The sequence below is a fragment of the Gossypium arboreum genome, chromosome 7 (assembly GCF_025698485.1).
Source record: "Gossypium arboreum isolate Shixiya-1 chromosome 7, ASM2569848v2, whole genome shotgun sequence".
In the NCBI taxonomy this organism is placed as follows: Eukaryota; Viridiplantae; Streptophyta; class Magnoliopsida; order Malvales; family Malvaceae; genus Gossypium; species Gossypium arboreum.
In genome coordinates this window covers 101,740,491-101,811,845 of record NC_069076.1, presented here as the reverse complement: position 1 = coordinate 101,811,845, position 71,355 = coordinate 101,740,491, and the positions used below count along the sequence as shown (strand labels likewise).

Below are 71,355 nucleotides of genomic sequence, written 5' to 3'. Positions count from 1 at the left end.
AATTAATGTTTCCCTGCATATGTGTTGAACAAAATTTAATTACTATTTACATTGTGACAATAATGAGACGTTTATGAAGGCTATTTATTTCTTATATTCAACAAAAATGGAACCCAAAAAACGAGAAAGGACTTTTGCCTCTTATATGCTAGCTAGTTTATGTGTGAGTCATTTTACATGCTTTTCTATGTTAATAAAAGCGGGATGGGGTCTTGGACAGAAGATTTCCTTTAATTTTCCCTTCTTTTTTTTAACAATCTTTTAGAGTAGAAAACGTGTTCATATTGTTGGTATTTTGTTTCCTTTATGTCTGATCCTGTTTGATTTTTTTGGGCTTTTGCAGAATAAGGCTTGTCGCTGTTGCCACTCAGAAGTTCGTTGCGGAAGTTGCAAGTGATGCACTTCAGTATGACACCAAAAGCTTATAACTTAAGTCCTTTTTTGTTTCCCTTTAAAGTAGGAATAAGATAAGGTTTGAAATTTGTTGATGTTATATAAGTTGGAAATAGGACTTTGAGGATATGGCTAAGTTTTTACGTTCCTAATTTATGTGGAGTTATCTATGATTTCTTTAGGTGCTGGGGAAATATTAAATAAATAACCTTTTGAGTACTTTCAACGTAGATTTGCTCATGCCTGCTTATAACATTTTACTATTTATGTAGGCATTGCAAGGCAAGGCAAGCTGCAGTTGTCAAAGACAAAAGGGAGAAGCAGCAAAAGGTGATCTATTTATGTTTGCTTAGTTTCCTGATCTCTTTTGGCTTGTCTGACCCTCTTTTGGAACAGGATAAGCGCCTAATCTTGACGATGGACGATCTTTCAAAGTCATTGCGTGAGGTAGGCATTGAAATATCTACGTTGCCACTCTATATTTCATTACATGTTTTAGTATCTATAACCAAATAGCATCTATTTACGTTTACCATTTATAGTTGATTGCTTGGGTTCATTATGAACAGAGGTTTTGGCTTTTAGCAAAAGCCAGGCTTTTATTTGTTGTCAAAATTATGATGAGACATGGGTTATATCTGCTTAGGCATACACAAAATATTCTACTAATTGAATGGGTTAATTTCCTTTGGGAAATATATCGTGTATTTTGCTTGAGAAGCCTTGTGATGAATGGTCATATGATTTCCCATTTTTTTATGTCCCGAGTGAATAAGAGAGTTGGTTTTTTTTCTTAGCATTTTCATTGGTGTCTAGAAGTAATTGCTTACTGGTGTTTGAATGAGCAGTATGGGGTGAATGTGAAGCACCAGGAGTATTTTGCTGATAGCCCGTCAACCGGTATCGATCCCGCTTCTAGAGAGGAATAGTTGGGCCATGTTATTTACATGTTTGTATTTAGTTGATCTACATTTTTTTGCATATCTATGAGATGTTATGCTAGGGCTACCGTAACATGCTGTTCACTTTTCTTCACATAATATTTTTCTCCCTCTTGAATTTTAAAAGATGATTAGCTGGCAAAACGAGTCCTGATCTGGAAGTTTGGGCTACTAACAATTTGAGTCCAAATCTATGTACTTGATTGGACAAATAATTTGAATATTAAACTCAATTCCTATAAACATTATATAATTATATTAGAACTTGTTAGCTATGGAAGTAATAAATAACAAATCCTTTTAAGTTAAACTCTGAAGTAAAATGAATTAAAGAAGTGTTAATTATGAATATAAATCTATCAAAATATACCAAAAATGATGGTATAAAATGTATAATGGTAAAACATTATTATTGTGCAATTTTAATAACATTATTAATATAATTATATTTTTCATAAAAAATTATTATTTATAACAAAAGTTGGTTTAATAAAATATATTCTTAGATTCTTAAAATCATAAACCCTAAACTCTAATATGGTATAATTAATTTTTTTACCTGCACGAGCTTTTGTATATATACATTATATTATAAGGTAATAATATTTTATTAAGATTTAAGAAATCATTGCACTATTATGTGTATTGCCCCGAATCAATATATATTATTCGAAATTTTATTTATGAGATTAGCAAAGTAAAACTTAGATGAATACACTGTAAAACTTGGTTAAAATTTACCATTAATTCTTTCCATGCAAAAGAATCTGAAAACTGACTTAGAATCATGGTTATTTGAAATCGAATCACTCTAAAGTTAAGGAATATGGAGAAGGCAATTTGAATCTCCGATTTACTGGGTAGAAGAAGTCACTCTAAAAATAGCAGATAGAAATAGATGTGAAAGAAGGTAAGAAGTAATCGTGTTGCTGAGACCGGAGGAACCAAAGTAAGTGAAAACTTTGAAGGCAACCAGTTTATCGAAGGGGAAGAGTTTTCACCGGGAAAGGTTAAGGGTTTAGGTGGATGTTTTAGGAGTTGTCTGTTTGATCATTTATTTTTCTTGTACTTGTTAATTATGAAGCACATTTAGGTTTGGTTTAGGCTTTTACTTACCCACAAGGCATCGCCCAAATCTATGGCTGTTGTAAAGGGGCGCAGGGATTAGGTACTGTAATTTCCTTAACCTTTTCCGGCTATTAATGCATCGGGCATTTATAGTTTCAAAAAAGAAAAAAAAAATGCAAATTATTATTACTTTTCATTCACTGAATTAAAACTATTAGAAAGATCAACTTATATATAATTAAAATCTTGAACGACTTAAAAACAGACACTATTTATTATTGATATTTATTTTTCCTCTTTTCAAAATATTTTCTTTTTCAAAAATACATCTCTATGTTTAATTAACCCTAATTATATTGTTTAGATTAAATAGGTTTTATCATCCCAAACATAAATTTGTTATGATTTTATAAATTATATTTTTGGTATTCTTTTTATACAATAGAATCATAAATTCACACTCGCTTAAATTATTACACATGTACAACCTATTGATTAATCCTACAACCTTAGGGATACAGTAAACACTCTTTACCAATAGACAAAATGTTGGGGTTCTAGTTTTTCTACTTATGTTTAGCTTACCAATGTAACTTTTTTTGGGTCAAAGTTGGTATCTATATTTAGCTTTCGTTACACAAAATGGTACTTGGGGCAAAAAATGTTTAATTTTTTTTATGTGGTCAAATAAAAATATTAGAAATCTAAACGAAAATTTGGTTTTTTATTTTTATTTTATGAAATATTATAAAAAATTTCAATTGTATATAATTTTAAAATTTTAATATATTTTATATTTTATTTCTATTTTTATAATTTTAAGTTTATGATTTTTAATTTTATAATTTTTAGCTTATTAATATCAATATGACATCACCGTGGGCAGTCTCAGAACTGAATTTGTCACATATAAATTATTCGTTGGACGACATGAAAAAGTTAACACCATTGTCCTAAATATCATTTTGTGTAGTGGAAGTCAACACAGATACTAATTTGATTAAAAAAACATAAGTATTGAAATGAACATTGAATTCGAATATAGGTGTCAAAAAGTATAGTTACCTTATATTTTGATATAATTTTTGGAAAAAGCGGTTTAGAAACAAGTATGTTTGCACAACAAAATTTTAATTTTTTTCTAAAAATTGAGTCTTTTTGCTATTTATGACGATAAAATTTACCAAATTTAGTACTTGGTGTTATTTGCTTAGCGGAACTCGTCTATTCTTGACTTTCAACTAACACGGTCTTTTTCGCTATTATCAAATCATCACCTATTTAGAGAGTGGACTTTAATTCATAACCTAATCACATAATAAAAACTTTAAATTTTCAATGGAAAAGTTAATTCTCTATGGGTAAAGAAATTAACTGTCAAACTCGAGTTATCACAAAAAATATAATTTATTTTGGAAAATAAATCTCACTAAATTTCAAACAGAATAACTATGCTCAATAATGTGTGTATTTGCCTTAACTCCTCATTTTAAAAAAGAACCACAAAATTCTACTAGAACAAGAAAATATAAAATAATTGTTGTAAATTAAATGGATGTCATAACCCTTTTAAGCATATTAAAGTAATGAGATAAAACTCTTTACTTAATTTATAATCGGAGATTATTAAATAGAGTAATTAAGAAACTTTAATTCATTAAATGTAACACCTTTATTAATTGAATGTAAAGGAGCTTATAAATAGCACCTTGTAAGTGAAAATAAAATAATGAAATTCTCTCGTATTTTCATCCTCTTTTATTTATTGTTTTATTAATTTTTCTATAACACGTTATCAGCACGAGCTTCTACGAGTTCATAGTGAAGTTCATGTCATTTTGACTTTATATAATTTTCCCGTATAACTCCAGTTAAACTATATATGGTATACGTATTTTCATAATTCTTTTATTTTATTTTCTAGATGAAATATTTGCTTTGGGTAACATTTGCACATTTATTTTTACAACTAAAATCTAATAATGATAATTATATATACATATTTTTTATTAAAAGAAATTTCAATTAATTTAATTTGTGTTAAGTTATTATTATGACTATTCCTCTTTATGCCAATATTTGACATACATATTATTATTTAGCAAATTTGGTATATATAATTGAATTATTTTACGATTGTGAATGCTTATTAATTTACTAATATTTTTTTATTTTGATTCAAGTGATTATAATGTCAAATCTTGCCAAACTTGAATTTGCGGCCTTAGACATCTCAGGCAAGAATTAGTTGTCATGGGTGTTAGATGCTGAAATTCACCTAGATGCTAAAGATCTAGGAAATACTATTTTAGCAGATAAAGAAGCATCTAATCAAGACAAGACAAAAGTAATAATTTTCATCCGTCATCATCTGCATGAAGGATTAAAAGTGGAATATCTCACTGTGAAAGACCCTCTTGAGTTGTGGAAAAATTTGAAAGAACGATTTGACCATCAGAAAACTGTGATACTCCCTAAAGCTCGTTATGATTGGATGAACTTACGGTTGCAAGATTTTAAGACTGTAAGTGAATACAATTCAGAACTTTTCAAAATTAGTTCTCAACTAAAATTATGTGGAGAAAACATAACTGATGAGGACTTGTTAGAAAAAACATTTTCAACCTTTCACGCTACTAATGTGCTCCTGCAGTAACAATGCCGTGAAAAAGGTTTTAAAAGGTATTCTGAATTGATTTCATGCCTTTTGGTGGCTGAACAAAATAATGAGCTATTGATGAAAAATCATAGAATTCGTCCCACTGGTTCTGCACCATTCCCTGAAGTGAATGTAGCAGTACACAATAATTATGAAAATAGAAAATATAGAAGTCACGGTCATGGTCGTAGACGTAGTGGGGGACGTGGTCGAGGACGTATTAGTAATTGTTATCATGGTGGTCATAACAATGATACTTCTAACCACCAGAAAAAGAATAACAATGAAAGATAAGAAAGAAGTGGTCAAAATAATCCTTCAAAGATTGTTGAGAATATATGCTACCGATGTGGTATGAACAGGCATTGGTCACGTACCTATCGTATGTCTGAGCATTTAGTGAAACTTTATCAAGCATCCATTAAAAGGAAGGGAAAGCATATGGAGACAAATTTTATATCCCAAAATGATGAAAAAGAGGGAAAAAGATGAAGTTATTCACTATAGTAATAAAACTGACCATGCTTACGAGGATGATAAATTTAATAACCTTAATAATATAACTCACCTACATGTGGCAGATTTCTTTGAGAATCATTAGAAAAAATAATGTTATTTTGACATTTTTTAAGTATATTTTATTTTCTTGCATAAAAATAATTTATATATTTAATAAATATTTGTAATGTTTCTCATATTATATTTTGTTTGTTTTTATGAAGAATATGAATATTCAACAAAATTTCAATAGACCCAAAATTAATGAAGACATGTGTCTTGCAGATAGTGCTACAACACATACGATTCTCAAAGATAAAAAATATTTTTCTCATTTGACAATGAGTAATGCCCATGTTAATACAATATCAGGTAGTTCAAAACTTATTGAAGGCTCTGGAAGAGCTATTATATTATTACCTAAAGGTACAAAATTTATTGAGTTTTAAAGATATTCGTCTCAATGGATATCATATTGAGACTATGAATGAGAAAAATGTTGAATATCTATATATTACAAATGTTGAATGTGGAAAGAAATATATTTTGGAAAGGCTACCTGCTTTTTCATCAGGTTTATATTATACACATATTAGTGCAATTGAATCATATGTTACTACAAACCAGAAGTTTGTAGAACCACACACTTTTACTATTTGGCATGACATATTAGGCCATCTCGGATCTATTATGATGCGAAAAATCATCGAGAATTCAATTGGACACCCATTAAAGAACCAAAAGATTCTTGAATTCAAGGATTTATCTTGTGTCGCTTGTTTTCAAGGAAAATTGATTATTAGACTATCACCAGCTAAAGTTGGGATTGAATCTCCAACATTTCTGGAACGTATTCAAGGTGATATATATGGGCCCATTCATCCACCATGTGGACCATTCAGATATTTTATGGTATTAATAGATGCATCTAGTAAGTGGTCACATGTATGCTTATTATCGACTCGCAACCTGGCGTTTGCGAGACTACTTGCTCAAATAATTCGATTAAGAGCACAATTTCCCGATTATGTAATCAAAACTATTCGTCTTGATAATGCTGGTGAGTTTACATCCCAAGCTTTTAATGATTATTGTATGTCAATTGGGATAAAAGTGGAACATCCTGTAGCTCATGTTCATACACAAAATGGTTTGGCTGAATCATTTATCAAACGCCTCCAACTAATAGCTCGACCAGTACTTATGAGAACAAAACTCCCTGTTACAGCTTGGGGATATGCTATTTTGCATGCAGCAGCACTTGTGCGCTTAAGGCCAACAAGTTATAATAAGTACTCCCCATTACAATTGGCTTTTGGTCAGGAGCTAAATATTTCCCATCTTAGAATTTTTGGATGTACAGTATATGTTCCAATTGCTTCACCACAACGCATAAAGATGGGTCCTCAAAGGAGGTTGGGAATATATGTTGGCTATGAATCTCCTTCTATAATTAAATATGTTGAACCATTAACTGGAAATTTATTTACTGCACGATTTATTAATTGTCATTTTGATGAGATTGTAACGGCCTAATTTTTAGTGGTGTCGGAAATGGTGATTTAAGATCACTAAATCTGAAAAATAAGATTGAACAAGATAGTAATTTAATGTTTATGAGTCAAGTAAGAATTTATAAGAATTTGTGAAATGGTGAAATTAGTGAATTAAAAGAATTTATTAGGTCAAACGGGTCAAAAACGAGGTATCGAGACCTCGAATTTGAAAATCAAGCTATAAATATTTTTATAAATATTTATGAAGTTTCATTTAGCTAGTAGTAAAGTTTGGTTGAGAAATTTTAACGATTAGGTAGTCAATTAAAAAAAAGGACTAAATTGTAATAAAAATAAATTTTGCTAAAAGGATTAAATAGCTCAAGAGTTAAAAGAAGGAAGATTTAAAGGGAAATTAAGCCTAAAAGTGAATAGGCTGGACGTCAAAGGCAAGAAAATCAGCAGAAAAATAAGGGAAATAAGGGAAAAATTGGAAATTTTACAACTTTAACATATAAAATAAGAACAAAATTGAAGAATCTAGAGATCTCTTCATATTTTATCAGCCAAAACGCCGTAGAAGGTCTGGAGAAAGCTGTTTTTTCATATTTTTACATCATGTAAGTTTAATTCTTGCTTTTTCTTGATAATTTTTAAGTTTTTTGTGACTTTTACAACTAGGTCCATATGTTTAATTCATTAGTTTTGATTATATGGATAATTTTAAAAGTTGCAATGAACAAGTGCTGAAATTTTATGATGATTTATCATGGATTTGAGGTTTTAATTTTATTATATGATGATTTTATGAAGAGAATTTTTTAGAAATAAATATTTAGGACCTAATTGTGAAAGTTGTGAAATTAGGGTTTTGTGATGAAACTTTGAATGTCAAAAGCTGTGAGATAGTTTATAATGTTTAAATAAAGTGTTATTTGAGAAGAAATAGTTCAATTGTTGAACAAATTGAGCAGGGACTAAATTGTAAAATTGAAAAGTTTAGGTAATTGTGTAATTTTGAAAATTTAAGGGCATAAATTGTGAAATAGAATAGAATTGAAATGGATGCTAATGAAGGAATGATTTTATAATTATAGATCAAGAAAACGAACTGAATTGTGGAAAGGAAAAAATTCAAGAATAGTCCCTGAATTTCTACGACTTTTGCAAATTAGCCTGTAAGTTCATATGGCAAAGTTCAATGTTTTGTTATGAAAATCTTATGATTGTTAAAGTATTTTATTGTTGATGAATACTATCAATTTGCATTAACTAATAAATAATGTGTAACTAAAAGTACAAATTAGTAGGAACAATGGATTTGAGTGCTTCCATTCGTGACCTCGATGAATTGACGAAAAATATGTGATAAGTGCGCTTGCTTAAGACCATAGCTGGGCTATGGCATCGGTGCAATGTGATAATGTGACTCAGATAAGACCATAGCTGGGCTATGGCATCAGATAATGTGATAATGTGATTCCGTATAAGACCATGTCCGGATATGGCTTCAGATGATATGTGAACCGTGTAAGACCATGGCAAGGCTATGGCTTCGTGTGATGCGTAACAATGTGAAAGTCCATAGTTTACTATGGCAATGTGATAATGAAGCACTCAATTCCCTTATTGTTCCCTAATTTGACAATGAAGTAAATGAGAAATGGGCCTAAAGGAGTTAAATTGTGAGTAGCCATATGGAAATTATTCAAATGAGTTATTAATGAAATTGTGATTTGGAGGATGAAATAGTTAAACTAATAGATATATGATTGTGTACAATATTTGATAAGATTTGTGTTTTTATACCTATGAGCTTACTAAGCTTCAATAAGCTTACTTGTGTGTGTTTAATAATTTCTTTTGTAGATTGAATTAAAGAGAACTTGGTAGATCGGATCAACACAATAAGGCACACTATTCAGATCAATTCCGGTAGTTTTTGTTTTATGTTTAAAGATTTATATGGCATGTATAGAGTTTGAATGAATTGAAGTAAAGATGTTATAAACTAGTTAACAATATTTGTACTAAAACAGTTTTTGGTAAGTAGCAGTAGTTTGACTTTGAAAATTCACCATAAATTTTGAAAATTGAGTTAAGGGCTGAGAAAAAAATGAGATTAAAGCCTAATGAGTCTAGTTTCATATAGAGGAAACGGTGCATGCAATTGGATTTTATGTTATGAGATATTTAAATTGTTGTGAGACAGAGTCTGAATGACTTCGAGTTCCCTTGTTTTAATTTATAAAAATCATTAAAAATTGCACAAAAATAATTATGAGTCATACTGTATATGTATGGATTCCTCATTGGGTCTATTTTTAAGAGAAACAAACAGCATGGTTATTTGAATTCTGTATAGGGAGAAATTTGGTTCGTAGTGCACAGGGGTCAAAGTAGCCAAACCCTAAAATAGGGGAGAATTTAACTAATAAACTGTACTAATTGGACCAACCAAAAATTATATAAAAAAATTGGTAAGTAGATATGTGAGTCTAAATTCGGGGAAAATTTACAGATTTGGATTTCGAGTTTTATAACTCAAGATATGATTTTTTAGCAACTATGACGCAGTTGGACAGCTTCTCTGTAAAGTATCATATAAATTATCTGAATTTGGTTAAGTGCTCAAATAAGTTTAGTAGTGCCTTGTGCTCGACTCTGGCGACGGTCTCGGGTAAGGGGCGTTACATTTATTGGTATCAGAGCTTCGGTTTAGCCGATACTCGGAATATGTATGATGTGAAAAATGTCTAGAATTACATGCTATATAAATCTGTGATAGTGTATTGTGTATGATCCGATCTAATCCTTGTTTTTATTATAGATTATCTTTGATTTGAAAAGATGTCAGATAGACCAGAACAAACTGAGCAAGAAGAAGTTAATAGCAGAGTACAAACCTCTGAACAAGGAACAAGTAGTGAAGTTCCGATTTCATTGATGCGAGAACAAGAACTCAAAAATATGATTTATGGATTCATGAATCAGTGGTATAATGAGAATGTGCGAGAAAGAAATCAGACTCCGCAACCTCCTCCCCCTATCTCAACATCAGAGTACCCCTGTTGCTCCTCCACCTCCTCCGACAACTAAATCGCAAACGTTCTCCATTTGAAAAGCTCGAAAACATGGGGTGAAGAATTTCGGGAAGAACAGATGATGACCCGTTAAAGTTGAATATTGGTTACAAAGTATAATGAGGGTTTTTAAGCAAATTACGTGCTTACCAGATGATTACTTAATATGTGACGGTCATTATTGAAAGAAGAAGCTTATAACCGGTGGGAAACAATAGAAGTCATTGTATTCTACCGAGAAGATCACTTGGGAATTTTTTCAAAATGAATTTAAGAAGAAATATGTCGTAGAAGATATCCGGATAAGAAGAAAAGAGAATTTCTCGACTTTGATGTGGAAACAAGTCATGGCTGAATATGAAAGAGAATTTGTCGATCCGAGGAAATATGCTCGAGATATAGTACCCATCAAGAAGAAATGTATCGATTTGAAGAAGGGCTTAATGATGAGATTAAAATGATGATAGGGGCATTGAGATACGAGAATTTGTTGTTCTATCAGATCGTGCTCAGAAGCTTGAAGAAGTATATAATAGAAAGATGCAACGAGATAGAAGAAGTAAAGAATCTTTCAAAAGAAGTGCATCTAAGTCATTTTCGGCTTTACCAGTGAAGAAATCTAAAGAGGAATTCAGTTGAGCCACTTCAGCACCGAAAATATCAGGAAAAAGTAGGCCAAGACAATTGATTACAAAGCATCTGACAGACCTGCTGTTAGTGTGGGTAGTGTACAAAATACCCAAAGGCCTAAGTGTCAACATTGTGGAAGAAGTCACCCCGGTGAATGTAGAAGTAAGTTAGGGGCTTGTTATAAATGTGGGGCCACCGATCACTTTATTCGTGATTGTCCCCAATTACAAGTAGAAGAAGTCGAACAGAGGGAGAAATGAAAATTCTTCCTCAAAAGGAAGACGCCTAGTCGAAAAAAGCTACTGTGGGCTACTCGTTCGGGTATGAAAGATACCGCTAGCCGATCGAAGTTAGGGCCCCGCTCGTATTTATGCCATTCGAGCAAGAGAAGAAGCAATGACCCGGATGTAATTGCTGGTACTTTCTATCTTTATGATGTTCCTGTATGCTTTAATAGACCTTGGGTCTACTCATTCATATATTTGCACTATGTTAGCATCGAAAAGAATTTATTTGTTGAGCCTCACGATTATGATGTACAAGTTACAAACCGTTAGGTCAAAGTGTGGTAGTTAATTTAATGTCATAACTGTCCACTGAAAGTTAAGGGCTGTGATTTCTCCGCTGATTTGATGCTGCTACCCTTTCGTGAATTTGATATTATCTTGGGCATGGACCGTTAATGAAACATGACGCGGTAGTGAATTGTCGAGAAAAACGAATTAGCTTGAAATGTCAAACAGGAGATATTATTTTGGTTGAATCTGGAAATTTGGATGACATGGTTAGAATGATTTCCTTTATGTCTGCTCAGAAATTGTTGCGTAAAGGAAATGAGGCTTATTTGGCCTATATTCTTGATACTCGAAGTTCTGAATCAAAGTTAGAGCAACTATTTGTTGTAAATGAATTCATGGATGTATTTCCTGAAGAATTACCAGGTTTACCACCCGATAGAGAAGTTGAGTTCGTGATATATGTGCTTCCGAGAACAGCTCCCATATCGGTGACACCGTATAAAATGGCTCCAGTAGAATTAAGAGAGTTAAAAATGCAGTTGCAAGAGCTGTTAGACAAAGGGTTTATCAGACCGAGTATGTCGCCATGGGGTGCACCTGTCTTATTTGTGAAAAAGAAGGATGGTTCATTGAGGCTTTGTATAGATTACAGGCAGCTAAATAAGGTAACAATTAAAAAGAAATATCCTTTGCCTCATATTGATGATTTATTCGATCAGCTTAAGGATGCTACAGTGTTTTCAACAATAGATCTTAGATCTGGGTATTATCAGTTAAAGGTAAATGAATGTGATGTGCCGAAAACAACTTTTAGAACTCGGTATGGTCATTATGAGTTCTTAGTTATGCCATTCGGTTTGACAAATGCTCCTGCTGCTTTTATGGATTTAATGAATCGAATTTTCCAGTCTTACCTGGATAGATTTGTGGTTGTGTTTATTGACGATATGCTGATCTATTCAAAGACGTAATCCGAGCATGCTCAAAGACTTGAGAATTGTACTACGATATTAAGGAAAAACAGTTATATGCAAAATTTAGTAAATGTGAATTTTGGCTTCATGAAGTGGGATTCTTGGGTCACATTGTGTCAGTTAATGGTATACGGGTAGATCCGAGTAAGGTGTCAGCGGTGATTAATTGTAAAACTCCAAAGAATGTTACGGAAGTGCGGAGTTTCCTTGGATTAGCTGGTTACTATCATCGATTTGTGAAAGACTTTTCACTGATTGCTTCACCGATAACTAAATTATTACAGAAGAATGTTGAGTTTGTATGGTCTGATGAGTGCCAACGAAGTTTTGATCAATTAAAGAAAATGTTGACAGAGGCTCTAGTGTTAACTCAACCTGAATCAGGTGTGCCATATGTAGTATATAGTGATGCGTCTCTGAATGGTTTAGGTTGTGTATTGATGCAGTCAGGAAAAGTTGTAGCATATGCTTCTTGACAGTTGAAACCACATAAGAAGAACTACCCTACACACGATCTTGAATTAGCTGTCATAGTATTTACTTTAAAAATTTGGAGACACTGCCTATATGGAGAGAAATGTTATGTGTATACAGACCATAAAAGTTTGAAATATTTAATGTCGCAGAAAGAGCTGAATTTGAGACAGAGGCGATGGTTAGAGCTGTTGAAAGATTACGATCTTATCATTGATTATCATCCGGGTAAGGCAAATGTAGTGGCAGATGCACTTAGCCAGAAATCATCATTATTTGCTCTTCGGGAGTTAAATACTCATTTGTCTGTTAATGAAAATGGTTCTATATTAGCTGAATTAAAGACAAAACCAGTATTCTTTCAACGAATTCGGGAATTGCAAGATGAAGATCCGAAGTTGGTGTTGAAACGACATATGGTTCGGGATAATTTGAATTAGATTACTCTATTGATAATAGTGGTATGTTATACCATCGTAATAGAATTTGTGTCCCGAATAATCTAGAATTGAAGAAGGATATCTTATCAGAGGCTTATAGTAGTATGTACTCGATTCATCCGGGTAGTACGAAGATGTATTGTGATTTGAAAAAAATGTATTGGCGGCCCGATATGAAACGGGAAATTTGTGAATTTGTGGCAAAATGTTTAATCTGTCAACAGGTAAAAGCTGAACATCAAGTGCCTACAGGTTTGTTACAACCCGTAATGATTCCAGAATGGAAGTGGGAACATGTGACGATGGATTTTGTATCTGGATTACCAGTGACTCCGAAGAAGAAAGATTCGATTTGGGTGATAGTAGACAGATTAACTAAGTCGGCGCATTTTATTCCGATCAGAACAAATTTCTCGCTTGATAAGTTAGCGGAATTATATGTGTCAGAAATTATGAGATTACATGGGGTGCCGACATCAATTATTTCTGATCGAGATCCGAGGTTTACTTCGAGATTTTGGAATAAACTACAGGAATCTTTAGGTACTAAGTTAAAATTTAGTACAGCTTTTCACCCTCGATGCACGGACAATCGAGCGAGTGATTGATTTTGGAAGATATGTTAAGGTGTCAGATACTCGAGTTCAATGGCGGTGGAAAGGTACTTACCTTTAGCTGAATTTGCTTATAATAACAGTTATCAAGCTAGTATCAAAATGGCACCGTTTGAAGCTTTGTATGAAAGGAAGTGTAGAACCCTGTTGTATTGGTCAGAATTAAGTGAATCGAAATTAGTCGGAGTGGATTTAATTCGGGAAACTGAAGAGAAAGTTCAGATTATTCGAGAAAGTTTGAAAGTTGCTTCCGATCGTCAAAAGTCGTATGCAAATTTGAAAAGAAGAGATATAGAGTTCAATGTGGGTGATCGTGTGTTCTTGAAAGTTTCTCCGTGGAAGAAAGTTTTACGGTTTGGTAGAAAAGGAAAGCTTAGTCCACGATTTATCGGACCATACGAAATCATTGAGAGGATCGGTCCGGTAGCTTATAGATTGGCCTTGTCTCCAGAACTTGAGAAGATCCATAATGTATTTCATGTATCTATGTTGAGACAATATAGATCAGACCCTTCACATGTGATTCCTCATACTGAGATAGAGCTACAATCAGATATGACTTATTCGGAGGAACCAGTGAAAATATTAGCTCGGGAAGTTAAAGAACTACGGAATAAACGAGTACCGTTAGTAAAAGTGTTATGGCATCGACATGGATTGGAGGAGGCAACTTGGGAAACGGAAGAATCTATGAGATCACAATATCCGCATTTATTTTCAGGTACGAAATTTCGAGGACGAAATTTCCTAAGAGGGGGAGAGTTGTAACGGCCTAATTCTCAGTAGTGTCGGAAATGGTGATTTAAGATCACTAAATCCGACAAATAAGATTGAACAAGATAGTAATTTAATATTTATGAGTCAAGTAAGAATTTATAAGAATTTGTGAAATGGTGAAATTAGTGAATTAAAAGAATTTATTAGGTCAAACGGGTCAAAAACGAGGTATCGAGACCTCGAATTTGAAAATCAAGCTATAAATATTTTTATAAATATTTATGAAGTTTCATTTAGCTAGTATTAAAGTTTGGTTGAGAAATTTTAACGATTAGGTAGTCAATTAAATAAAAAGGACTAAATTGTAATAAAAATAAATTTTGCTAAAAGGATTAAATAGCTCAAGTGTTAAAAGAAGGAAGATTTAAAGGGAAATTAAGCCTAAAAGTGAATAGGCTGGACGAAAAAGGCAAGAAAATCAGCAGAAAAATAAGGGAAATAAGGGCAAAATTGGAAATTTTACAACTTTAACATATAAAATAAGAACAAAATTGAAGAATCTAGAGATCTCTTCATATTTTATCAGCCAAAAAGCCGTAGAAGGTCTGGAGAAAGCTGGTTTTTCATATTTTTACATCATGTAAGTTTAATTCTTGCTTTTTCTTGATAATTTTTATGTTTTTTGTGACTTTTACAACTAGGTCCATATGTTTAATTCATTAGTTTTTGATTATATGGATAATTTTGAAAGTTGCCATGAACAAGTGCTGAAATTTTATGATGATTTATCATGGAATTGAGGTTTTAATTTTATTATATGATGATTTTATGAAGAGGTTTTTTTTAGAAATAAATATTTAGGACCTAATTGTGAAAGTTGTGAAATTAGGGTTTTGTGATGAAACTTTGAATGTAAAAAGCTGTGAGATAGTTTATAATGTTTAAATAAAGTGTTATTTGAGAAGAAATAGTTCAATTGTTGAATAAATTGAGCAGGGACTAAATTGTAAAAATTGAAAAGTTTAGGGTAATTGTGTAATTTTGAAAATTTAAGGGCATAAATTGTGAAATAGAATAGAATTGAAATGGATGCTAATGAATGAATGATTTTATAACTATAGATCAAGAAAACGAACTGAATCGTGGAAAGGAAAAAATTCAAGAATAGTCCCTGAATTTCTACGACTTTTGCAAATTAGCTCAGGTAAGTTCATATGGCAAAGTTCAATGTTTTGTTATGAAAATCTTATGATTGTTAAAGTATTTTATTGTTGATGAATACTATCAATTTGCATTAACTAATAAATAATGTGTAACTAAAAGTACAAATTAGTAGGAACAATGGATTTGAGTGCTTCCATTCTGTGACCCTGATGAATTGACGGAAAATATGTGATAAGTGCGCCCGTTTAAGACAATAGCTGGACTATGGCATCGGTACAATGTGATAATGTGACTCCGTATAAGACCATGTCTGGGATGTGGCTTCGGTATGATATGTGAACCGTGTAAGACCATGGCAAGGCTATGGCTTCGGTGTGTGATGCATAACAATGTGAAAGTCCATAGTTTACTATGGCAATGTGATAATGAAGCACTCAATTCCCTTATTGTTCCCTAATTTGACAATGAAGTAAATGAGAAATGGGCCTAAGGGAGTTAAATTGTGAGTAGCCATATGGAAATTATTCAAATGAGTTATTAATGAAATTGTGATTTGGAGGATGAAATAGTTAAACTAATAGATATATGATTGTGTACAATATTTGATAAGATTTGTGTTTTTATGCCTATGAGCTTACTAAGCTTCAATAAGCTTACTTGTGTGTGTTTAATAATTTCTTTTGTAGATTGAATTAAAGATAAGTTGGTAGATTGGATCAACACAACAAGGCACACTATTCAGATCAATTCTGGTAGTTTTTGTTTTATGTTTAAAGATTTATATGGCATGTATAGAGTTTGAATGAATTGAAGTAAAGATGTTATAAACTAGTTAAAACTATTTGTACTAAAACAGTTTTTGGTAAGTAGCAGTAGTTTGAGTTTGAAAATTCACCATAAATTGTGAAAATTGAGTTAAAGGCTGCAAAAAAAATGAGATTAAAGCCTAATAAGTCTAGTTTCACATAGAGGAAACGGTGCATGCAATTGGATTTTATGTTATGAGATATTTAAATTGTTGTGAGACAGAGTCTGAATGACTTCGAGTTCCCTTGTTCTAATTTATAAAAATCATTAAAAATTGCACAAAAATAATTATGAGTCATACTATATATGTATGGATTCCTCATTGGGTCTATTTTTAAGAGAAACAAACGGTATGGTTATTTGAATTCTGTATAGGGAGAAATTTGGTTCGTAGTGCATAGGGGTCAAAGTAGCCAAACCCTGAAATAGGGGAGAATTTAACTAATAAACTGTACTAATTGGACCAACCAAAACTTATATACAAAAATTTTTAAGTAGATATATGAGTCTAAATTCGGGGAAAATTTACGGATTTGGATTTCGAGTTTTATAACTCGAGATATGATTTTTTAGCAACTATAACGCAGTTGGACAGCTTGTCTGAAAAGTATGATATAAATTATCTGAATTTGGTTAACTGCTCAAATAAGTTTAGTAGTGCCTTGTGCTCGACTCCGGCGACGGTATCGGGTAAGAGGCATTACAGAGACAACATTCCCAACATTAGGGGGAGAGAAAATACAACTAGTGAAAGAAATTACATGGAATGGATCATCATTATCTCAATTAGATCCTCGTACAAGTCAATGTGAACAAGAAGTTCAAAGGATTATACATTTGCAAAACATTGCCAATCAACTGCCAGATTCATTTACTGACCTAAAGAGGATTACAAAATCTCACGTACCAGCTGAAAATGCTCCAATACGAATTGATATCCCAATAAGGCAAATTGTTAGTGCAAAAAAAAGTAATCCACGCTTGAAGCGTGGAAGGCCAATCGGTTCCAAAGATAAAAATCCTCGTAAAAGGAAATGATCAATTATTCAAGATGATAATATTGTGGAGGCAAGTGCCCCAGAAGAGGCCAAAGATATAACTAATCAAAAAACCCCAGAAGAGGTTCAGGTACCTGAAAATGGTGATAACGAAGAAATCTCAATAAGTTATGTTACTTCAGGAAAAAGATGGAACCGAAAAAATATAGTTGCCGACAAAAATTTTGCTTATAATGTTGCTATTGAAATAGCAAAAGAAAATGAGGATCCTGAGCCTAAATCTATTGAGGAATGTAGAAATAGAAAAGATTGGCCAAAATGGAAAGACGCAATTCAAGCAGAATTAAATTCACTTTCTAAACGTGAGGTTTTTGGACCTATAGTCCAAACACCTAAATATGTAAAGCGGTAGGATATAAATGGATATTTGTGCGAAAACGAAATGAGAAAAATGAAGTCGTAACATATAAATCACGACTTGTAGCACAAGGATTTTCGCAAAGGCCCGGCATTGATTATGAAGAGACATATTCTCCTGTGATGGATGCAATCACGTTTAGATACCTTATTAGTTTGGCAGTACGTGAAAAACTTGACATGCGTCTAATGGATGTTGTTACAGCCTATTTGCATGGTACACTTGATAGTGAAATTTATATGAAAATCCCAGAAGGATTTAAAATCCTTGAAGGATAGAGAGTTTCTCGGGAAAATTGCTCAATCAGATTAAAGAAAAGTTTATATGGATTAAAACAATCTGGGCGTATGTAGTACAATCGTCTTAGTGAATATTTGTTAAAAGAAGGTTATAAAAATGATCCAATCTGCCCATGTGTTTTTATAAAAAGGTCTAAATCAAACTTTGTGATAATTTCTATTTATGTTTATGATCTAAATATTATTGGAACTCCTAAAGAGCTTCAAAATGCAGTAAATTATTTAAAGAAAGAATTTGAGATGAAGATCTCGGAAAAACAAAATTTTGTCTTGGCCTGCAGATCGAGCATTTAAAAGATGGAATTCATGTCCATCATTCAACTTATACGAAAAAGATCTTAAATAAATTTTATATGGATAAAGCACATCCGTTGAGTACCCCGATGGTTGTACGATCGTTAGATGTGAATAAAGATCAATTTCGTCCTTGTGAGAATGATGAAGAGTTTCTTGGTCCTAAAGTACCATATCTAAGTGCCATAGGAGCATTGATGTATCTTGAAAATAACACAAGACCTGATATAGCTTTTGCTATAAACTTGTTAGCAAGATTTAGTTCTTCTCCAACACGTAGATTATTAAACATGTATTTAGATATCTTAGAGGGACCATTGATCTGGGGTTATTTTATTCAAATGATTCAAAATCCCTATTAGTTGGTTATGTTGATGCTGGATATTTATCGGTTCCACACAAAGGTCGATCTCAAATGGGATATTTATTTACATGTGGAGGTACTGCCATATCATGGCGTTCGACAAAGCAAACATTAGCTGCTACCTCTTCAAATCATGCTGAAATAATTGCAATGCATGAGGCAAGCCGAGAGTGTGTTTGGCTAAGGTTATTAACTCAACATATCCAGAAGATATGTAATTTGCCTTTACAGGAAAATATGCCAACTATCTTATACGAAGATAATGCAGCATGTATAGCTCAATTAAAAGGTGGTTATATCAAAGGTGACAGAACGAAACATATTTCACCAAAATTATTTTTCACTCATGATCTTGAGAAGAAAGGTGACATAGAAGTTCAACAAATTCGTTCTAGTGATAATTTAGCAGATCTTTTTACCAAGGCATTGCCAACTTCAACATTTGAAAGACTACGAAACAAGATTGGAATGCGCCGACTCAAAGATATAATGTGATGTCGCCATTAGGGGGAGTTTAAAACATGTTGTACTCTTTTCCTTTAACGAAGGTTTTGTCCCACTGAGTTTTCCTAGTAAAGGTTTTTAACGAGGCAACTTGTAATAGGAGATTGTGTACTCTTTTTCCTTAATTAGGTTTTTATCCTACAGAGTTTTTCCTAATAAAGGTTTTAATGAGGCACATTCTTATTTAAAAGACATCCAAGGGGGAGTGTTGTAAATTAAATGGATGTCATAACCCCCTTTAAGCATATTAAAGTAATGAGATAAAACTCTTTACTTAATTTATAATCGGAGATTATTAAATAGAGTAATTAAGAAACTTTAATTCATTAAATGTAATACATTTATTAATTGAATGTAAATGAGCTTATAAATAGCACCTTGTAAGTGAAAATAAAATAATAAAATTCTCTCGTATTTTCATCCTCTTTTATTTATTGTTTTATTAATTTTTCTATAATAATAATAATATTATAATAGAAAAAATCGACACCCACTAGGTGGCTGTATAATGTGCGGTGCAGTTCTTAGATTCAGTGTGCCACCTATCTTTATTGTAATAACTTATTAAGCATCTTTTATGTATTAAGTACAATTATATATGCTATTAATCTTTTAAATCAACTCAAAATTTATACAACCAAATAATTAAATTTCTATTTCCAGAATATTATTTATTTAATTAATTTTTTTAATTAAACTATTTTCTCACCTGTATATCAAATAATATTCTAAAATACTATGGAACTAGACTAAAGTAATAGTAAAATGTTAATGATGGCCATGATGACTAAGAGGCTAGGCCTTGGCCATGAGGTCGAATCTTGAGTAGAGTTATCCATAACCGGACCATGATCTAGTTCTGAAAAATTTTCAATTTCATAACCATTTCTTCGTTAAAAAAATTAATTAAATATTTTATAATTAAAATTAAAATCGAGTGGGATGAAATAATTCCTAAACATAAAATTTGTGTCCAACCCTGATCTAAGTCCGACTAGACTGACCGAGTCAGGTGAGCCGCTACCACATGGACATGTCTAATCTTGTCGATTAGCTCACGCAAGCCAAGCAAGGTCTTTCTAAGTCAATGCTCGTTTGTTTTAGTTTTCTTTGGTTTTGAATTTAAAATATAAATTATATTAAGCTTTATTTATAAAAGTGGTCTTCAACTATATTTTATTTCTTAATTTTTATTATCAAAAGTGATATTTAAATTATTAATTTGGTTTCATTTTATTTCAAAAATATTATTAATTAATAAAAATAACACGTGGCTCACTCTTATTACATGTCATATAATTTTTGAATAAAATAGGTAAAATTAATATTTTAAGTATTTTCTAATAATAAAAAAAGCCTTTTGTTATAATTTATATATATTATCTTTCCAAGTATTGAATGATTCTAAGGAAGAAATCAACATACGAAAGTCACCTTAGAGGGTAGACTTAAAAAGTGAAGGAAGGAAGTTGTGGCCGAAAATGTACCAACTCACCTTCTTGGAATTTGGTTTTACTATTTGCAGTACTCCGCTCTTTGAAGTTTTGCTATAATACTATATGACTTTATTCTTTGGTAAACTCTATAGTTGATTCTTTATTTTGTTCATTTAAAATAAAATGTTTGTAATTTAATTATTTAATTTTCACGATGCAGTTAACTATATACGTCATATCATATTTTTATTTTTATTTTAGTCACTTAACTTTTTGATTGTTTTTATTTTGGCCACCCAAAAATAATTTTTTAAAGTATTGATTGGAGGTAAAAAAATTCAAGTATTAAAGCAAAAACGATATCTACTGAAACTTAAACTTCTTTTGATTATATAATCTTGAAGTCTTTCATGCTAAGTGAAAAGTAAATGAAAATTTATATGTAATTAATTAAATTAATTGTTTTTAAAGAAGTGACGAAAAAATTATAAGTTTTGTTCGAATGGAATATGAAATTAATTAATTACAAAGACTTTTATTTGCTTTTAGCTTAGCGTGGAAGATTTGAGATCATATAAAAAAATGGGGAATCATTGATAAATTTTAAAATCATTTCAAAACATCAAAATAAATTGTTAAAAAGATTTTATCCGTTGAAATGTCAATTGGTTTGCTAGTATAATTTTGAATCTTAATATTTAAAAATTTATATTTCAAAACCCGAATTTAAAATTTTCAGCAATGGAATAAACAAGTAGAGTTTGAAATGTTTTTTGGATTCTTTTAGTTTCTATCACTTTTTCACTTTAATCTATGATTTTTTTATCCCAATAAATACTTAAAAAAGATATTTTTGGTGAACAAAATGAAAGTGACCTAAAAATTAGGTGACAAAATGAAAGTACAAGCATGATGTGATTTGTACAGTTAATCGCCGTTAGGGATTTAATGATTGGGTAACTAAAATGAAAGCACCCTAAAAGTTTGGTGACCAAATTGTGAGAATTTCATTTTGAGTGACCAAAATGAAAACTCCTTAAAAATTAGATAACTAACTAGGTAGTTTACCGTTCCTTTTACTTCTCCAATTCCTTTAATTCAAACTCTACGTCAGATTCTAATTTCCAATTCGTGGTTCAAAATTCCCACCTATACCACAAGTCTAGTTGTCCCATCAACAATGAAAATAGAAGCAATAGCAATTTTATATATATATATATATATATCGCATACTATTTGAAAAAAAAAAGAAGTTTTATTAATATTGATAATCTATAACAATATATTAAAACATAATTTTAGTTTTAGTCTTTAAAATATGCTAAAAATTTGTATATATACATCATGTTTTTATAACAATGGTTAATCTCAATTTTCATCATTTTAATAAATTGAGATTTAGGGTGAATTTAGATAGACAGTGTATTTACCTATGATTAGTGTAAAAATATTGGTGCCAGCGAGATTAGATATTGTAACGATATTGTAGTGTGAGACAAAAAGTAAGCTAAACGCATTTCACTGCACTTCACCCAATCACCCATCCAAATCCACCTTTAATTTTTAACATAATTCGGTTTTATATTTTTATAATGTTATTGATTAATTTAAATAGTTAATATAATTAACTTTTCAATTAAAATATTACATGGTTATATATAAATTAAAAATGAATTTTTAAATAAAAAAAGTAGATGAATTAAATTCTTGAAAATAAAAGTGGGATGACTAAATTCCAAATATACAAAGTGTAGAGACTGAGAGTCATGGTTATTTGAACCGGACCAGATTGATGGGTTATTGGTCTAGAAAGAAGTATCAGATCAGTTGAGCCGGAAATTAGTATGAACCGATTAAACCAAATTAAAAATGAATTGAATTGAATATTTTTTTATGATTTTTTATTGATTTATTTAATTTAAATTGTACAAACTAATGGCACAATTAATTAGGCCATCTGATATTAAAAACCTTATTTAGAGTATATTTTAATTTTTAAATTTTCAATAAATAATCAATATAGTAAGGAATAAAAGAAAAGAAAAGAAAAGAAAGGAAATTCATCAAAACAAGGGAGCTAAAATTTAAAATATAAATCATCGGCATTGCCTTTTTCAGATTCTTTATAAAGGTATACTTAATTATATAACTAAATTAATTAATTAATTTAATTAGTCACACGTAATTTTAGAATATAAAAACTTAAATCTTAATATTTAAAATCCAAAAATCAAGACAATACGACATCATTGGTTTTGAAGTATTTTTTTTAATGAGAAGAGATTGTATGAAATTGTGATTTCACATCATCCCTATCATTTTTTCAATAGGAGAATGACAAATCAGATTTTTTTTCTTGATTTTAAGTTTTTTCCTTTTGAAAAAAATTCAAATCCAGCTAAAAACGCTAAAAATCAGGAAGAAAAATTTGATTTCTCATTCTCTTATTAAAAAGGGATAAGAATAACGTGAAATCACAATTTTATATCATTCTTTTTTTTTTTTAATAAGTTGAGTTAAAAAGGAAAAAGTACAATGTTAATAAAAAAAGGGACGTCAACTCATAAGTTTTATGATTGGGATTTATGGTTTTTCCTTTTAAAAGAAAATAAAATTGGACTCTTAACATTAGTGAGAAGATAAGATACTTGGTTACTTGTATATGTGAAAGTATAATCTTATATCCCCATTTGGGATAAGACACATTGTAAGTTTAGGAGAGGTCATCATCATTAAGTTGAGAGAACACTTTTTTGAATTTATTTTCTCGGAAGAATTATTTGAAGAGTAGATGATTCGATTTTAATTAGGAATATGAAATAGTTTGATCACCGTGCACTCAACTGCTTTATCCTATCAGAGTTAAAAAGAATGGCAAGATTAGTCTTATTACAAACATCCTCATTTTATTTAAAACATCCCTGCATATTTTGTAAAGATGATTAGATGATAAATTCAATACAATAATACCATATTACATTGGATCTTCACCTATAAATATAAAAAAAAGATGAAAAAAGAATCAACCCTTCAAGAATACTAAACCTATATTTTCTTAAAATTTTACAGATTTCTCACTCTTCAAATTCTTTCCACTATCATTCTATATTAACTTCAACTGTCCAACCCAACCGAATAAATCAATGTTCTCAATAACCATTCTTCACTCCTCCGCATCCTCCTCCGGTTAAGTCCTATATCAACATATATCCATTTCAAAGTCCTTGCCCAATTTATGACATTTCAGCTTCCCAACGAATTTTACTGGAAAGTATGTTATTATGAATGATGTTAAATTTGAAAATGATTGATGTTCAATATAGTTAAACGTATGGCATATAAATATATATAAGTAAATTTATTTAAGTAGGGGAAAAATTCTTTCCATTCATTTGAGGGTTTTCACTTTGAAATGTATCTGAACTGAATGAAAGGGATTGTATATTAAATTGATTTGTTTTTTTAGAGCATAAGAAGCCATATTCTGGCTTTGAATTGGTCAATGTAAACGTTGTTCTGACATAAGACAAAAAATGTTACTAATACTAGTCATTTCATACTCTTGTACCATTTGTTATATAATGTCCCACTCAAGCTAATTTCCTTTTCCTCTACATAAGCTACTTTTTATTCCCTTTACTAAATATTTTAATTATTAAAATAAAATATTATTATTATTATTTTCAATAATCTTCCTTCTTTTTAATTATTTTTGTTCTTAATTTTTTAAAAAATTTGAAGTTCCTTTTGGGAAATAAAATGAAAACCTTTTGAAGGCTACTATTTTATGTTAATTTAATAAAGTTAAAGCTATTGACTTTCATGACTTTACGTATAAGTCTACGCTTTTGAAGAAGGGATATAATAGCAATTCATATCTTTTAGACATCACTAGAAACAAGATATTATGAATTTGTTTTTACATACTGTTGCTTTCTCAACTCAACTTTGTGATTGCTATATTTTTTTAATTAACTACAATTTACTTTTTCAGCTGTAGGAGATGTTATATATATATATATATAGGCTACAATTTACTTCCTTGTATTTGTCACTTCTGTTGTTTTAAAGGTTGTTATTTGGGGGTAGTAAGAGGTAGAAGAGCTCCAAGATGAAGGGGAGCCCTACCATTCGCATTAATTTCAATTCATTCATCACTCTCTGTCTTTTCCTTAATGTTTGTTTGTCACAAGGAGTGACGGCTCAGTCTCAAAACACCACCGGCGACGCCACCATCCCTGTTAAAGTGGGTGTGGTTCTTGACATGGATTCAGTGGTTGGGAAGATAGGGATGAGTTGTATGAACATGGCCCTTTTAGACTTTTACGCCACTCATCCTCACTACAAAACCAGGCTCGTCTTCAACACCAAGGACTCCATCGATGACGTCGTTGCCGCCGCCTCTGCCGGTTCGTCCTCTCATCTCCTTTAAAACTATCGGTTTTACATTTATATATCAATATCTGATAACCAAGTTCAAGGTTGCTTATGACAATCTCATGCAAGATTCTAATATATATATATTCTACTTATATTTTCCCAGAGATTAGTTGAGAAAATAATTATTTTAATCATCTAGTAATATTAATTAATTATTTTATATTAAATTTTAAAACTACCCATAATATTTTCCTTACACTTAAATAAAAACATAAATACATTTCAACATTATTCACGCCAACAAAGCTAAATGCAATAAAAAAATATATTTATTAAAATAATTATTTAAATATAAAATGAGCATCAGTTTTAAAATTTAAATACAAGAAGACTAATCTTTGTTAATTGTGTCCAGGTCCCTTTTTTATGAATTTCTTTGAAGTACTATAATCTCACAAATAAAATCAAAATATTTTATTTTCAATTTACAATATGAAATATATTATTATATTAAATTCATTTGTGAAATCTAGAACCTTCAATGAATGTACTAAATTCACTTAATTTTTATATTATACTTTTTTTTTTTCAATTATATCATACTTTTTTTTTTGTTTTATAGAAAAACTTAGCTAACTAGTAAGTCAACACAGTGACAGCTAGCTGTATTTAAACATTGATAGTACTATATATCTCGACTCCCGTCATTTTTGGCCACATACAAAAAATGTTGCCATTTCTCTTTAGATAATATTAAAATGACTCATAATATATGCATGTCATTTATTTAAGAGAAAATATTAGATATATTATTAGTGAAGAGGGTTGGTAAGTACATTATACGAGTTAATAAGATATTATAAAAGAGATAAATAACAACATTTTAAAATTATTTTGTGAAATAAAAATATATTATCATTATATTAAATGTGTCTTAAAATATTTAGAGTAGGTGTGGCAAATACATAAAAATATAGTCAATATTTTTATATTTTGAATTTACTGTAAAATATGTAAATCTAAAACGTTAAAAGAATGACTTGTTTCATTTAATTTGTAATTTATATTATAATACTCCATATTTTATAGCTTAGGTAGCTAGTAAACCAATACAATGGCAGTTGTTGTTACCTCTGGCTATTCACATTATAGGTAGACTTCTATTATTTTTGGCCAACAAGAATATACAGAAAAGGGTAAATGTTCAAATTAAGAGTATACTTTTAGAGGTTTTATACAAGAACCTAATTTTAAAATAATTAAATAAGAACCTAATTTTTATATAAGTGCTCAAATAATTTTTTATACACTTCAGCCTAATCTTTATATGAGCATTTTGGAAAATTTTATTTATTTTAAAAGATTTAGCTTCGATTGAGTATTTTTTTTATAAAGGTTAGGCCCATTTTAAAAGATTTGATCTTCATGTGAACAATTCTTAAAAATTGGGTTTTAATTTGAGGATTTAAGTTATAGAAAAATAAAATTAAAGAGTGTAATGAAAAAAAAAAGTAAGAAAACCGATATAAAATTAGATGTTTTCTTTTGGACATGTTTTCTCTTGATTGTTAGAATTGAATTGAACTGGTCAGTTATATTTAAATTAGTCAATCAAATTGATTGGATGAAAAACTAATATACCATTTCAAGCAAAAAAATTGAATCCAATTAAAATAATGAATAAATTAATTTTTTAAAAATATTTTAATTTTATTACATTTTACCACTGTACAAAGTTAGGATTTAAAGAGTCTTAATTTTCCCCACATACTTTCACCGTTCTGTTACTGACTTTAATAATTATTCTGACCCAAGACTTGCCTTCCAACTTGTATCACACCAGCATTTGATTGTTTAAACAGTACATCTTCCTCTCTCCACATGCATTGTTTGACCTGAAAGATGAAATCAATGAAAGCTACTATACACATATATTTATTTATAAATTGTCTGACCGAGACATTGCACATGTTAATCTTTAATATATTTTTTAAGGAGATATTAATATTTGAGATTAGGGTTAACATTTTAAGAAAGAAATTTCTAAACTTAATTGTTTGGTGGAAGAACAGCTGTGGAGTTGATAAGGAATGTAGAAGTGCAAGCAATCATAGGGCCAAGAAGTTCAATGCAGGCCAACTTTGTTATCAGTCTGGGAAACAAATCTCAAGTTCCCGTCATTTCCTTTTCAGCAACCAGTCCTTCTCTTACTTCGCTTAAGAGTCCATACTTTTTCCGTGCTGCCCAAAGCGGGTCTTTCCAAGTGAATGCCATAAGCGACATTGTCAAGGAATTTGGGTGGCGAGAAGTAGTGCCCATCTACGTAGACAACCTGTTTGGGGAGACCCTTATACCTTACTTAACGGCTGCCTTACAAGATATTAACATTCGGGTCCCATATCTGAGTGCCATCCCAGAGTCAGCTGATGATGACCTAATTGCTAAAGAACTTTATAAGTTAATGAACAATCAAACTAGAGTGTTCATTGTGCATGCGATTATGACTATTGGGTCTAGGATTTTGGTCAAAGCTGAAGAGATTGGAATGATGAGTGAAGAGTATGTTTGGATCATGACTGATTCCATGACTACTTTGTGGAGATCGATTGATTCCTCGGCTATTAATGCCTTGCAAGGGATTTTAGGGGTGAAGTCTTATGTTCCCAAATCGAAAGAGCTCGAAAACTTTACAGTTCGATGGAAAAGGAAATTCCAGAGTGACAATCCAAATGTTACTAATGCTGAAATGAACATTTTTGGATTATGGGCTTATGATGCAACTTTTGCACTGGCCGGGGCAGTCGAGAACGCTGGCACTGCAAACCTACGCTTCAACAGAACAAACATTTCCGGCAGTGGTGCCACAGACCTTGAGACATTGGGTGTCTCAGAAAATGGTCCTCGGCTAATCAAAGAATTATCGAAAATTAATTTCACAGGGCTTTCAGGAGATTTTCATTTTGTTAATGGGCAGTTAGAGTCATCTGTGTTTCAAATAGTTAACGTAAATGGAAATGGGGAAAGAAGGGTGGGGTTTTGGACACCCCAAAGTGGACTTGTAAAAGACTGGAAGTCAACAAACACAAGCGCAAAGTCTAGTTCCAAGCCAAAACTTGGCCCCATTATATGGCCGGGGGATACTAACTCGGTCCCCAAAGGTTGGAAGATTCCAGTAGAAGGGAAGAAATTGAAAATTGGGGTTCCAGTGAAAGATGGCTTTACTGAATTTGTTAAGGTAACCTGGGATTCTAACTCTAAAAAAGCAAAATCAATTGGAGGGTACTGCATTGATGTTTTCGACGCTGTAATGCGCAAAATGCCTTATCCCGTTCCTTACGAGTATGTTCCATTTGCAACGCCCGAAGGAAATGCTGCTGGTTCATACAATGACTTAGTTGATCAAGTGTTCTATGGGGTAAGTCTCCTCCTTTAACCCTTCTCTTTGTTTTATATATTCGCTGGCTTGGTTTCACTGGATACCTTCAATCGGCTATGAACACAGATTTATGACGGTGTGGTCGGAGATATAACTATTGTGGCCAACAGATCTTTGTATGTGGACTTCACATTGCCATACACAGAATCTGGAGTGTCAATGCTGGTGCCCGTCAGAGATAACAAGAAGAAGAATGCATGGGTTTTCTTACAGCCCTTGACATCGGATCTCTGGGTAACCAGTGGGTGCTTCTTTGTCTTCATCGGTTTTGTCGTTTGGGTTCTGGAGCATAGAATCAACGAAGATTTCCGTGGACCACCTGCACATCAAGTCGGCACCAGCTTCTGGTTCTCCTTCTCAACCATGGTGTTTGCTCATCGTAATAACTGAACTCTTCTTTCACCTTTTCAATTTACAAATATGTTAGCGGCAGGCAATTTATTTGTTCTTGAATTGAATAATTTTTTGCAGGGGAGAAAGTGGTGAGCAATTTGGGTAGATTTGTGGTAATCATATGGTGCTTCGTGGTTCTCGTTCTTACCCAAAGTTACACTGCTAGTTTAACGTCACTTTTAACAGTGGAGCAACTCCAGCCCACTGTAACTGATATAAATCAGCTCTTGAAGAGAAGGGAGAGTGTTGGTTTTCTAAGTGCCTCATTTGTTAAGGATATGTTATTGGGGATGAAATTCGATGAATCCCACATCAAGAAATATAGAACTCTTGAAGAACTCCATGATCTTTTCACCCAAGGCAGTGCCAATGGTGGTATCTCTGCTGCTTTGGATGAAATCCCTTATATTAGGCTATTTCTTTCAAAGTATTGTGGCAAATATACTACCGTCAAACCAACATTTAAAACCGATGGCTTTGGCTTCGGCTTCGTGAGTTCTCTCTCTCTCTTTCGACCTTCATCGATTCCATATGATATAATATGCTTACAGCTTATTATTACAATTACTATTTGTTATCGTTTTGTAGGTTTTCCCAAAAGGATCTCCTCTTGCAGCAGATGTTTCAAGGGCAATCTTGAATGTTACTCAAGGTGATGAAATGCAAAAAGTTCACAACAAATGGTTCAACAACGTTACTTGTCCTGATTTCGACCCCACTGTTTCATCAAACAGTCTCGGCCTCGAGAGCTTTTGGGGCCTTTTCCTCATTGCTGGGGTTGCCTCGATGTCTGCGCTCATCATTTTTGCAGCAATGTTCTTGTATGAACAAAAGCATGTCTTGTTTCAGTTCTATCCCGAAAATTCAGTGTGGAGAAAAGTTCGAACCATGTCGAGAATCTTTGATCAGAAAGACCTGAGCTCCCATACTTTCAAAAAAACTGAACCCAGAGACGCAAGCTGCCATTGTAGTGTTCATAGTATAGGCGCTTATGGAAGCTCAACAAATACTAACTGCCCGCCAAGTCCATCAGTTGGGTCGAACCAGGTAGATCCTTCAGACTTTGTTTTCATGGTAGAACAAGGCTCAGTTACAGATTCTCCAGATATACCCCCATCTGCAGAAAGATCTTCTATTGAGTTTGCTGATTACAGTCATGGCCAATAAGAAGATTTGATGGTTTAGATATTCTCGCACAGTTGGCATCCAAGTTTAAGTAATTACTTAGGCTACTCTTCGATAAGATTGATTTAGATGAGATTAAAAGTAACTATGACAGTATTAGATTAATTAATCTAGTGATGAGATTAAAATAAGTGATAGGATTGTATTTAAATTTAAACTAGATTATAAGAATGAGGTACAAATGTAAAATGATTATTAACAGCTAGCATTACATTATGTTTTTTAATGTAAAATATATAATGAAAAATTATATTTTATATCAAATAAAAATTACATTAGATTTTATTTAGTTTAATAATAATTGTATCATTATATATATTATAAAAAATATATCAATTATATTATATTTTTATGTTTTGATATGCACATGTTTAGGTATGATTTTGAATGTTTTTTTTTTATTGAATTTCAACTTTAGAAACATCGCAACAAGTCAGATAAAAAAAGATTACTACAGAACAAGTGCCCCAAACCCAAGCCACTGCAATATTTTGAGTCATTTTGACTTTTTTGTGATCTGTTTTGTACCCCAAACACCTTTGATGACCTTCGAATAATTTCAAATTAAATGATTTTAAATTATCTCTAAAATATTCTACTGGTCCAAATATTGGATAAGTAATTTTTTAAAAATATTTTCAAGTTTTAAGCTTCGGAAAAACTCTCATTCATCTCAACCCGAACAATCTTGATGTCGAGCCAAAGAACTTTAAAGCCTCATTTTATGATTTAAACATATCCAAGTAAGTTTTTAAATACCCAAGATGATTTATAATTTTAATTTAACATTTCTGAATTTTTTAAATTTAATTTAAAAAATATTAATATGTTGCAAAACAAGTATTTTATTAAAAGAAAGATTTTGGTTAAAATCTGAAAGTGTTTCGTTAGCAACTCCAACTTGTACCCTACGCGAGGATGGATAAAAAGTGTTGCATTATTCCATAAATTCTAGTGTCAAATTTTTGTTTTTCTAAGATGAAAGGCTCTAAGCAAGATACAAGTCCAACTAGAAAAAATTCACAACAACGGAATCATGCTCGTTGCTCTAAGCTCACAAACGAAACATTTTTATAAAAACATGAGAATTCATGGAATATCACATGAAATTTTACTCTTTCATTCCCCTAAAATGATATATGCCAGGACTAATTGTGACAATTTGAGGTGCAAAGGTCAATTTGGAAAATTGTATGACTTTAGTAGTACTCATAGATGTTCCTTGATATCTACAAAATGGATTAGGGGTGTTTGAAACAGTTAATCAAATTTTTTTAATTTTTTAATCGTTAACTGAATTACTTTTAAAAAAAATTAATCGAACTAAAATGTTTCAGTTAATTCTATCAGTTAACCAATTAGTAGAAATTTATATGCTTTTGTTTTTTTGGTTAAAACAAGTATAAACATATAAAAACATTTGATAATGCTCATTTGACTGAATTATCTGAACTAACCGAACTAACTGATACATATAATATATAATGTTAATTATTATGTTCGATTAATTACTCGATTTCGAACTAAATTAACTGATAACTGAACTTTCAAAAAATCATTAATCGGCTTCTGACTAAATTAGATCAACTAATCTATTGATTAACCTAATTAGATCGATTTGATCGATTAATTCGATTTTAAACGAAATTTGAATACATGAGCTGCCATGATCTTGACAACCTTGTGCGCCTTTTTCTTAACTCTATTTTGCTTTAAACTGCTTGTTGTTGGGTTTTTACCCTAGAGCTTATTCTTTCCTTTATTATTATTCAACCATGCATTAGAGATTGAGAATTCTTCCAAAAGAAAGTATGAATTCTAAAAAGTGGAATGAGATATGGGGATAGACTTTTCGATGTATGTATCCACACATGATGAAGATGGACTTTAGGAGCACGTAACAGGGTCATGATGAAAGAATGGATATTTAGGTCTAAACAAGTGATTAAGGGTGTTCAAACCAAGAATCAATTCTTTACGCTACAAGTTTTATCACTTCTTCCTCTTTCTTCAATTTTTATTTCTCTTCCTCCATTTTTCATTTCTCCTCAATTTAATTAAATCAAAATTTCGTGTATAAAATTAAATAAAATTAAAATTTATGTATAAAATTATACATTAAATCATAATTTATGTATAGTTTTGAGATTTATCTTAAAAATAAATGAGAGTTTGATTGAATTGATAAAGTTGAGATACTTTTAGAAACCATGATGGATTGTGCTCGAATCTTACCATGTGTTGATTTAAATTGATTTTATAAATTTTATATAAAATATAAAAGACAAAAAACTTAAAAGAAGTGAGTTTTAGTAATTTTCTAATTGAGTTGGTCTCTTATTAATTCATGACATCAATTCAAACAAACATATTATATATTACTAAATTTTATCACACTCACGATGTAAGTGAACGAAAATATATATTTTATATTATAAAATATATTTATAAAAGCATATTAACATATTATTATTAGTGTAGTAGCTAAAGTTTTTTACATGAATTTGTTGGTATTGTATCAATTCACAAATAATATTTTTTAATTATTTTATATGACGATTATATAAAAATATAAAATACCTTATAATAATATTAGTTACCTTTTAAAATAAATATGTTTTAATAATTTTATAATTGAATTGAATCCAGTTGATTCGTGATATTAACTCAATTAACTAATTTATATATAGTATAAATATAGATTTAAGACGTAAATTATAGTCTATATATAAAAGGTAAAGCTAAACAAGAAATTAACAAAAAAAAAAAAGAAAGAAAGGAAAACGACGTCATTTCGTTTATTCGAATGAAACTCAAGTTCACAAGTAACGAAGAAGAAAATTATACTTATATAAGGATATATTCGGTAGTTAGAATGAAGCCCAAGTTCACAAGTAAAGAAGACGAGATTTTATATATATATATAACAATTACAAAGTGAAGCTCGTTTACACACAAACCAAATGAAAAATGCACCGAACATTCCAATAAGGTTAGTAGGTTAGCAAGATGAGCAACTTGTGAATTAGTTTGATATTTAGGGTGTTAATTGTTTCAGTTATAGTCTGAGTTTAATTCACGCTACTATTAGGATTTTATCTTCCCTTATAATTTACTAAAAAAAAAGGAAAAGGTAATAAATGATGATTAGTGAATTTATATTGTCGTTGTTATCAAAATTTAATATTTAGTCACTCATATGTTAAATCAATAATAGAATGTTGATGTGGTTGTTTTATCATTAGTATCATAATAAATTTAGTCTTTCAATATTTATAAATTCTATCAATTTGATTTTAATTTAAATTTGACCTCAATTTTCACTTTATGTCAATTTAGTGTTGATTCTTAAAAAGTTTAAAATTTTTAAAAATAAAAAAATCATTTTAATGCTCATATTTATAAAAAAATACATAAGATTTTATGAAGACACATACAAAATTAGAAAAATATTTATAAATAAATGAATATCTATTTTTCTATTTTTAACATGACATTATATATTTATTAAAATGATAATTTCATAAATAAAAATAAAGGAAAAAATCATAAAGAAGACTTAAGTAGATTTGATTTTTTCCTTTTGTCAACATTGATGACCATCATATTCAAGTTGGGCCAAAAACTACGACTTAAAGTTAAAAAAGGGTAAGAATCATTATCTTTAGGTTATTACCTAGAACAAATTTGTTGCCTCTAAGGTTGTGCTTGAGGGCAAGCGTGACTGAGGGTTTATAGGTGAGGATGAGGTCTAGGAGACTTTATAGCTATAAGGCCATGCCGACAGCTCTACAACTGATTCCTAGTTCGATGGCACAATGATGGAGGATGTTGAAATCGAGCTGTTGGAAGTAAAGGTTATTTATGCCAATGGTTATGGGCAAAGGTTATAACCATCACTCGATAAATTTCACAAGGACTAAGGAACAATAGAAAACATATAATAAACAAATAAATTATTATTTATAAAATAAAACTAAAAATAAGAAAAAGTTTGAATTTGGTTTAATTTAAGTATTGTTTGTGGGTTTTTAAAAACTTATTTTATTTATAAAATTATTTTAATAAATAAATTTCATGTTTAAAAAGATAAAAATGGGTATTAATTTATTTATAATTTAGTATATATTTTATTGAAAAATAAAACTTCTAAATGCTTTTTTATTATTTTTAAGATTTTTCAATTTTTATTTTGAATTTTTAAAATCTAAATTAAATTGACATAATGTGTAAAGTTGAGGGTTAAATTTATTAAATTTTTAAGAATTAGGTCCACATTGATAAAAAACTATCAATATTAGAGGACTAATTTTATTATTATGCCAATGAAAATCAGTCATGTTAGTACTTCGTTAATGATTTAATGGTGAATAATGAAAATATTGAATTTCGATAATGTTAGTAACTAAATAGAAAATTTTAAACTTGTGAGATTAAATCAAAAACATATTAATAATTGGGTTAGGTAAAAAAAAAGTTACCACGACTTATTTTCAACTTATTTTTTTATTTATTTATACATAACACAAATTAAGAGAAAAAAGAAAATGACATTACTAATATTTGAACCCAAAACTTCAAATGGGAATATAAAGCTTTGAACCACCAGCTCTCCCGATCGAGTTGTTGGGTTTTCCACTTGCTAAATTCAAATAATATTTGAGAACAACATATTGTGTCTTAGTAATAAATTTTCTCCACTTGTATTCTATATATGTAAGCAGATGTCAACCTGAGAAATTTTAAGCTGAATTTGTTGTGTGAAAACACTATTATATTTTACATACATTGGAGTTAAATGAACCCATTGTTAATTTATTTACTTCTCTACCTTTCTTTCTGTTTTCTCCTCTAAATAATAAATTACACAATTTTCTAATAAACAATAACTAGATTATGGTATATTGGTGAATTTTTTTAAAGTCTATTTATAAAAAATCAATAATAAAGTTACTCCTTTTTTAAAGCAATTTTTAAAGTGTCATCACCCAAGCAACTTATTAGATTCAATAATATTAGATTTATTTCTCGTACTTCGTTAAAAATGAACTCTAAGAGGATTAGTTTACAGAACTTGAAGCACTTGATTAATGAAGATATGACCGGTAAGATTTAAGGGAGATATGTCAATATTGAGTATAACATATATAATTATATAGTTCACCCATATGTATTAAGCCTTAATTAGTTGGTGATTTAATTTTTTTATACAAAATTATATAAAATGGCTCAGCAGAGTACGAGAGACAAAATCTTAAAAAATGACACTTTTTAACATTGTTGAAAAGTTCAATTTAATTGCAGAGAGCGAACGACATTATGAAAATTTCTTTCCATAAAAGTCAGCCTTCCTCAACAACAATAATAATATGAAAGTATTAAAATAGTATCAAAACAAAACATTAATTAATCGTAGTTTAGGTAAAGGAGGATTTCTGGCGTAACTAGTTTGAGAAAATAGGAAGAAATTGTATGTTTTTGATTAAAGAAAAAAAAGAGAGGAAAGTAGATGATTCTTTGGGACTAAATTCCAATTTGTTATTAAACTAATAACCTAAACTTGCAACCAACTGGATGCCAAAAAGAGAAACTCTGCAACCAACATTGATTAATGCTACAACCTTCGAGATAATTAACCATTAACCACCACGTAATCACCTTTATAATATATTTCATGTATCAATCCATCCTATGGAGCACGTACGTGGCCATGTGTTTTGCCCTATTTCTACCGCATGCATGAGTCTTAAAAAATGAAAACAAAAACCTATTTAAATAATATTTAAATTTATTAATAATATGAAATTATTTGTAAATTTTAATTTGAATGTATGTAGAATCACAATTCACAAACTTTATAAATCCAAATATATAATTACATATATATTTTAAATAAAATTTAAAAAAAGAAGAAGTTTGAAGTAACTTACCTTCGATAATAATAAATGATTAGCTTAATAAAAAGTTCTAAAATTTAAAAAACTTGAAATTTTAGTTTTGTGAAAAGCATTCCATCACGTTTAAAAGCAATTTGGTATTTGTTTAGCCGCCTTGTTTATCAACAACCGGAAATAAGCGATTCTGTCTGACTTTTTTATACGACAAAGTCAGTTTGACTCATGAAGTCTTTGATTATTGTTTTGTTTTTGGCCTCATTTGAACAATTAACCGCAAGTGAACGCCAAAGGTTACGTAGATTATATTAATACTAAACCAAATGGTTAATTAGGTTTTCATCTTAAACCTGATCTTAGTCGTCTGCAGCATGAATGCTCCTATATAAACCGCTAATATTTTACGCCCATCACACACACACAGGTAAAACATGTCTAGGAATACGATTTTTCTAACTTGTTCCATCGTACTTAATCTGCTACTATTTCATAGCTGGTACTTCCATGGCGAATGGGAGCAAAGTTGGACCAAAAGTGCCACTGCAGAAGCTGAATTTGTGGCATCCATCTCATGCTCAGGACATGGAAGAGCTTTCTTGGATGGATCAATCGTTGATGGAAAGCCTGTTTGTGAGTGCAACGCATGTTATGGAGGCTCTCACTGCTCTGTGTTTTTACCTGAATGTATCGCTGACGCCGATAGGTAATTGATGACCGAGATATAACTAAAGTGACCGGTATTTATTTTAAGAATCTTGGGTCGTATCAATAATGTGAATATCTCATTTGTTACAGCGGAGATCCTATGTTCTTGGAGCCCTTTTGGTTGAAGCATGCAGCAAGTAGCACCATTGTAGTTCCAGGATGGCATCGGATGAGCTATGAATTCAATGATGATTCCCTCATCTCAAAGGAACTCGACGCTCAAATTCGGAAACTTCATGCAGTGATCGGAAATGCAGTGACTGATGGAAGATTCATCATATTTGGTGTTGGTGCTACCCAACTTCTTCATGCAGCAGTGCATGCCCTCTCAACTACTAATCATCCATCTTCCCCTTCAAGAGTCGTTGCCTCAACACCATACTATCCAGTTAGCTCCAAGCCCTACTCTAGTCTGGATTGTAATCTACTTTTTAGCTTTTAAATTGACAAACTATGTTCATGCTACAGATTTACAAGGAACAAACTGAGTTTTTCAATTCTGAGGATTACAAGTTCGAAGGAGATACTTCATTGTGCAACAATAATAATGGCTGTAAAGGGAATTTCATCGAGCTTGTGACTTCACCGAACAATCCAGATGGCCAATTAAAGAAGGCAGTACTTCAAGGCCCATCGGCAAAGACAATCCATGATTTTGCTTACTATTGGCCACATTATACACCAATCCCAGCTCTAGCAGATGAAAATTTAATGATATTCACTCTCTCAAAGCTTACTGGACATGGCGGAAGCAGATTTGGGTAAGCATATATACATATTGAGGATATTCATAGATCTTGTACACTATTAGTCAATAATAAATAACACATCGTAACTTATATAAAACAAAGAATATTGAAGGACTTAAAAGATGCTTTTTCTTTGGAGGATATGCAATAATTTAACATGCTTTTTCTCTTTTCTTAGATGGGCGATAATAAAAGACGAGGCTGTACATCAGAGGATGCTAACATACATGAATCTAAGTACCTATGGGGTCGCTCGAGAGACTCAGCTACGAGTTCTGAAGCTGCTAAAAGTTGCCGTTGAAAATGAAGGAAAGGAAATGTTTAACTTCGGATACCAAACAATGAGGAACCGCTGGAGAAAGTTGAGCAAAACTATGTCATTGTCTAAGTGGTTTTCAATCCAGGAACTTGAGACTCAATTCTGCTCTTTCTCCGAAAGAGTCAGAGGAGCTACTCCAGGTAATTATTAACTCTCTTCCCATCACACAATCATATACAAATTCCTGAACTAGTGAACTTAAAGAGTAGCTGGTTCTGATGGCAGCTTATGCATGGCTTAAGTGTGAAAGAGAAGAAGATAAAGATTGCAACGCGGTGCTCCACTCGGTCAATATAACTGGACGTCATGGTAGCTTGTTCGGTGCTGAAAGCAGATTTGTACGGCTTAGCTTGGTGAAAAGCGATGATGACTTTGATTTGCTGCTAAAAAGGATGGGAACATTGGTTTCCCAAGAAAATAATAATGATGGAATCAACAAAATTATGACACACACGAATGAATTTATTGGAACCAATAAGTGTACGGGGTAATGATAAAATCGGGATACAAAATATATTTTTTAATTTAAAAAAATGTAAACTATAAAAATAGTCATTTTTTTTTATTTTATGTTAAATTTTAGTTATTTATGTTTGAAATGTTACGTTTTAGTTACTTATATTAACGTGTTGTAACATTTTAGTTACTGAGCCGTTAATTGTCGTTGACGGTGTAACGGTAAACTGATGTGATACGTTAAATCATTATTTGAAACAAAAATTTTATGTTAAATTATATAATTGGTCTTTAATTTTTTTCATTTTGAGCAATTTAATTTTTTTCTTTTATGTTCTTTTAACTCTTTTTTTTTCTTTTTTTTTTTTCATTCTTTTCTGCTTCTCCTTCTGTTTTCCTCTACTATTCATATCTTTTAACGTAGTTTTTCTATATTTTTCATTTGTTAAAACTTTTTTATGTTTATGAAAAAAGAAAAGACGAAAGCTGAAACCAAAATAATACTTGTTTCGCATATTCTCACCCCACAATTATAAACTCTTGTTGTCCATCCTCGCTTTAAAGAACCAATTTGGATCTCTCAATGACCTAGTACACAAGCTCGCCTCACTCGAAAACCTCGCCAGTCGTGACTTATGACAGTTCACCCTCAACAAAGTTTCCCGAGCTCGTTCCCTTAACCTCCTAACCCCTACAACCACCTTATCTATCTTACCTACAACATTCTCGCCCTTTCGAAACTAAGTTATTTCATGGATTCTTCAAATGAGCTCTACACTCTCAATGACTAAAACTACTACCATACAAAACTTACCCTTAATTTTACCTAAACCAATTTGGTTCCATGCTCCTTTTATCTCTTCGGTTCATCCATGCTTGGGTTCCAATCAAACTTGCTTGGGAATATCCAAGAAGGTTTAGATCAATTTTATTGTTTGCTCAATTTTATTAGTCAAAAAATAAAAGAAAATGAAAGGAATAATCTACACGATTTTGTAAAAGTTTAGAAACGGAGAAAAATTGTTTTGAATATAAAGAATTCAATTTATGTTTAGATTTGATTAAGGATATGATTTTTTTTATATTGATTAGTTAGATCCAATTTTAGTTTCAAAATTAGGTTATGTTCAAATCAAGATTTGATTAAAAATGATTGGTATTCGGTTTTGAGTAAAATTCAATTTAGGAATCATGTGAAAGAAACAAGGACTTGGTTTATTTGGTGGGCAAAAATTATGTTTCTGCAATGAATAATATGAGAAGATAGAAAAATAAAAGGGAAGAAGAAAAGGAAAATAAAGAAAAAAAAATTAAATTGTTCAAAAAAAAAGTATAATGACTAATTTTAACAAATAAAAATTATATAAAAACTACGTTAAAAAATGGAGAATAGAGGAAAACAGAGGGAGAAGGAGAAGAAAATGGAAAAAAAAAAGAAAAGAAAAAATGTTTAAAGAACATGAAAGAAAAACTTAAATTGCTCAAAACGAAAAAAAATATAGAGACTAATTGTATAATTTAATCTAAAAAATTTCATTTGAAATGTTGATCTAATGTGTCACGTCAGCTTACCGTTATATCGTTAACGACAATTAACGCTCAGTGACTAAAATGTTGCAACACGTTAACATGAGTGACTAAAACATAACATTTCAAACATAAATGACTAAAATGTAACCTAAGACAAATAAAAGTGACTATTTTGATAATTTACCCTTTTAAAAATGATATTGTTAGAGAGAAAGCCTCAATCCCACCTAAAAAATTTATCTTTGTGGATTGTAAAATGGATATTAAAAATATTTTAGTCAAAAAAGAATCTATCGAAAAATATCTACCAAGCATAAATGATAATTATACGAGCATATGGTTTAAGGAATGTAAAATTATTTTAGTAATAAAATTACATGAATATAAGATTATGGAAAAATATTGGATATGCTATTTTATTCGACTCATTTTACTTAAAACTAGATAAAAATATAAGAAAATTATTTTCAATCGGTTGCCTTGCCTCAAACCATATACAACTTAAAAAATTGGTCGTGCACAATGATTTGATGTTATTACTTTCATATATTGCCACCGTCGCAACTCCCAAATTTTGCTCTGCTACTTTGAGCAATAACTCAATTATCCCGCAGGTAAAACCAAGTATAAGATCGATGAAATCATGTGCTTGTTTTTTTTAGTATGAAATTTTGATGTGTGATTTAGGTTTTATTTATTAATTGATAAAAAGTGTTGTTACATTTCCAGATAATGAATTGGATTTTAATGGATTAATCAAGACTATGTTTCTCAAGATTTGAATGATAGAAATCATGATGAAGTTAAGATACGAGTCAAGAGTGTCTTCAACCATTTATAAGAATGAAATTTCAATCATTGGAAGAGGCTTTAGGGTATTATACTAAGTACACAAAACAAAAAGGTTTGGGGTTGGTAAGAGTAGTATAAAATTTCGACAAGTATTTGTTTATCCAAAGAAAGGCTATCAAGATAAAAAGTATCTTACTTATATTGCATTTTAGTCCATTTATTTGAAAAAATTGTGAAATGATCCCTTACATTATAAAAATAGAAAAATGGTACCTTCTATTGATTTTTGTTGCTAAGTTGGCAATTTGGCATTTCAAACACTTATGTGAATGAAAAATTAAAGTCGAGGTGAATTTGTTAAATACTTATGGTTATTGTCAATCTTTAAACTAAAAAAATCCCTCAAAATCCTTAACCAAGTTAGAAACTCCAAATTCCTTAAACCATTTTTAATCCTGTCTTCTTTAGCAGTTTCCATAATAAACATTTCCAACTTTTGAGTCAAATCAACCATGTCTAAAGACCGAACTCTATAACCCCAAATGGCTAATAGCTCATCCATACTATTGACTTTCTTATCATTTTCCTTTAATTGAACTACCAATGCTCTCATTTGTCTCTCTTATCAATGACCATTGGCTTTTAGTTTGCTAGTGAGTCCTCCCCAACCACTCGAACCATTTTGTTGACATTCACCATGTGCCACCAAGATTTAGGCCGCGTTTGGTTGGAGGGAATGGAATAACCATTCCCTCCTTATTCTTAGATGAACAATTAAGCCATAGTTTGCTTCACCATTTTCTTCATTCGGCGAATGGCTATTCCTCTTCTATTCATCTGATTTACTGAATCATCATTCGGTGAAGGGGGCTAAGAATAGCCTATTCAACAATGGACGTAATAGCAAAATTTCTCCCCAGACAATTTTACCCTGTATTTGTTCACCCATTGTTCGTCAATTCATCGTTGTTGTAAAAGTAGTGCCTCCGTCGATTCTGTCATTAGGAAATTTGATTCATATCCGACTCGTTCCTCGCCTCCATAAAGTTGCCTCATTTCCCTTGTGAGAACATCTGTAAGTTCCCCTTTTTTCTTCCTCTTCTTCTTTTATAATTTCAATTATGTTTGTATTACTGGTTTTATTTTACCTCTTTTTTTTCGAACTTTTGTAAAAACTGAAAAATAAAAAACAATGATCTAAAAGAGTTGGATTAGGGTTCTTTTAATGGCGCAAATTCATGTTCAGTATCAGGCGCCAGTTTTCGGGCCAAATGGCGTTGCTCTCGGACCTGGGAGACCGTAATTTATGCTGACTTCACTCTATGCCGAGGATTCTGATACTTCCATTACTGATGAGCAACTCTTCCAAATGTTTAGCCAGGTGGCTCAAGTCGCCTTAGAAAGAGTTTGTCGGGACTTGGCTACCGGTCGTTCTATCGGCTACGGTTATGTCAACTATAACAATCCTCATGGTGGTTAGACTTCTACTTAACTTTAAAAACCTTATTCTTTATTAAATAATCAACAATTGAAAGATGTTTGATAGTCATCTCGATTGTGAGTTCTTTTGGAATGGGAATGTAGTTATTGAAATATATTATTGCAATTACTATAATTGTATAACATTATTGGTAATTGCTTTGTAATCTAATTTAATTGCAAAGTTTAAGTGTATTATAGTATCCAGGTATTTCTTGCTGATGGTTAATTGTTAATGTTTCTTGGAAATGTAAAAATGGTTAATTGTTAGTTTTGCTTTGGAACTTCTCATAATGTATGTAGTCTTTAGATATAGAATGCATGTTTGCAACTCCCCAAGAGTGGATCGAACTTGTATGTTAGAAATTAGCTTTTTATGATTCATTTCTTTCAAGTTCATGTTTTTTTTTTTTTTTGAAAGAACAAGTTGGTGTTTTAGATAATTATAATTTCATTCTTTTGAATTATTCAATTAATTACCAGTGCACTTTTGTTCTTGGGCATTGGATCTATTTCATTTCACTCCACTGTATAACAAGCCTATTCGCATCATGTATTCTTAGCTAGATCCTAGTCTTCATAAGAGTGGCACTGTAAACATATTTATCAAGGTATTAATCTATTTTTAATCTTTCTGAATTTTAGTCTTTCTTAGCATACAATTCAATTTTATTCGTTGCTATCATTTGTATTACTAATCATTGTAAGATAGTTCTAGCATTTTTAAGAAAAATTCCTATGTTTGACATTTGATATGAGCTGTCGAGGTTACAATATCCATGATTTTCCCTGATGGCTTTGTTGGATGAAAATTTACTCAGGAAACTAAAATGTTTAAGCAGCTTAAAAAGGCTGAAAAACATACTAAGATGGTTGAGCAATTTGGTTCTTCTGATGATGAGGGTAATTTCCTACTCTGATTTGAGTAATCTTTCTCTTGTTCTACTGAATGATGTTGGAAACAATTTTACTTGCTGCTTGCCTCTGATTGTCACTAATTGCTCAGATATTTTAACTTGCCTATGCATTGCCTACCAAGAAAGAAAGAAGGAATAAAGCGTTATTAATACAGTTAGATATTGTAGGCATGTTATTTGATGATATATTCGGAGAAGAGGAAGCTTCATTTTGTGGTTGATCCTTTATTGAACTGTCATTGCAACTTGTTCTGCTACTAAGGCAATCCGAAGAAAGACCACTTGAACTAGTAGGATGATGTATCTTTGCCACGTTCCTCGTAGGTTCAAGACTGGTTTCAAAGAAGGTACGAAATTGCTAATTCATTATATAAACATATTCTGTTCTAGCTTAAGGGCTTTTCCCCCTTTCATTTTGTTAAATATTTGTGTTGGATCATGATACTAGGTACTGAAGCAGTACCGAGGAAGAAGGTTGCAACAGCTTTGGCTTAAGTTGGCTATGAGGTTGTTTTGATGAATCCATCTATTTTAGTAAAAGTTTTATGGGAACATTACATGAGAAATGTCATTTATTACATTGGATGCTTTTAAATATTTGTAGTTTCTATTTTCATGTAGCTGCTTAGGCTATTGTTGCTTGACACTTAATTATTGGATTTTTTTTGGATGAAGTTAATCATGTGCTTGTTTCGGTTATGATGCCCTTCATCTTGTTTCAAATTATAGTCTTCTTTATTCGAGTATTGTTGTTTGAAGTATTTTCTCTACATCTTGTGAGTTACATTCTAGAAAAGTATAATCTTTGCTTGGCACTTGCCATAATAAAATCCGAGGTATTATTCCTTTTTATTATATAAATTCTGCAGCTGATGCTGAAACTTCACTGTTCCAAAACACATGTTTGATGGTATGTGTTGTGAATCAGATTATGTGATTTTAAAATTTTCTTTGTTTATTCCATGTGAGGTTTAGGTTCTTTGCTTATCTTAGTGTATTTGGCATGATATTTTTATTGTATTGCCCAATCTCTTATGCCTAACCACATGCGTCAATTGGTGGAACCCAAAATTTGTGGTCTGATCATAAAACTGGAAAGTTGAACAAACTAATCGTTTGCAAATCATTTTTATTCTTATTTTTTTTTGTTTTGTCATGGTTGTATTGGAGTTTGCTATTATTTTGTACAAAATCGTTGTTTATCCTATTTACTCAGTTGCTGAATCTGCAGTTGAAGGATTGGCTAAGTCTAGAAATCGGTGTAAACGAATCCTTTAGAAAACCCTTCCATTTCTATGCAAGCTAATTCTGAATTGTGAACATATTATTAAATAAAATTAATTTTTGATGGTTAAATAACAACTTGAATCTAATCAAATTGGATAAATATATGGTACATAACCCCCACTAATTAACGGTTGCAAATTGGAGGAGGATTATTATTGAACAGAACAAGTAAGTTTCTGATCATGCTTGTTTGTTTATTTATCAAGTTATTAATATATATTCGTTAAAAAATTTAAAATTTAAAATATGTTAGAATTAAGTGACCCAAAATTCTTATTTAAATAAAATACGATGGAAAATAAAATAAAAGTAAAATCCATATAGAACTAGACTTCTTTTATTTTATTTTAGAATAAGGTTTTTAAACCTTATTAAACTCCATCTATTTTATATTGATTAGGATAAGGTGTTTCAATCCTACTAGAATATGGCTTTGCAAGCCTATAAATAGACATAGTCTATTCCTCTTGTATTTGAGTAAAATTTTTCGACATAGTGAATTTTCTTCTCCTCTGCCCGTGGTTTTTTTCCCGAAAGGGTTTCCACGTAAAATTTATGTGTTCTTTATTTTTATTTATTTTATTCTATTTTATTTTTCACAAATTGGTATCAGAGCTTCCGGGTTATTCATCTCGATCACGGTAATGGCGTCTTTGAAGTATGAAATTCCGCTGTTGGATCGCAACACCAGATTTGCGTTGTGGCAAATTAAGATGCAAGCAGTTCTTGCACAGATGGATCTAGAGGATGCCCTGCTAGGGATAGATAAGATGCCTTCGACATTAACAGATGAAGAGAAGAAGCGTAAGGATCGAAAGGCATTAACACAATTACATCTGCATTTGTCCAACGAAATTTTGCAGGATGTGATGAAAGAGAAAACTGCCGCTGCATTATGGAAGAGGCTAGAACAAATATGTATGTCGAAAACTCTAACAAGCAAGTTGCATATGAAGCAGCGTCTTTATGCTCATCGTTTGGAGGAAGGTGCGTCTGTACACGAACACTTAACAGTGTTTAAAGAAATTCTCTCAAACTTGGAGGCCATGGAGGTTCAGTATGATAAGGAAGATCTAGGGTTGATTCTACTTTGTTCGTTGCCCCGTCTTATTCAACCTTTAGAGACACGATTTTATATAGCCATGAGTCTCTCACAGCTTGATGAGGTTTATGATTCTTTAACCTCGTATGATAAGATGAAGCATCTTGTGGTTAAACCCAACTCTCAGGGAGAGGGTCTCATTGTTCGTGGGAGACAAGACCGGAATGTTGATGATGATCGTGGTAGAACACAGGAACGGAATCCTCGTGGTAAATCTAAGGGTAGATCAAATCTTCAAACAGAGGTAAAACTTGCAACTTCGCAAGAAGAAAGGGCACATTAAATCTGAGTGCTATAAGCTACAAAATAAGATTAAAAGGAGGCTGCGAATCAAAAGGAAAACAACGGAAAATTCCGGTGAAGGCGATGTTATAGAAGACTACAGCGATGGTGAACTTCTAGTTGCTTCATCAATGATTCTAAAGTAAGCGAGGAGTGGATACTTGATTCAGTTGCACCTTCCACATGAGTCCCAATCGGGATTGGTTTACAACTTATGAAACAAGATCTCGAAGGTGTTGTTTTGATGGGAAATAATGCTTCATGTAAAATCGCAGTGTTGGAACAATTAAAGTTAAGATGTTTGATGGAGTTGTCGAACACTTAGTGACGTGCGGCATGTTCCGAATTGAAAAGAAATTTAATTTCGTTGAGTACTCTTGATTCAAAAGGGCAGATACACACGGTGAAAGTGGGGTTTTAAAGATTTCAAAGGGTCCTTGTTGTGATGAAAGGGCAAAGAAAGATTGCCAAGTTATATGTTTTCTGTGGTTCTATCATTATCGGTGATGCAATTGTCGCTTCCTCTTCCTTGTCGATGATGATATTACTAAACTTTGGCATATGCGCCTAGGGCATATGAGTGAGAATGGCATGGCGTAATTAAGCAAAAGAGGACTTCTTAATGGGCAAGGAATTTGCAAACCGAATTTCGTGAGCACCGTGTTTTTGGGAAGCAAAAGAGAGTTCGATTCACTAGAGGAATCCATAACACGAAGGAAACGTTGGAGTATATCCATTTCGATCGTGGGGCCGCCCCGAGTGCCTTCGAGAGGTGGAGCTAATTATATGCTAACCTTTATTGATGATTTTTCCGAAAAGTTTGGGCGTTCTTCCGAAGCGAAAAGCGATGTGTTTTCCACATTTAAGTCTTGGAAAATTATGATTGAAAAAGCAGACGGAAAGCAGATAAAATACCTCCGCATGCACAATGGCTTAGAGTTCGCTCGATGAGTTTAATAGATTGTGCAAGTCGGGGATCATGAGACACTTGACAGTTCGTCATACTCCACAAGCAAAAGCGGCGTTGCAGAGCGAATGAACGAACGATCATGGAGAAGGTTCGATGTATGTTGTCAAATGCCAACTTATCAAGTCATTTTGGGCGTAAGCGACCTCTCATCGCATGTTTTTGATCAACCGATCTCCATCCGCTGCCATTGAGAAAAAGACTCCACAAGAGGTATGGTCCGTAATCCCGCTAATTATTCGATTTAAAGATTTTGGGTGTCCTGCGTATGCTCATGTTGATAATGGAAAATTGGAACCGAGATCCATTAAATGCGTTTTCTTGGTTATAAAGTGGTGTAAAAGGCTATAAGTTATGGTGTCCGAAAATAGAAAAGTTGTGATTAGCAGAGATGTTGTTTTGATGAAACGCTATGCTACCTAACTTATCTCTTAAAGACTCTTCCAATAAAGAAAACCAAAAGCGGTGGAGCATCGATTAATACGTAATCAACTCCTCAAGCCAAGATAAAAATTGAGAATAGAGTTGCTTCTTCACCGCAATACTCTATCACCAAAAACAGGACAAGAAGAGAAATTAAACCTCCAAAGAAGTATGCCGAGGTTGATCTAGTTGCTTATGCTTTAAATGTGGTGAAGATATAGATGCGAATCAAGAGCCATTTAATTATTCGAGGCGATTAGTGTGAAGACTCGTAAAAGTGGATGTTTGCTATGCAAGAGGAGATGGAATCACTCCACAAAAGCAGAACATGGGATCTTGTAAAACTTCCTAAAGGTAAAAAGGTGTTCGTTGTAAATGGGTGTTTAAAAAGAAAGAAGGGACTCAGGAGTTGAAGAACCCGGATATAAAGCAAGGCTTGTTGCAAAGGGTGACGATGAGTGCCATCTTTCTTACAAAAGATCAAATGTTTCATGAGAGAACAAAACACATTGATATTCGGTATCATTTTGTTCGTGATATTATTGCTCGTGGTGATATTGTTGTGAGCAAAATTAGCACTCATGAAAATCCTGCAGATATGATGACTAAGTCACTTCCTATAACCAAGTTTGAGCATTGCTTAGACTTGGTTGGTGTTCATTGTTGAAGTTAAACCCTTAAGGGGTTTTTGGAAGAGGTGAAGAACTTGTTTATTGAAAGTTCGCGATGAAGAACTTGTTCATTGAGAATTTGTGTCAAGGTGGAGATTGTTAGAATTAAGTGACCCAAAATTCTTATTTAAATAAAATACGATGGAAAATAAAATAAAAGTAAAATCCATATAGAACTAGACTTCTTTTATTTTATTTTAGAATAAGGTTTTTAAACCTTATTAAACTCCATCTATTTTATATTGATTAGGATAAGGTGTTTCAATCCTACTAGAATATGGCTTTGCAAGCCTATAAATAGACATAGTCTATTCCTCTTGTATTTGAGTAAAAATTTTTCGACATAGTGAATTTTCTTCTCCTCTGCCCGTGGTTTTTTTCCCGAAAGGGTTTCCACGTAAAATTTATGTGTTCTTTATTTTTATTTATTTTATTCTATTTTATTTTTCACAAAATATATTCATTTAAATTAAATGAATTTGTTGGGGATGTTTTTGAAAAATGAAACATTTTTTACTTATAAAATAATCAAACAAAAATATCAATACTTATATTATAAATAAACAAAAAAGCACAAGCAATAGCAATTATATAACAATCAAACAATGAGCTTATAAACCAATTCAGTTTAATTAATTGAATCTCAAACTTTTGAGGTTGTAAAATTTTATAACATATGGATTATGACATATAAGCTAATGAAATCATGTAACTTTTGTTAATATATGAATATTATGTTTGGATATGAAATATAATTCTCAAGTTATTTATTACTTCTAATATTTTGTTTTTATTGTAGAATAAATAATTTATTTGTTTATTTTAGCATATTAAATATGTAGTGCGTTTCAAAATAATAAAGTAGATTATATATTTTGATTTTTAATTCATATAATAATAATTATATTAAGAATGTTATTAAATTATATTTAATAATAATTATGTTAAAATATGGTTAAACTATTTATTATTTTTTAAAATTATTTTCAATAATAATCTTATTAAAATTTAATAACAATAACAATAATCATCTACCTTAAAAAAATTTCTGCTAAGGGTATTCTGGTCATTTTAGTTTTTTTCCTTATGCTATTACAACATCATTCCATTAAACCAAACACAAGAATACTATTACAGTTTTATTCCATTTCATTCAACCAAACAGTTGAATTACTGATTATAGCTCTATTCCATTACAGCTCTATTCAATTACAGTCCTATTCCATTACAGTGAACCAAACGTACCCTTAGGGTTTCACTCATACGTTGGAGTTATTGTGAAGCTCCCTTAGCTTTTCCTTGTTGATACTATTAGGCTTTTTTATCCTAGGACTAAGTCCAACCCCAATGCTCTTGGCTTGTAGAGCTTATAGCAATTGAAGGGTTAATTTTAGCCTTTTGGATTTTTTTGGATCTTGTTTGGCCCTATCATATTCATTGGACCCTTTAGTATGTCATTTTAAGCATTTTTCAAACCCTCGTGGAAACTAGACTTGTGGTTTACACCTTTCTTGTGTCCTAATACGCGGGTGAGCAAGGCCTCATTAGGTCCGAAATCGAGCAAACAAAAGATAATTAAGCCACGAGGTTGTTAGAGTGGCTCATACTCTAGAAGTCTGAAGTCAAGGCTGAATCCTTGTAGAACCAAATAGAATGTTTTGGGAGCTTTAAAATATTCCACCACCGTATAGCATTTAACAGGGTAAGGTGGGAATGTTCTAGAATTTGATCTAGACCATCCATTGAGATCATTTATAATCGTTGGATCAAAATGGACTTGCCTATATAAGGAGAGGTAGAACAAAAAATGTACAAGAGGAAGAAGGGCAAACAAGTGGAAGGAGAGAAGAGAGAAAAATAAATTGGATTCTGACTTGTTTGCTACTTGAAGAATCGTGACCTTTTTCAATTGGTTTTAAGAGCCAATCAAAAATGGTAATTACGATGGACTGTCAATTTGTTACTTAGTCAGGACTCTTAACAAAATACTTGTTTCATTAATTTCCCTAAAGCTTTCCATTTTACTAACTTGTTACTAATTGATTCTTAACTAACTTTTAAATTCTATAACAATAGATACAAAACAAAAAAAAATGTATAGGAAGAAGGAGGGAAAATGAGAGGAAAGGGAGAAGAGTAAAAGAAACCAAATTTTAACTGGGTTATTTCTTCAAGAAGCACAACAATTTTCAATTGGTTTTTAGAGCCAATCAAAAAGGCAATTACAACGGACTGTTAGGCTGTTACCAAAGGTTGTTACTCAGTCGAATGGAATGCACTGTATCACTAAACCCTTTTAACAAAATGCCCCATTTCATTGATCCTCAAAACTCACGGTTTTTCTAATCTCCCTAAAACTCTGGTTTTACTAATTGCTTCTTAATTAACTTTTAAATTCTGTAGCAATTTATTATATTTTACCATATCTTATAGGACATTTATCAACTCCAAACACTACGACTTATACTTAACATGTTACTATTCTTTAATCTGCATTTTAACCAATGCTAAGTTAAACTTTTTTTAGAGATTCAACCATGTTTATATATTCTATTCCCTAAATATATAAAATCACACAAAGAAATCCCTAGTTGGAGCCATGTGCCAGATCTAACATATAAATCAAAGCCATTTTTTTTTTCCTTCAATGTTTATTTATTATATGAATGGTTTGAGCCATCAGTTAGATCTAAATTTTTAATTCGAATAATTTTAATTTGTTAATTAATTAATTAATTAAATTATTTATTTAAATTTATTAATTATGAAATATTAATAACTATTTTAATATTTAATTAACTAAATAAATAATAATTTTTACTATTTAAACTTACTTGATCCGAAACTATACCAATGAAAGTGAAGCGCTAACTGCCTTAGACCACAAAAACGGCATTAAATTAGGCATAATTTAAATAGAGCGAAGAGGGTTTCAGCCTCTGAGTCTTGGCATTGATTTATTATATTTGTTTCATAAGATACCTTCCTTAGCTAACTAAACAAGAAAAAAAAAAAAGAGCTGGCACTATAGAAATTAACCCCGCTGCTGATATTGTTGTTTTTATAAAAGTTAGATTTTGCTAATTTTGTATTTTGGAAATTTTTTTATTCAAATTCATCTTAAACCCTTTTGGGGTTGAGTAAGAGTAAAAAGGTTTTTTTTGGATTGAATATATAAGAATTACAAATTAGTAATGAAGTTAATGTTGGTATTGAAAAATTCGATGAAGAAAAATTAGTAACCGTGTAGATGCATGTGTTAAATTAAATTTGGATATCCTGCAATTTATTCACACTTTTTATATTGGCTTTGGGGCTCTTCACCTGATAAAAAATACGGCCTCGAAATACTTCGGATTGGACGCCAATTTCGATCGTCAACAAATAATGCCTTCCATCCCCATCGACAACGACGTCTCTACTTGCGCCGTTTGTTCCAATCCCGCCTCCAAGAAGTGCTCGCGGTGTAAATCTGTTCGTTATTGGTACACAACGCTTCCCCCATCCCTCCCCCAAATAATTTATTTTATTTTAGTGTTTTTTTTTTGTTTTTGCTTTTTTTTTTTTTGCGATGATTACTGCTGTTTTTCGTTATTGTTATAGCTGAAGTTTCTTTTGCTTTTCGAGATAACGAAAATTAAAATAGGAAAGTTTTTTTTTTTCCAAATTGAGGTAAGTTAATTCTTATGATTGAATTTTTGGTGTTTTTTTTTTCTATTAAGTTGCAAGTTTTATGCTTTTTAATTTACTTCACTTTTTCTTAAAATAAAATAATCATTTGGTATTTTCTTATTTATAGGTCAGAATATAGAAAGAATTATTTTTGCTGCCATATTGGGGTTTCCTGGATTTTTTTGCTTATAGAATCTGGACTTATTCAACACTAATGGTGTGTATAAATTAGAAGCCTTGAAAGTTCAATGTCGATACTTTGATCACCTATCAGTCAATTCTACGGAAAGATGCCATATTTCTAGTCCTATTTGCATGAGTTATCGAAAAGCCTCTTAATCTCAATGATCCTTGACTTCAAAATTTGCATTTGTTGTCCGATATAATAAAACAAGAATTCTCTATTAGCATGCTAGTGAACGATGATTTACTAATTTCTTAATTTATGTATTCATCATTTGAATGGTTTGATCTCATTACTTTTACTTTCTTTTTCAGCTCCTTAACTTGCCAGAAGGTGCACTGGAAAGACGGGCATAAGACAAAGTGCAAAGTAAATTCAGCACAGACTGCTAACACAAAATCATTTTCAGGAGTTGCTTTGGTTCCTGCCCGCGGAACCTCTACAATCAGCAAGAAGCCAACAGAGGTTAATCCTTTGAACCTCTTTAAAACCAATAGAAGTAAATTTAAAACGCATTCTTTCTTCTTCTTCTTCTTCTTTTTCTTCTTTTTTTTTTTTTTTTCCCTTTTTTCAGGTTCTTTTCCCATATAATGAGTTTGTAGAACTTTTCAACTGGGAGAAACCAGGATTCCGTCCATGTGGACTATTAAATTGTGGAAATAGGTTCATATTTACCATGCTTATATTTCTTTTTGTTCAAGCTTTTGTTTATAATTATTGTTATTTGTTACAACTTTTTATTAGACGGGATAAGTTTATTTTTCTTATTCTAATCTTTATTTATTTTTCCATGTTTGTCCTTTGCCTACAGTTGCTTTGCCAATGTTGTTCTGCAGTGCCTTGCTTCTACTCGGCCTCTTGTTGCTTACCTGTTGGAGAAAGGGCATCGGAAAGAGTGTAAATTTAGAAACTGAAACTGCTACTCTCAAGGTTCTTGAACAGCATCTGACCTTCATTGTAATTTCTTCTTTCCAGGCAGACGTAATGATTGGTGCTTTCTATGCGAACTTCAAACTCACATTGAAAGATCAAGCCAAAGTCATCATCCATTTTCACCAACTAATATTCTCTCACGGTTGCCTAATATTGGAGGTAATCTTGGTTATGGAAGACAGGAGGATGCTCATGAATTCATGAGGTTAGCATCTCATATTTGATTGCATTCTCTTTTAACATCTTGAAATTAAGAGGAAGTTGTTGGCTTCTAGATTTATTTGTAATTATCATTGCCTTTTTTTCAGGTTTGCTATTGATACAATGCAATCAGTCTGCCTTGATGAATTTGGTGGAGAAAAAGCAGTTGATCATAGCTCTCAAGAGACAACACTTATTCAGCACATATTTGGTGGTCATCTACAGTCGCAGGTGATGTATCCTATTGATTAGAATAATTGATTTTCGCCCTTTTTGCTATTGAACTTTTGTTATTTGGCATTGATAGAGATACTGTATCTTTGGATTCAGCAAACAATGTTATGCAACATTGTGTTTTTTCCATTTGCTCCTTAATTTAGGCTTTTTCCTCCATCTCCCCCCCCCCCCCTTGAAGAAAAACTAGAGTAGCCATATGAATTGGAAACTCAATGTGAATAAGAGTGTTGCTCCTTAACTAGGCCAGCATTTGTTCAGAGTCTGAACATCTTAACATTAAGGGTGTGTTTGGTTGGGAGGAAAAGTGAAGGGATGGGAGGTGGGAGTGGAAAAGTGAAAGGAAAATAAAATTGGAGTATGCTTGGTTGAGAAGAAAAATGGGACGAAAGAAAATAGGATGGATGACCATTTTCCATCCTAATGCATGAAAACTAATTCTTTCAAATTGGAAAGATAAGAGGAGAGAAAATGAGAGATGCGTATGTTAGTTCAAAATTATGCATTTTTTAAATGTTTTATTTTCTTTCCTTTCATTTTTCAACTCTAGCAAGCAATGGATGGAATTCATTTTTTCATCTCTCCTGGAAGCAGACCTATGGAAAGAAAAATAATGTTTTCCATTCTTCTAAAGATGGAAATTTGAAGGGGTAGAAAAATAGAATGATGGAAAATATTATTTTTTTCTTTCCATAGGTCTGCTTGGTAGGAGAGATGGAAAAATTGAAAGAAAAAGTAATTTTTTTTACGTCCATTGCTTGGTAGAGTTGAAAAAGGAAAGGAAAAGAAATAAAACATTTGAAAAATTCATAATTTTGAGGTAACATACACATCTCCCCTCACATCATTTCAATTTAGAAATATTGGTTTTTATGCATTTGGATGGAAAATGATCATCCCTTCCATTTTCTTTCCTCTCACTTTTCTTCCCTACCAAGCACACTTAAAATTTATTTTCCTTTCACTTTTCCATTCCCTCCTCCCATCTTTCCACTTTTCCACCCAACAAAGCACACCCTAAAGGATAGTTCAGTTGATTTTGCCATAATCCTTCATATAAATCACCTTGCTTGGTATTATTCAATGCTTAGTTTGTACCCTGATTTATATGCTTTATCATCATGTTAAAACCTTGCAGGTGATTTGTACAAATTGCAATAAGATTTCAAATCAATGTGAAAATATGATGGATTTAACTGTTGAAATTAATGGAGATGCTTCATCGTTGGAGGAATGCCTTGATCAATTCACTGTTAAAGAGTGGCTTCATGGGGAAAATATGTACAAATGTGATGGGTATCATTCATTCCCCTTCACTTGCTCTCAAGATCTATATAATTTAGTTTGCATGGTTTTAAATTATTGAGACTGGAATTTTAGCTACATTTTATATGCTTTTATTGTACATTGATTTGTACCTATTTGGTTTATTTATGGTGTTTATTATTTTCAGTTGCAATGACTATGTCAAGGCATCGAAGCGGCTTACTATACGATGGGCTCCTAACATTCTTACAATTGCCTTAAAAAGATTTGAGGTCTTACCTACATCTTGCATATGTTATTTGTTTGTTTTGTTGATGCTTACTGTCTTCTTTTTGTTTGCTGGTTAATAGAATCATTGATTTCTTTGGGTAAATCATACCTAAAGTCACTAAACCATTAGGAAATTTATATTTTGGTCACACAATGTTAAAAAGTTATAAAATGATTACTAAATTATTCGAAAGTTTTTATTTAAGTCAATGGGCTGTTAAGTCTTTTTTTTTTTTTTTAAGAAAGTCTAGCTAGCTCCAAGTAATGATTCAACGATCGATACAATGGATCAGTATTCATCGACAAGTGGAAGAACACACCTTAGATATCTAACAGTCAATGTCAAAGATTGGAGAAAAAAGCTGTTTGAATTCTAGTTCGTAGATTCGTGATGTTTAAAGATATTTCATGAAAAAAAACTTAATTGTAGAAGAGAAGGGGATGAGAGCTTTCGTTTAGTGCAGACAATGCGAATAGAGAAGGCCATATAATATCGACTTTAACAACCTAGTAACTTAAATGAAAATTTTTGAATTGTTTAGAAATCATTTTGTAACTTTTTAAAGTTGACCAAAACGTACACATACTAATAGTTTAGTGACTTTAGGTGTAGTTTACTCTTTTTTATGGCTGAAATTTCTATTGAAAATCTTTGCAGAGTGGCCGGTTTGGGAAACTCAACAAAAGAGTTAGCTTTCCTGAGACATTAGATCTTACCTCTTACATGAGTGGGGATGGAGATGATACCAATGTGTACAAACTTTATGCAGTTGTTGTCCATTTGGATATGTTAAATGCATCCTTTTTTGGTCATTATATCTGCTATACCCAAGATTTCAATGGAAACTGGTATAGAATTGACGACTGTAAGGTACTCCCTCTCTCTCTGACACGCACACACATGTATTACCACCATTTCCCTTTTCTGATTGTGAGTGTTGTACCTATTAAAAGAATCTCTCTGCGGAGTTTTATTTGTGCCAAGATCACTGTGTCATTCGCCTTCAATCATAATTACAAAGTGGTAGACAAAAAAAAAAAAAAGGTTTACTTGAGTTTTCTGTTGTGAACTTGATGTGATCTGCCACTTTCTCCAGGTTATGAGGGTTGAATTGGCAGAGGTCCTTTCTCAGGTTGCATATATGCTTTTATATAGCAGGTACCTTTTTCCTTGGTAAATTCTGGCATTTAAAGCCATTTTTTTCTCTCCCATTCTTCTGTTCAAAGCTTTGATTTACTTTGCAGCATGTATTAATTAGAACCCCATAATTCTTGAATGTTTGATCTGAATTAACCTGTTGAGATAAAATTGCAACTATTGAGATTTTAAGATTTAGATACTCCTGCATCACTGGCCCCTTTTAAATTGGTAAAGGAGGGATACATGGATTTTGGTTGTCAAAAAGGTTGCTTTTATTGTATGTGTAATCATCTTTGCAAGTGCTTTATATCAGTGACCTTACAGGGAAACTATTTGTGCAGGGTTTCTGTACGCCCCTCATGTCTTAGAACTTCAGGAACTCAGGGGAATGATGAAGAGAAATCAATTAAAGCTTTAGTTGAACATTGTCCAAAGCAGCAAATTCAGTGCCTACCTGAAAATGAGTCCATCACTTCTAGTCTTTCTCCGTCCTTGTCATTGAATGGTAGTTTGCATTCAGAAATTCCTGGACTTAAAGTTGAGTCATCTACAGGAATGAATACTGATGCTCAACATCAGGATGGTGATGTGGTTAGTTTAAAGTCCAACTCCTCTCTTTCTGAGGAAGTTTCCTTCTGTGAAAACAATTCATGTTTACAGATTGATTCAGAAGTTATCCGAATAAATGGTGATGATATGGATAAGGTTAATTCTATAGCTGTGAGAGGAAACCCAGAGAATATGGATAGGATTAGTACTCTGCCATGTTCAACTGATATGAAGGGGATTTGCAGGTCTGACAAAGATCTATTTGATGCAACCAACTCCGAAGATATATAAAAGCCAAAAGTGCGAAGACAATTGATGCAAAGCAATTTTCATTTGTTCCAATCGAAATAAATAGCTGTGAGCTAGATTCGCAAGTATCAACTAGTTATGTGATGAAAGATTCACAAGACGTAGATATGGCCAGTTCCAAATCTAGTCCATCTACTGAAGGGGATGGTTTGTGAAAGATGAGACATCTCGAGCTCAAACCCCGCTTTGAAATGCGAATTGTCGATGGCAAGGTAGTTTCCCTTGATGTAATTGGCTGCAGTTTATGGGGTAATTACTTTGTTCATATAGTTATTGTTTGGATTATCCCATCATTGAAAATACTAAATAGATTCTATTTTTTTAAAGTTGACCCTTAACCATTTTAGGGTTACACAGTCGAAGAATGTGGTTAGAATTATAACAGGAATTCCATTGTCAATAAATCTAAGCTCAGGGCTTGAATTATTTCAGTTTTGCAACATATTTAAGCTATTTATTAACACATCAGCACAGAATTACATATTAATTTCAAATTCCACACCTTTTCACTTTCATAGCACAGTGCAAAATATATAAGACAAAACAACATTTTACTTGGCCTGTCTGCTTAGGATTCACTGTTTATCATTTAATTGCTATTCATTCTAAAATTATGGTTGATCCTCCTGAACAACCAGCGTTGGAACCAAAATAATTAGGCAACTTTTTGGCATCTGAGTTGCTTGCAACCTCTGAAAAACAAAAAGAGTTGTTTGATCAGTAATACTGGGAGAAAACAAATCCCGAATTGATAAACAAGATTTGTTTAACATACTATAAAGTTTAAATATAGGCGTAATTCCATTTCCAATGAGCTCAAGTTTGACACAATCCTTTAAACCGAGGCTATTTCCAATGCAAATGTTTCTCCAACCGCGTCCAATGTAGACTTGACCGTCTGAATCTTTGAGCCGTATACTTGCCATCCATGACCGACCTTGTTCATCAACAAGAACCGTCTCACAAGATCTGTCCAGATCATTGGACCTTGCAAATTTTCTTGGAATATTCTGTACGATATATGAAACATAACTGTGATGCCTATTGAATTGATTTTACAGGCGTATTTTTTGTACCAAATAAATAAACTTACCAGTCTGAAGCTTTTCATGGATTCAAGGGTCAAATTTGACACAAAATGAGGGCTTTCAAGGGTGACCGAAGTGCTTGTCCGTTTCTCATGTTGTTCTAAACCATCAAATCATACTATTAAGCAATACTTTCTCAGTATCAATGTATATACACATGGACATATATAAGGAAAAAGAATGAAAGAGCTTACTCCCAATCTCTTTTGCGGTTTGTTGGGTTTGGGTAGCTAATAGTGGATATTGTCTTTGACAGGCACTAGTATCAAACACCACAACATCAAAAACCATATTTCCTCCATATCTGAACACCAAGAAATCGCCCACATGTAAATCATGGTCTCGTGCAAAATCTTGCCACCCATCTTCAAATCTCCGGTCTCTAATCTTCACTGACCATGTTCTTCCATAGCTTCTCAGGACGGCACTTTCACAGTTAATTTGACCCTTTAAGTAGTCCTTGAAAAATGAAAGAGGGATTGACTGCAAATAATGCATGCATTACTTTAGCTCTACTTAGCAACACAGCAGAATGCAGAGAGAAGAGAGAGATACTTACAAGGTGGAAGCCTGGTAAGAGGGGTTGGAAGAAGTGAGGAATAGTGGGAGAAAATAAAGCAATGGACATAGCTGCGTTGAAAGTGAGTTGAGATGTTCTAGTTCCTTGGGGAAACTGACGAAGCTTGCATTTATTTCAGGCATTGTGTTGAAACTTGGGATGCTCAACGGCACATCTTAGACCTACGCACTTAACCACATTGAATGTCTTATTTATTATAAAATAATAATTATTGGCAATAATTTTTTTTATAAATTACATCATTAGTCATTAAATTAGGCTGAAGTTTTCATTTTGGTCATTTAACTAAAAAGGTTATAATTTTTTCGTTGAATTATTTAAAAGTTTTCATTTAAGACACCAAACTATTCAATAGTCACTAAATCATGACCCAATACTATGTTCACATTTTTGGATTTCCTTGTTCGATTCTTAATTTAAGAATGATCTAGGTATTCTGTTATATGGTTTCTTGTTGTTAATTATACTTTTCTAAAAGCTTAATTTGCTATTGTAGTTTAGTGTATTGTTGTGCAGTGGGAGTATTATTTTCTATGGTAGGGTTCTCAACCCCTTTAAGTCTCCGACTATTGGTTACCTTTAATGAAATCAAGTTGGTTCAGATAGTTTTGATGATATCCAAGTGCTTGCTCTAATTAAGGTTGTTAGTAGTATTGTCCTTGACCAAATGGTCCCTAATAGTTGTAAGTAGCATAACCTTGATATTTTGCTCTTTAATTGTTGCTAAATATATTGCTCGTGATCATAACCATATTGGTATCCATACTAATTATAATATTGATTCTAGTAATGCTGATTATTTTGCTCGTAAGTGATCTCATTTTCTTGCACTTTTAAAATGTTTTGGGTTGATTGAGCCATAGCTTTTTTCTCTAGATTCCCATAAATGGCACCGATTGGCATAACAATTAAGTTACAGAAAATATTTTAAGTAGACTATGATGGTGGTTTATACCGTATGTGGTGAAAAGAGTTATTGAGGATGGAGGTTTAAGATGGTGATTTAGCAAAGTGAAGTTGATCTCTTTTGTTGTTTGTATGTCATTGTGTCCACTTAATCTTGGAGTAGATCTGACTCTTCAATATTTAGATCTAGATTAAGGTGCTATGACTTGGATGCATAAAAAGGCGAGGTTAGTGTACTTGGTAAGTTGAAAGAATTAATGAAATTGAATAGAATGATGTGATCCTCTAATCGCATTAAACCTCGAAAAGAACAACGAGGTTCAAACTCGAATTATTGGAGCACAGTTTATTGCCCGATCGTCTAAAATATATTAAAAAAAAAAACTTAAACCCAATAACTATATTAAGAAACTAACAAAGTATAAGGACTTTAACTCAATTTCTATAACAAGTTACGAATCAATGGTATAAGCAGGACCTTGACCCGTTATCTAGGAAGATAAGAACCGAAATTATAAGGTAGTCGCCACACTCAATATAGGTAAAGGGTGAGTGATAAGATTAGGAAGGGGGTGAACGCCACAAGAAATAATTCTTGATAAGTTCGGATAAAGTTCTCAAAAGAACCAAAGAGATAACTTTTAGGGTGGGGTGGGTTTGGATGGGTGGTGTGGTGCAATGTGGTGCATTTATCTTACTTTTTGTCTCATGCTACAATATCGCTACAGTATCTAATCTCACTGCCACCGTTGTTTTTACACTAACTGCAGGTAGACATACCGCCTATCCAAACAACCCTTAATTAATTAATGTTTATTAGCCTTTTACATAAGCCTAAGGCCTAATGTTTATACTTGGATCAAATCCCACAAGAATGGGAATGGGCAATTCGACCATTAATAAGATACATGTACCAAACCAATACATGAATCTAGCTGGTACATGAACTTTAACATTCAATGAATTGACGAAGAGTCACATTTATCCCCCTTTAGACGTGATGTGTCACAGGTCAAAGTTTAAAGCCCATGACCATCGCACCAAATGCATTCATTGGATGTCTATTGTTTAGATGGGGATCATTTGACCCGCAAGAACTGGCTCGATTCAGTAAGCTATTAGATAAGCTTGTCAGATTGAAGCCTGGTTGGCCCGATAATAAAGATATGGCAACTTAGGCAATCTTGATAAATATGGGAACTAATCTTTAAAGATTGATAGATAATCATATCTTGTAAAGATTAGATTTGATTTGATTTAATGTAATCTTGTAAATCCCTAAAATCAAGGGATAAACTAATCTCATCTGTTGATGTAATGTAATCTTGACTGGGGGAGCTCAACTATAAATAGAGAGTCTTCCCCTCATTTGTACTCACTCTATTCATTGTTTCATTATTCTTTGTGAATAAAAGAATATTGAGAGTATTTACTCAAACACATCTCATGAGGAGTTCTAAAGTAGCCCTCACTTGAGTAAATGCTGATTAGGCGAGTTTGGACGAACAAATCACGAGACGAAAGATCTAGCCCTGTAACGACCCAAAATCCGTGGGCACCAGAAAAGTGTGTTATCGGGCCTCCGTCTTAGTGAAATAAGTTCGAAAATAATTATTAAAAATATTTATGAGTCTAGTAGTGTGTTTAATTAGGTTTTAATTAAGTAAATTTAGCTTAATTTAGAGTAATTAGTAAAAGGATTAAATTGAATAAGGGTAAAAGTTTAATTATAGATTAAAGAAAAATTAAAAGGACTTAAGAGGAAATTAAACCATTTCCTATAGCTGAGGCGGTTTAACGTGGAAAATATCAAAGATTTTATTGATTAAAAAAAATATATATTTATTTAATAATTAAGTATATTGTATTATATTATATTATATTATTATTATATATAAAAGAGACAAATAAGTTAAAAGAAAAGGAAATGAAAACGAAAACAGAGAAGAAACAGGGGAGAAAGAAGAAAGAAAAGGGGAAATAGGGTTTATGAAGCTTGGAGTTAATTGGTAAGCTCAATCAAGTCCTTTTCTCATAATTTTGATATTTTAGAAGTCTTAAAACAAGTTTTTGATGAAATTAAGTTGTTAGTTTGGAAGTTCTTAGGTTTTAAACAAAGTTCATGTTGAATAAAATGATGAAATAGGGGTTTAATTGAATGAAATTCAAGTTAGAATAGATATAAGGATTGAATTGCAAAGTAAGCTATAAGTTTTGTGTTTTAGGGACTAAATTGAGGAAAATTCGGAATTAATAAAATATGTTGAAAATTTAATAGTTAAATTTGAGTTTAAATGAAATTTGAATAGGAATAAGGTGTGAATTGGTGTTATAAATTTGGTTATTAACATTTTACATCAAAACAGTTTTGGGAAGTAGCAATGGTCTGACTTTGAAAATTCACTAAAAATTTTATAAATTGAACTAGAAGATGAACAAAATATGTAATTAAAGCTTATTGATTCTAGTTTCTTATAGTAGAAACAGTGTAAGCAATTAATTGATGAATCAAGAGATATTTGAAATTTTGTAATACTGGTTTGGGGTGATTTCGAGATGCCCTGTTTTAACTTTGGAAAATCATTAACAATTGTACAAAAATTATTATGGAGTGTAATTTATATATCTGAACTCCTTAATGAATCTAGTTTCAAAATAAATAAACAAGAATCTTATTCGAGTTCTGTACAATGAGATTATTTATTTTTAGTAGAGAGAGGTCAGAACTGTCAAATGAAATAACAGGGGAGTATTTAACGAATAAACTGTACTAAATGGCTAGACAAAAAATTATGGAAATTTTATGGTTAGAAGATATATGAGTCTAGTTTTAAGAAAAATTTACGGATATTAATTTGGAGTTTCGTAGCTCAAGATATAAATAATTTAGTAACAATGACTCAAGTAGACAGCTTAATGGTGAAATTATATATATACATTAAAAATGGTTAAATTTGCATGTTTAGGCTCATGAATTAAATTGAATCATGTTGTATTGATGATTATAAATTATTATTTTCGTAGCCAACAAAGAACCTGAAGCATCAGCATCGAAAGGAAAGGAGAAAGTCATCAAGGACTAAAACGGGAGAATTACGGTGTGTATTACTATAATTCAAATTTTAATTATTATTGATTGCTGAAATTTTAATTGTTATGTATGGTAAATAAGACTTGAGGTAAGTATGTGAAATTGAAATTAGAAAAAGTAAAATAATACCCTATTAACTCGTCGGACTAGATTCGATACAAATGGCATGCCATTGGATTTGTGATGTGATGAAGAGATTGTAGTTCGGCTGAGAAGATGTTTCTGTTATTATCTACTTCGGTTTATCCGAATAGGCATTTAATGCCTTATTGGTGTGTTGGGAGGATATATTATACCGGTGTATTATGGAGGATTTACAATATTCCGGGTGTGTTTGGGTTGGATATTCTGGTGTGTTTGGGTGGAAATCCGTGTATCTGTCATAATCCGAGCTTTGTTAATAGGGTAAATAATTGAAATGAAATTTTGAAAATGAGATTATTTGTTTTAGCACTATTGAAAAGTACGAGAAAGAATGTATGAGTTAAATTATGAATTGAGTTAGTATGAGAAAAATGAATTATGAATTTAAGATTTTATGAAGTAAAATAATTATATATAAAAGTAGTTTAAATAATTATAAAATTTATGGTTGATGTTTGTAATTTATTAATATTAAATAGTCTTGATTTATAGTAATACCACTGAGTATATCCATACTCAGAGTACGGTTGTTTCCGTGCGCAGGTTAGTAGAAGTCAAGTGTCCCGACTCAGTATCCAGAACAATCCCGACTCCAACACAAACTTGGTGATGTATATTTTTCTTTTGGGTAAAGGTGGCATGTACATAGGTGTTGTTTAGTCACTTGATATGTATATTACTTTGGGTAGTGAAGGATGAATTATAAAATTTAGATGGTTAAATGAAATGGAAAGAAAAGTACATGATATTTTGATACATGAACATTAAGTTATTAAATGAATGAAGTTTTTAACCAATTTTGAATGATGCTATGATAGTTATTAAGTTAAAATTTTGTTAATGATATAAATATTAGTTATATGATTGTGAAATATTGGTGTTGGTTGTTTTGGTTTGAATTTGCAGGAGGGTTAAGTAAAAATAAGCAGAAATGCTACCGAAATTTTTATAAAAAAAAAAATTAGAATACTCGAACAATTCCCGTTCTACTTTTAATACGTGTTTGAACTTCGAGAGTTCAAGATAGGGACTCAATTTTTATATTATACTATGAAAATTTTTAATAATTGTAAATTATTAGTAAGTTGTCTGATATGTCCGGTAATGCCTCATAACCTCGTTCCGATAACGGTTTGGGGTTAGGGGGTATTACAAGCCCCGTAACACATGCATGTATGTTCCTTGGCTTGGCTAAACATGCATTGAATCTTAAAGGAAGATATGTGGCCTTTCATGTATGTTGTTTGTACATTAAACCCAAGGTAGGTGAAGAGTTGATGGTGCATGGATTCTCATGATACAATGTATCAATGGAAGCTGAATGATCTTTGGTGTATGTTCCTTGTGCAACCAACCATGAGGATGTACCTAAGACATATTAAAAGCCTATTAAAACATAAAATGTTAAAACATAAATAAAAAAACATAACAAACATAAAGACATTAAAACACTCATGAATGCATTAAGTAAAGAGATTGAATCTTGAAAACCAAGTGGCTGGTGTTAGGATCTGAATGGGCTGCTTCTAGAATGTTGCATTCTCCTTGATCTTGTTGGATCTAAATTTTGAACTTGGGCTTTTCACATTCGACCCAATCTTCTTGGGGCATCCCGTGATTGCCTTTTTAAGTCATTTAACCTTAGTACTTGCGAGTGGCCCACTTAGTGTTTGTAAAGGTTCTTTTGAGCTTGAAAATGGCCCTCTTGATTTTGGCCCAATTATAGGTCAACTTGGAGTCAACCCAATTGAAATGGGCCCACTTGTAGACAATCTCATTGTGGCTTGAATTGGATCCTTAGCCCTTGAAAATGGCCCAATGATGAATGGCTTCATTGAAATCGGTTGCATACTAAAATTGCCCGACGAAAACTTGGCCTCCTTGGAACTTGAAGACGAATGTTAGTTGATGATACACATGATGGAAGCAAGCTCACGTCACCTAAGGTATCTACTGTCTTTAATGGTGTTGTAGTGGTAGACTAGCGTAACTCAAGAATGTTAAAACGTGAGACGTATAACAAAAAAAAGAAAAGAAAAGAAAAGAAAAAAGTGATAAGAAGCTGAATTGTAGATGAGATGCAGATGGAGCCATCGAAACATAATTATTACTACTACTTGGAAAATGGTAGATGCAACAACGAAACAGCCAAAGCTCCATTAGTGTTGCAATGAAACCAAGCAAGGAAGGGAGCATCCCAAGTGATGCTGATGGCGATGTCTTTGTTCCAATTCCCAATCCCATTCTCTTTCTCAGTATCTCACCGCCAGCTGTTTCTCTATATACCAAATCTCCCTTCCTTTTCCCCTTTCTTTACGGTCTATTTATTTTTTTACTTGTATTATTTTATTATTATTTATTATTTATTATTTATTATTATTATTATTGGATATTCCATCTTCACGTTCCTTCCCGCTGGACTTCTTAATCTTAACCCTCTCCATCGACCCTTCAAACTCCCCTTTTCACTCGATCCAACAGTTCTCTTATTTTCTAGATTTTCATTCCATAAAAAGGCTACCTTGGGTCTCTATGTAATTCAACCATTTCTGCTATCAGGTGATTTGTTTTCCGATGATGGTTGGTTTTCATTTTTCCTTTTTTCCCGATCTGAAGACCCCATTTTCTGGTTGTTCGATTTGCAGGAATCTCTTTGTAGTTCTTATATATTTTTATAGGTGGAATCTGGATTCTGTTAACTCGACGATGTAATTCGATTTGGATTTACTGCTATTCAAATTGTCTTTGATTTGCAAAAGCGGCAATCCAATCTTCGATCTCTATCAATCATGGATACCAGCACTGTTGCAGATGGCAGTTCCTTTTTAAGGTTATAATTTTGTCTTGTAATTGTTCTGACACTTAGATATTTTGCATGTCAGACATCATTTACTTTACCCACCAAGTACACTGTTCTTTTCTTTTAAGAGGAAAAAAAAAAGAACAGAAATAAAAAGCATTGTTATTAAATCAGTAAAGCTGAAGATTTGTTTGCCATGTAGTTTGTTTGCAGCTTTATCATATGGGATTGCATCCATGGCTATGGTTTTTATCAATAAAGCAATTATTATGCAATATGCGCACTCCATGACCCTTCTTACTTTGCAGGTATTTCTTTTTGTGTTTTCTCTTTTAAAGAAACAAAATGGGGCATTGGATCTTTGAGTTTATTGTAAACAAACTTACTTGGTTACTTGATTGTCTTAGCAATTGGCAACTACCTTGCTCATTCACTTTGGTCGGCAAATGGGTTATACAAGAGCAAAAGGGGTTGATATTACCACAGCTAGAAGGCTTCTCCCTATTTCTTTATTTTACAATGCAAATGTGGCATTTGCTCTTGCAAGCTTGAAAGGCGTTAATATTCCTATGTATATTGCTATAAAGAGGCTCACACCACTTGCTGTTCTCATTGCTGGATTCTTTTCTGGAAAGGGAAAGCCTACAACTCAGGTTTGTACTGTCATTTCTTTACGTCTTTTTATGTATAATTTTGGTGTCTGGTACTTGATTGTTGACAGCTTGTGTAGCTTAAAATGATTGTTAAGGGGTTTGATTGATGTTTATGTCCATGTCAATGTCAATGGCTTCCTCTTTATCATGTTGGTGCCATTTTAAAGTTAAACTGTTTGCATTGTATGTTATGCATCTAAGACCATCAAACTGTCCTCTTTCCCTTAATAAAAACAGAGCTTAAGTAAAGGTGTCAAAGACACATGTCCTTGTGATCATCTTTTTCCTTGTCAATGAATTCAATGGGCTTGTTTTTGTCATTTGTAACAAGCTTAAAATATTTTGCACTTGGTCTTGAAAATTCTCATCCATTGTGTGCTTTGTGTCAATTTTCAGGTGACCTTTTCGGTAGTTTTGACTGCTGTGGGAGTTATTGTAGCTGCCATTGGAGATTTTTCTTTCGACTTGCCCGGATACACCATGGCCCTAACTTCTGTGTTTTTCCAGGTTTCCTTTTGCACGTATATACATATAGATATAGTTGGTTATGAACTTGCATTGCATGTTGAGGTTCATTATTAACGCCCTGCATCGCTTCCTCATGTTGAAGTTTAATCCAAAATGCAGACCATGTACCTTGTGTTGGTGGAAAAGTCTGGTGCAGAGGAAGGGCTTTCTTCAATAGAGATAATGTTCTATAACAGTTTTCTTTCTCTTCCATTTTTGCTTTTTCTCATTATAGCGACAGGAGAGTTCCCAAATTCTTTGGCATTATTATTAGCAAAGGTCAGGACTTTGCACATTTTCTTTCAATTGTAATTCATTTGTGATTGTGGTAGGCCTGAGCAAATGTCACAAGATTAAGTGAAACTGTTTTTTTCCAATAACATGTGGCCTCAGAACCTTGTTGATAGCTGCAGTTTAGATTAGATTAGTTTGTTAAGACGCTTAACCAATCAAGAAAGTGCATGAGAATTTAGATTGCGCATAAATTGTTATACAACGTTGGTCCTGAGAGCTCCTTTTCCCTCAAATATGTCTCACCTTGGATTTCATTTCATTTTCACTTCTGTTTATATTAAGAACTACTTCAGGCTTCCATTAGGAACATAGGGATGTTTTCCATCTAAAGCAAAGGAAGTAGGACCGAATTCCTTTAATCAGGACCATATAACCAGATAAAATAAAATCTCGGCTGTAGTTGATTCCCTGCTATTTGAAATATTTAATCTTCCTTAAGTTGTTAAATTGTTTCTTGGATGTTATTAGGATTTCATAGATTTGATTTCTAACTTGATTTAATATCTATGTGTGCAGAGCAATTCTTTCTCGTTTTTGTTCATCCTACTACTTTCATTGGTGATGGGGATCGCTCTTAACTACACCATGTTTTTGTGTACCATAGTTAACTCAGCTCTAACCACAACCATTGTTGGAGTACTCAAAGGTGTTGGATCCACGGTAAGTCTGTTTGCCCCATAACCTGCCTGGAAAGCTTTTTAAGGGATGTAAGTGTGGATTTTGTCTTACTGATAAATATTTTCACAAAACATACATAAGTGATGCCTGATATATACTTTCTTTTCATTATTAGACGCTTGGATTTGTGTTACTGGGAGGTGTGCAAGTTCATGGTTTGAACGTAACCGGATTGGTTATTAACACGGCCGGTGGGGTGTGGTATTCTTACGCCAAATATCAGCAAAAGAAGATTAAAGCACCCAAAGTGGTGATGGATTTGGAGGCTCATCGAAGATAAATTGAACTCAATTTTGCATGGTTAATATTGCCTTGTTGGTTTCTTTTTGTTTTCATTTTCAAGTGTTACTCCAATGTGTCGGTGATGGTTATGAAAGTATGGACAAGTAAAGGAGGCCCCAAGAGAAGGGTATAGAGTGAACATTTTTAATGATGCTATATGTACTTATAATTATTGCCTGGGATAATATCATCAGATATTTCACTTTTCTAACTTTTTACCTAAAGAAAATATATATTCTTCTAAATGTTTAAGGCAATGTCCATGGAATCGAAATTTTTGTCTTCTCTGCATCCACTCCAATATTAGTCAATATAAGTTAAAATTTTCAATCCCAAAAAATAAAAATTATAATTTTCTAAATATTTTTAATTTGTCATGTGTTATCATGCTATTGGTTGTTAGTATCACATCAGCATATTTTAACAACTATATTAGTTAGGTAGCTAAAAAAGTACTAAGTTGACTTACGATTTTTAAGTTTAGGTGCTAATTAGGTTAAAAAATATAAGTACCAAGGAGATATAAGTTATCAAGTTTAAGTACTTCAGATATATTAACTCAATAATATATTGAGTGAAGCCATTTATAAATGGTCCAATTATCCATATCAACTTTGTATTATTAATTTTGTAAACCTTTTAGGTATTTTCAATAAAAAATATTTGAAAGAAAAGATAATAAGAGAAATTATTTTATTTTAATACATAAAAATAAATCAAGTTGGAGACATAAGATGAAAAAAATAAGAGATATAATTTTAAAAAATGCATTTTTGAAATTTTAATTTTCTTCTTATTTTTAATACTACTAAGCAATAAAAAAATTCTTTCAAATTTTTCATCTTTCTTGCTAAACACACGAATAAGAAGAATATATATATTTTATTTTTTTCTATTTTTAATAATTTGTTTTATTTTTCGTCTTTATATTTTTCTTTTCATTCTCCCAATAAATTCCTAGTATTCTTTGTTTAAATTAGTACTACTTTTTAGAATTGGTTGATTTAAGTTGAAAACCTAATAGGTTTAGTTCTATTTGTAAATTAATATGGAATTGAATTTTTGTAATTTTATGCGGATTATATTTGTTTTCAATAAAATTGAATTTTTTAAATGAAATATTGTGATACATATAGTGATCGCTACCACCACAAGGTTACCTTTGCCAACCTTTCAGTTTCACCTCCCACCTAGCTCCACTCGTCTAGTTCGGCCATCGACATTGTTCCACAAGGACCTAGGAAATATGCAAGACAATTATCTCTACAATTGGACCATTCTAACAAGACAACCATCACTTGTCACCTACATACCCTACAACTTAGATGATATCACATTCTCACTTAACAAGGGTCTTGGAAAGGACTAGTTGACTAACTAGAGGCAACCATGTGTCCCACTAGGCCCACCTCTATAAACTATCTCTCACCTCCATATAGTTCTTATGATCTTCATCATCCTTACCATGAAGGTAATCCCCAATACCCTCACCTAGATATTATGCTCAGTATGAGTAGGTGTAACTCTCATTGTATTAAGGAAAAACTAGTGTCTCTTAGGTGACCAAACCTCCCAAAATCTTTATTTTCTTTATTTTAGCTCACAACAATTCATTAAGATGCAAGAAAGGATAAGAATGTTAGAGAAACAACTTTCTCCACAACAAACATTGTACCAACAACGACAAAAATATAAAAAGAGGTTAATCAAAGAAATGAAAAAATATATAGAAAAGGTATGGTTAGGAAAAGACCCTCAACAACAAGACCCTCCATTTGATGTTTAACAGGAAGAGACAGTTCAGTCTATTCATATCAAACAACTCAATCAACAACTTGGAGTGAATCTCGTAGATCCTCCATATCAACCACAAGAACAAGACCCTAAAGTTAGTTAACTTTATTTGAAGAACATATGCAAGTGATGAGGTAGGAAATGCAATAATTTCATAGTGTGAGACCCATTTCTCTTGAGGTTATTCATATTAGCCGTTAGCCCCCAAAAGTTGTACAATATATATCTCTAACACTGAAGCTAATTAAAAAGATGTACAATAGTCTTAATTTATAGACATATTTAAATATCAAATGAAATAATATTTTATAATTAATAAAATAATATGAAAAAAAAGAGAAAACACTTCTAAAATATATTTAAAAACAAATCAAACAATGTATTAAAAAAAGAAATTAAAATATTTTGACTTGAATGGAGCGATGGTTAAAACTCTTGTCAAATACTTCTTGACATATATTTGAATCAGACATTACTCTTACTTTCTACCCTCATATTATATAAAAGAAAATAATTAAAATAGCATAAAATCCAAAAACTAAAAATTTAAAGTTACATGTTAACCCTATTTTTAATCCCCAAAAGTATTATTGAAATTTTTACAACAAAATTAAAAATATTTATGTAATTATTAAAATATTAATATTATCAATTTAAAAATTAATTTTTAATATTATTAGATGTATTTAAATATGTTCTAAAAAGCATAAAGAAATTATAAAATATTATTAAAATCTATAAATTAACATAATTTATAAGCATGTTAAATTTTAAACTAATATAAAATACTTTCGAAAATGAAAAGAAAAATCGAAAACAACTTAAAATTTAAAATAGTTTTAAACAACGTATTTTTAAAACACATATTTTAACCGACTTAAAATTAAAATTAAAATATTCATTCACACAATGAATTTTTAAACCAATAAAAATACTATTAAATTTTTTAAAACATAATAATAATATTTTAAATAATTAACAATATTGTTAATCCATACCATCATAAAATTTTATTCATTTTATTTATAAAATTTAATAAAGATATAAAATAATTTAATACATTTTAATTTATATATAAACGGTGTAAAAAAAAAACTAGTGTATGAGATGAGAGAGAGATGGGTCACGAATAAAATGATACTTTACGAATAAAATTTTAATATAAATGAAGGGTATACTTCGTACAAAGCTTAGAGCTATCCGTTATGCATTCAACTTAAATTTTGAATGGAGTGAGTTTGTGCAATAAAATTATTATTATTTTGTGTAGTCAAAATAATATATTTTTATTTTATAATAAAAATACATTACCTAAAATTGATTATAAAATATGAAAATATCTTTATATTTTTAAAAGATTAATATAATTTTTGTTCTCTAAATATGGTAATTAGGTCTATTTTAGTACTTATATTTTTTGTATGCCATTATGTAACTAAATTCATTTTGGTCATGTTGGGGATAAGCCCGGTTTAAGCAACGAACAAGTCAAAAAAATAAAAAAATTAAAAAGATCGAATACAAATATTTTATGTGAAAAACTAATCCGATGAGAATAAAAAATCACCGGTAAAAATAATTTCACTAAAATGATAAAAAAAAACGAATAGTACAAAATATGGAGATAAAATTAAACCCTGAGGCTCGAAATAAAAACCTTCAAAACGTAAAGACAAATTTTTTTGTATTTACAAAGCTAAATTTATTGATCAAATAATATTAAAATAACTTACACTAATCAAAATTTAAGTGAGAAACTAATATTAAAATAACGTACATTAATTAAAGTTTAAGTAAAAAACTAAAAGTAAAGTTTAATTGAGAGAAAAATTAAAAATACGAGACATAACTCCATATGTCATTTTAATGAAGTGATATTTTAAAGTTATCATATTTTATTCTAAAAAGAATGATATAATTTTAAAATGTCACGTTATTAAATTTTTACATTTTAAAGTTTAAAGATTGAAATGGACTTAATTATTAAGTTTAAATAATAAAATGAAAAAAAAAGCTACCAAAG

General features: G+C 31.6%; 6 protein-coding genes across 8 annotated transcripts in view; 5 read left to right on the top strand and 1 right to left on the bottom strand.

The window, feature by feature from the left end:
* LOC108481027 (transcription initiation factor TFIID subunit 10-like) overlaps positions 1–1,478 on the top strand; it is a 2,142-nt gene extending 664 nt beyond the window's left edge. Inside the window, exons 3-6 of the mRNA XM_017784192.2 lie at positions 344–406; positions 666–723; positions 790–840; positions 1,242–1,478. Coding sequence (XP_017639681.1) covers positions 344–406; positions 666–723; positions 790–840; positions 1,242–1,322 — 253 coding nt within the window. The 3' untranslated portion in view covers positions 1,323–1,478. The remainder of the gene's footprint in view (positions 1–343; positions 407–665; positions 724–789; positions 841–1,241) is intronic.
* Positions 1,479–24,632: 23,154 nt separating this feature from the next.
* Positions 24,633–30,453, top strand: LOC108473195 (glutamate receptor 2.8-like). Its single transcript, XM_017774734.2, has 5 exons — positions 24,633–25,198; positions 27,242–28,584; positions 28,672–28,984; positions 29,077–29,489; positions 29,587–30,453. The coding sequence occupies exons 1-5, from the start codon at positions 24,901–24,903 to the stop codon at positions 30,163–30,165; spliced, it is 2,946 nt and encodes a 981-aa protein (XP_017630223.1). The 5' UTR covers positions 24,633–24,900; the 3' UTR covers positions 30,166–30,453.
* A 6,016-nt stretch (positions 30,454–36,469) lies between these two features.
* On the top strand, positions 36,470–38,590 carry LOC108473204 (tryptophan aminotransferase-related protein 4-like). Its single transcript, XM_017774742.2, has 5 exons — positions 36,470–36,780; positions 36,873–37,170; positions 37,251–37,543; positions 37,710–37,990; positions 38,076–38,590. Exons 1-5 carry the CDS (start codon positions 36,509–36,511, stop codon positions 38,339–38,341), a joined length of 1,410 nt encoding a protein of 469 aa, XP_017630231.1. The 5' UTR covers positions 36,470–36,508; the 3' UTR covers positions 38,342–38,590.
* A 12,073-nt stretch (positions 38,591–50,663) lies between these two features.
* LOC108458696 (ubiquitin carboxyl-terminal hydrolase 19) lies at positions 50,664–56,941 on the top strand. The gene is made up of 11 exons (XM_017758102.2): positions 50,664–51,241; positions 51,927–52,077; positions 52,187–52,275; positions 52,424–52,509; positions 52,588–52,750; positions 52,854–52,977; positions 54,119–54,276; positions 54,434–54,518; positions 55,175–55,387; positions 55,614–55,675; positions 55,999–56,941. Exons 1-11 carry the CDS (start codon positions 51,144–51,146, stop codon positions 56,495–56,497), a joined length of 1,728 nt encoding a protein of 575 aa, XP_017613591.1. The 5' UTR covers positions 50,664–51,143; the 3' UTR covers positions 56,498–56,941.
* On the bottom strand, positions 56,939–58,340 carry LOC108458707 (B3 domain-containing protein REM5-like). Of its 2 annotated transcripts, XM_017758112.2 has the most exons (5): positions 58,163–58,340; positions 57,798–58,086; positions 57,609–57,703; positions 57,291–57,525; positions 56,939–57,207 (listed from the first exon to the last, which is right to left on the bottom strand). In XM_017758112.2, exons 1-5 carry the CDS (start codon positions 58,229–58,231, stop codon positions 57,116–57,118), a joined length of 780 nt encoding a protein of 259 aa, XP_017613601.1. In that variant the 5' UTR covers positions 58,232–58,340; the 3' UTR covers positions 56,939–57,115. The 2 variants fall into 2 exon arrangements, with proteins under 2 accessions (XP_017613601.1, XP_052887134.1); XM_053031174.1 differs by having other exon boundaries at positions 56,939–57,525.
* Positions 58,341–64,183: 5,843 nt separating this feature from the next.
* LOC108467956 (UDP-galactose/UDP-glucose transporter 7) lies at positions 64,184–67,806 on the top strand. 2 transcript variants are annotated; one of them, XM_017768798.2, is made up of 8 exons: positions 64,184–64,883; positions 64,970–65,154; positions 65,327–65,432; positions 65,532–65,777; positions 66,174–66,284; positions 66,405–66,563; positions 67,095–67,285; positions 67,372–67,500. In XM_017768798.2, exons 2-7 carry the CDS (start codon positions 65,114–65,116, stop codon positions 67,257–67,259), a joined length of 828 nt encoding a protein of 275 aa, XP_017624287.1. In that variant the 5' UTR covers positions 64,184–64,883; positions 64,970–65,113; the 3' UTR covers positions 67,260–67,285; positions 67,372–67,500. The 2 variants fall into 2 exon arrangements, with proteins under 2 accessions (XP_017624287.1, XP_017624279.1); XM_017768790.2 differs by having other exon boundaries at positions 64,206–64,883; positions 67,095–67,238; positions 67,372–67,806.
* Positions 67,807–71,355: the final 3,549 nt, after the last annotated feature.

What these genes read in the sequence shown, in the direction of transcription:
- LOC108473195 (XM_017774734.2), top strand. Translation starts at nt 24,901, where the DNA reads ATGAAGGGGAGCCCTACCATTCGCATTAATTTCAATTCATTCATCACT. An exon ending in AACCATGGTGTTTGCTCATC is followed by an intron (nt 28,985 to 29,076) that starts GTAATAACTGAA and finishes AATTTTTTGCAG; the next exon opens with GGGAGAAAGTGGTGAGCAAT. An exon ending in ATGGCTTTGGCTTCGGCTTC is followed by an intron (nt 29,490 to 29,586) that starts GTGAGTTCTCTC and finishes ATCGTTTTGTAG; the next exon opens with GTTTTCCCAAAAGGATCTCC.
- LOC108473204 (XM_017774742.2), top strand. Translation starts at nt 36,509, where the DNA reads ATGTCTAGGAATACGATTTTTCTAACTTGTTCCATCGTACTTAATCTG. An exon ending in TGTATCGCTGACGCCGATAG is followed by an intron (nt 36,781 to 36,872) that starts GTAATTGATGAC and finishes CATTTGTTACAG; the next exon opens with CGGAGATCCTATGTTCTTGG. An exon ending in AGTCAGAGGAGCTACTCCAG is followed by an intron (nt 37,991 to 38,075) that starts GTAATTATTAAC and finishes TTCTGATGGCAG; the next exon opens with CTTATGCATGGCTTAAGTGT.
- LOC108458696 (XM_017758102.2), top strand. Translation starts at nt 51,144, where the DNA reads ATGCCTTCCATCCCCATCGACAACGACGTCTCTACTTGCGCCGTTTGT. An exon ending in TCAGCAAGAAGCCAACAGAG is followed by an intron (nt 52,078 to 52,186) that starts GTTAATCCTTTG and finishes CCCTTTTTTCAG; the next exon opens with GTTCTTTTCCCATATAATGA. An exon ending in ATAGAATTGACGACTGTAAG is followed by an intron (nt 55,388 to 55,613) that starts GTACTCCCTCTC and finishes CACTTTCTCCAG; the next exon opens with GTTATGAGGGTTGAATTGGC.
- LOC108458707 (XM_053031174.1), bottom strand. Translation starts at nt 58,231, where the DNA reads ATGTCCATTGCTTTATTTTCTCCCACTATTCCTCACTTCTTCCAACCC. An exon ending in AACCGCAAAAGAGATTGGGA is followed by an intron (nt 57,704 to 57,797) that starts GTAAGCTCTTTC and finishes TTGATGGTTTAG; the next exon opens with AACAACATGAGAAACGGACA. An exon ending in CCATGAAAAGCTTCAGACTG is followed by an intron (nt 57,526 to 57,608) that starts GTAAGTTTATTT and finishes TATATCGTACAG; the next exon opens with AATATTCCAAGAAAATTTGC.
- LOC108467956 (XM_017768790.2), top strand. Translation starts at nt 65,114, where the DNA reads ATGGATACCAGCACTGTTGCAGATGGCAGTTCCTTTTTAAG. An exon ending in AGGGAAAGCCTACAACTCAG is followed by an intron (nt 65,778 to 66,173) that starts GTTTGTACTGTC and finishes GTCAATTTTCAG; the next exon opens with GTGACCTTTTCGGTAGTTTT. An exon ending in TGGCATTATTATTAGCAAAG is followed by an intron (nt 66,564 to 67,094) that starts GTCAGGACTTTG and finishes CTATGTGTGCAG; the next exon opens with AGCAATTCTTTCTCGTTTTT.